At 43.6% G+C, this 72,089-nt stretch overlaps 1 protein-coding gene across 1 annotated transcript; it reads right to left on the reverse strand.

Annotated features, from left to right (window-relative positions):
• Positions 1-25,039: 25,039 nt before the first annotated feature.
• On the reverse strand, positions 25,040-50,840 carry LOC120785162 (protocadherin-1-like). Its single transcript, XM_040119599.1, has 4 exons — positions 50,717-50,840; positions 50,497-50,595; positions 34,595-35,426; positions 25,040-29,279 (listed from the first exon to the last, which is right to left on the reverse strand). The coding sequence occupies exons 3-4, from the start codon at positions 35,402-35,404 to the stop codon at positions 27,030-27,032; spliced, it is 3,060 nt and encodes a 1,019-aa protein (XP_039975533.1). The 5' UTR covers positions 35,405-35,426; positions 50,497-50,595; positions 50,717-50,840; the 3' UTR covers positions 25,040-27,029.
• Positions 50,841-72,089: the final 21,249 nt, after the last annotated feature.

Below are 72,089 nucleotides of genomic sequence, written 5' to 3' on the forward strand. Positions count from 1 at the left end.
AGCCCCGACATGTGTTGAGCCACAGTTACTGAAATGTGCTGAAATGTACTAAAAGGACTTTAAGTATGAGGTATGAGTAGCCGTCAGTTGATTTTGGCGGTTTTTAGGTTACAAACAGTTGGTTACTATGACGTTAGAAAGCGGTTGCTAGGTGGTTGCTGTGGTGTTCTGGGGGGTTTCTAGTTCATCAATGGGTGGTTTCTAGGGTCAAAGTCGTCACAAAGCCCCCCAAAAAGAACCAAAAATGACATTTATTTTAAGTTTTAAATGTCTTTTTTAAATTTTATTTTTTCTTTTAAATGTTAAATTATATTTTTTGTATCTTTTATTGTACATAAATCTTTGAATGCCATTTCAAAACTTGAAAACATTCTGCACACTTAAAAATTTCCAGAGAAAATACCCAATATTTCTTTATTTATTTATTCATTTATTTATTTTTTGGCCTAGAAGTAGTCAAATTTAAATATGTTGACTCTAAAAATACTGCAGTGGGCTGATAAAATATTTACCATGTGTTATTTAGTTATTTTTTTAAATAAGTAATAATATCACTCTAAACTGAATTCACAGAAAAAACAGAGGACCCGACCTCAGTGTCCTCAATGGCTGTGCAAAAAAAAACAAACACAAATTGTCACACAATATCATGCAAAACCTGCCAAGCTGTAAAGCTGAAATACAGTTCTACAGCTTCATGACGTATGCTCTCAGCCACACACACACACACACACACACACACTGTTCTCCCTGCAGGCAAATATTAGCATTGTAAATGTGAGTGGCCACCCAGCAGAGCAGTAGCTCTTCAGAGGAGCACCAAGCTGTTGCTGCTGATGTGAAAGCCAGAAAAAAATTAAAAAAAAAAAACAACAACAACAATGTGACAGCGGGGAAACAGGAAGTTCACAGCAGGATGATGTCACATTGGTGGACAAAAGAACCCCCGTTCCCCCGTCAGGCTCCTTATGTGGACAAATCGATGGTGGCGTTTGCTCTGAGCACCGCAGAGTTTACTCAGGGTCTGACTGATCAATCGTGCAGTTTACTGAAGAGATTCAATATTCATACAGACAGCAGAGTGATTATTAGGGAGGACAAATAATGAGAGGAGAAGGAGTAAAAGAATTAATAGGAAGAGGACAATGAACAACTATAAACAGCACAAGTAAGTAAATCTTCCCCTGTTGAGGATGAAGTCTGCCTATCAATCAGCAACAAGTAATAATATAACTATAGAAACACTGAAGTGCCATCACTTTTAAAATCATCCTCGTTTCCTCCATGAGTTATTCAGTTTTCACCTGCAGCTGTTTTGGATTCAAATCCATCTCTAATTGAAAAGGTTTATAAAAGAGTTGCAAAGTGGAAGGAGCTGATGTGTCTGTATTTCCAGTTCAAAATTTTCTTTTAGCATTGTCCTCAGTGTTGCTTAAAATAGTTATTCAGAACTCTCCTGGATAATGTAACAATCACGTCGGTTCACCTTAAGACCACCAGTTTCAGTTATTTCAGCTGCAATTATGAGAAGTTACATTTTACCTGTCATTCTGGAATGGTGGACGGCCCTAAATACTACAATACCCATGAGCCTTGACTGCCGCCCTGGCTGCTGTTGGAGGTGCAAAACGGAGCGGTAGCAAATTCAAAATGTCTCGTCGTTGCCCCCGTTAACAAAACGTGTTGCGATATTTGCTGAACTCAACCAAAGGTTTCGACCACTTGCTCTGCTGTGAGGTCACAGTCTGGCCTCCCTACCTCCAGCCTCTCAGACATCTTGGCGCACCTGCGCTTGCAAAAGCACAAGACGCTGATCACCCCCAGATCCACACTTCACTTTATTGCCATCTGGTCGCAGATACTGGACTTTAAAGTGGAGAAGAGCTCACTTTGGCAGAACGTTTGTCCTACCTGCCATAGCATCCCCATTTGCATTTTCTCCAACACCCCGAAACAGACCTTGATGTGGAAAATCAGTGGAGTTCCCCTTTAATCTCACCTACAAAGCGCTGATTAGCTTGGGTGTTTTTGCCAACCTGCAAAACACATTTCAATCCTTCATTCGGTACAAAAGCTACGGGATCAGTGAGGACGCCAGTTGCATGTTGTTACAGCACTTATATAACATGTATTTCAAAATGCACATTTTTATTAAAACTGTATGACAGCCAGTAACAGCTCAAACCAGAACAAAAATTTTTTACATTCCAGACTTAACTGAGACTCTCTCATGCGAAAAAAAACTCAACAGAGCTTCAAATCAACAACATGACACCTCACCGACAGGCTGGAGGTCAAAGGCTGCAGGTCACAGCATTCAGACAAAAGACGAACAAACATTCCTGAAACCCTGAGAGTGACGACGATGATGGAGGAGTGGAAGAGCCGAGGACAGAATGTGTGTGAGTTTGTGTGCGCGCCGCCCTGAAACCAGAGCTCATTTAAAGTTAATCAGGCACGCTGCTAACTTCTAACTTATTTAAATCTGCTGTTCTTCCTCCTCTTTGGGCTTCCTCTCTTCACTGAGAGCAGCAGGCAGAATGATGGATGTGGCATCCTGCTTTCAGACCAACAAAAATACCAGAATACTGATACAACGATACACCAACGGGATAACTTTGAGATAACTTCTTGGATCAGAAGCCAAAACTGCCCCTAGATTCTACCAGCCATTCTGAATTTTCAGAAGCTAAATTAAATATAACAAGAACAAGAGCCAAAGAAAGGAGACCACAACAACCACACTGCAGTAATTTCAACGTATCCCCTGGACATATAAAAAGGAAAAGAAAAAAGAAGTTTTTATGTTATACTTTTCATGTATTTTTTTATTGTTCTTGTTTCAAATCAAATAAAAATGATTTGATCAATTTGATCAATTTAAATCGAGCAGACTCTTTTTGTTCTAAATACAATACATAATATAGCACCTCAGTTACATGTGTATTTCGTAGCAGTTCACTGCTATCAATAAAGAATCCATTAGAAATAAGACAGAAACACAAAGAGAAACCATGAAATGATCGATATTGTATTTTAAAATTATTCTATTTGTCAAATGCAAAAGTATATCTGGTCAGATTTGTGTTGTTGTTTATTTGTTTTGTAATTCAATTTCTACTTTTATAATTTTAATTAATAATTTTGCCACTTTTAGGCTGCGATATTGATTGTCCTTGTAAGGTTGCTTATATTTAAACAAATTTAACATTTGAGAACTTTGGTTTCTTGTGATAATTGAAAAAAAAAAAAAAAAAATGGCTTATATCCCTCAAGGTAAGATACCAAAAAAAACCAACATTTTCGTATCTGTATTGAAACTCAGGTATTGTATGAGCATTCGAAGAAATTCAAACAACAGCCAGCCAGAGATTATTCCGTGGATCACTGTGTTTCAGAACAAATTTGTGCCTCACAGCAGATGTGAAACACGGTGACTGGACTTTTCACTGTCGCAACAAAAGCAAATTAAATCCACAAAGAGACTGCATCTACCTTTAGTTGTCTGTGTATTCAACCCTTTCCGGTACAAACCATCTATCATCTACAACTGCTCATCGTGTGCAGAGTCACTGGTGCTGAATCCATTGAAGCTTACTCTGACCGGCTCAGCCGCTAACAATTTCTGAAATGGGAGTTGCGACTGACTGAGGGGATGATGATAGGTCACCACAGCCTACGATTTATCGAACTGTTTTGCAGTTGGATAGATTAGTGTGTGTATATGCCAAGTCGACCTGTTACTTGTCAGGTTGGTATCCAGTAATGACGGCAACCAGCATCATTCTTTGCTTGGAATTCGTCGGTTTCCACCATTTCCTTTCATTTCATCTCAAATAAAAACAAAAAGGGGTCAAACCAAAGCCCGGAGTTCAAAGGTTGAACCAAAGATGCCTCTCTCCAACTTCAAACTCAAGGAGTTCAAAGGTCAAGTTGCAGCTCAGGTGCAACTCAGGTGTTAAAAGCCGTCAGCAAATGCAGCAGCGTGTCAGGCTTCAGATGATTACAGAATATAATGAGACTATTAAACTCTGTACAACTCACCTCTAATGCAAACAAACACACACACACACACACACACACACACACACACACAAAACACACTCAATCGCCTGAGCAGCAGTGAAGGCAGTTAAATGTTTCTCTGAGGCGTTTAGGGACTTTCTGCCTCTTCTAGCTGTCAGAACCAAAATTGAATGATGGACAATGATTGGTTGTGGCTGTGGCTGCCAAGCGTGCCAAGCAGTCATACACACACACACACACACACACACACACACACACACACACACACACAAACATACACAAGTTTTCCTGAAGCTGCTTGTGAAATATTCAGTGCTGCGCTCACTAAAGTCAGCTCATCTGCCTCAAGACATTTAAACACCTCATTTTGCCAATTTAGTGTGGCATCCCTCCTCCAGCCCCAGACACACACACACACACACACACACACACACACACACACACACACACACACACACACACGGTAAAGTAAAGCTAGTTAACTCCAGCCTCAGTGTACTTCTCCTGCACTAAACCTACTCAGTACTCCCTAAGGTGGCACTCATACCAAAGCTAATCGCTAAGCTAAAATATGTACACATAGACTCACTCATACACAATGCAAGTTTTATATGTACTAATGTTATGTGACGCAGCAGGACAGTGAGTAAGTGAGTAAAGTACATTAAACTCAACACAAAGCAGTGGCTGCATGTTTAACTGAAATAATGAGAGATTATCAAACACACTAACCTGCTATTCGATCGACTAACCCACTTACTAACAACTTGCCTGCTGACCATCATACTAACCTGCCCGATTAGTGCGCCGATTCACTCGTTAACTAATGTGCTGCTTACTACAGTAGACACATCATGTTTACAACTAGCTTAATCACTAAAAGGATATCTAACATGACAACCTGCTAACAAGCCAAACAAACTTCTAACCAGCTAACCAGCCAGATAACCATCTCATCTGCTTACTCATCATCTAAGTTACTAGCTAGCCTACTAACTAACCAACTTACCCTGTAACTAACTAACTCCCCCGTGAAGTAATGAGCAGAGACACAATGTTAACACAAAGCGTAACTGCTGAAAGACTGGCTAACCAGCTAAATAACCACTTTAAAAACAAACTCAACTGCTAATCAACTAGTTAACCAGCCAGATGACAATGAACCTGCTTAATGTTCTACTAATGACTAAATTTACTTGCTAACCAACTATATTTAACTAACCTGCTACCCTACTGACTAACTAGCTAAATAAAATATTAACTAGCCGAGAAAACCTGCTCACTAACTAACTAACCAGCAAACTCCTTGCTCACCAACTAATATGCTAAAATTCCACCTAACCTGTTAACTTACATGGTTACAAACTACCCAGCCAAATAATCAACTAACCTTAACTAGTTCATCAATTAAACTGCTAGCAACCAAACAATTCACAGCCAACTAGCTCTCTAATGAGCCAGCTAAACTGCTATCTACCCAAGATCACCTACTAAGTAACCATCTAACATAAATAACCGACCAAACTGCTAACTAACCAAAACCACCTGGTAACCAAGCAACTAAACTGCTGACTAAACAGATCACCTGCTAACTAACTGACTAAACTGCGAACTCAACATACCGGCTGCTAACCAAGCTACTGAACTGCTAACACACACTTGTTCACTTGTCAACCAACTGACGAAAGTGCTAACTAACCAAATCACCAATTGACCGACCAACCAACCCGCTAACATGCCAACAGTCCAACAATCATGCCAAGTAACCTGCTAACTACCTACCATGAAGCGTACTCACCTGAATAGTAGCAGCAGGGTTGACAGCAGACGTCCTTTTGGAAAGTGTCCTGGTTCAAAGGCTACAGTGTTGTTAGTATACTGAGTCCACAGTATTCACCACTGCCCAGGAAACAACATTTTTGGACAGAGCAAACAACAAGCTGCTGAATTCGCTGCTTTGAATAACTGCTCTGTCACAGGTCACCCAGTTCAAATGGGCCAGTTTAAAAGGGAAAGGGGGGATAGAAGAAGGCCTTCAGGTAAGGGCTCGTTCTAGGAGTGATTCAAATGTGTGGTGCACGCCTCCTGCTCTGTTATTGGTCAGATGCGAGCTCACAGATTGGCCAGCCTGAACAGGAAGGTGCACCTGCAGCCAATGAGTGAGGTAGGATCTGTCCAATAGAAAAACAAATCACTTTTTAAAACAACTTTGTGTTTTCTTCCCATTTTACAAGGTTCTTCTTTAACTGGGCCCAATTCGACTCTAGTGCACCTTGTTGTTAAAAAAAAAAAAAAAAAAAATGAAACACTATAAAAAGCATGTAACACAAACAAACAAACAAGGTGTGATGGAAAAATGCAGGTTACAGGAAAAAAAAATTGTTGAAAGTAACTTATTTCCATTTTATATTTTCATGTGTCTCTTTTTTGCATATTCAGATAATTGTCTCTGTTTGACTTTTTTTAAAGTGATATATACAGTAGATTATGATTATGATTATGATGATGATGATGATGATTATTATTATTATTATTATTACTACAACAACTAAACCAGCACATGTGCCTTGCTGTGAAAGGGACGTGCATGATGATTAAAGGGGCACTGCATAACCTTCATAACCAGTTTCGTAACCGTAATATAAACTGAGATATGAAGTTTGACAGTCGCGCGAGTCTAGAGGGCAAGGGAAGCCTAATGAAAGATGATTTTGGGAACGTAGGTTTTGGGAGATCGACCTTATGTTAGGGACTGAACATTTGGGTGTCTCAGCCTATGCTGCTTCACTTTTAACTTTTAACTCTTAACCTTTATACATCTGTCTGCTGCAAGTCTCCCAATCTCATGGAAGAGTAAATTAATCACTGGAGCACCACTTTAAAATGGAAACAGTCGCTCCATTCCCCTTAAATTTGTCTTTTTATATGTTTCTTTGACTTTTCAGCAAAATAAATCAGCATAAAGGGGAAAAGTCAAACCTAGATGTCCGCTACCTTCCAGATATTTTCGAGTATTTGTGTTACAAGTGTAGTCGCATCATTCAGTCTGTGCTTTCTGGTACTTGTCAAAAACTTAATGATCTCTGTACCTTTTAATGCTGCCAATAATGGATACTTTAATTATTATTTTCAGTTTCCTGATTAATGGGTTAATTGTTTAGTCTTTAAAATGGTAAAAAATGTTCATCACAAGATCCCAAAACCCGAGGTGGTGTCTTCAAAAGTCTTCTTTTTTTCCAACCATGACTCCACATCTAGAGATATTCAGTTTGTAATGATATAAAACAGAGAAAAGCAGCAAATCCTCACATTGGAGAATCTGGAACCAGAGAATATTTGGCCTTTTTCCCTGGTAAATGACTAAAAGTGGGGCTTGAACCTGTTTCGTTGACATAAAAAAAAACAGGATTTTGTGATTTCAGACAGACAAATGAACACACTGTGAAGATCAGCAGTTGGTCCACACAGTTGATCAGTCAGACCAAACTACCCAGCAGCCCCTGCAGCAGCACCCTGACTCTCCATGTGTTTATTTATTAGTTTGCAGGGATTGCTCCATTGGCTGCTCGGCCACCCGCGACACCACATCACGAGCCGGCAGGCGGGCCAAACGGACACCATGATGGAGGACCTGGGGAAGGAGATGAGTCTGGAGAGGGCAGGACAGGGATTTTACCTCCCTCACGCACACACACACACACACACACGGTTGTCACAGAAACAAATGTCTCTACAGTATGACCTCAGGCGTTATGCAAAGCATAATGCAAACACAGATATAAGGAGGTGTGTTTGTGTGTGTGTGTGTGTTTCCTGCCTGCCTGAACATGTCTCAATTTCCAAAAGAAAGGCCTCTTCTACGGTATTTCTCTCCAGCACTATCTGACAGCAGGGCAGGGCCATCACAACAATGAGCACACACACACACACACACACTCACGGTGGACTCTTGAAACTCCCAAATCTTATTAACAAACCTTCAGACCGGCACTTGTAGATTAAAAATGGATCAAGATTCAGCAGCTGCTAGGCCTCTTTTCTCCTCTCTGATCATTTTGGAGGCAGATTTTAGTCAGACATCGGTGTGGACGTGTATTCAACAGATATTTTAAACATAATTATTAAACCAGATGAATGGAATTTTATTTTGTATAAAACCTGACAGTGCTCTTCCTGTGTAAACAACGTGATTCTGTTTTTATTTTCACTTTGTAAAGCAGCTAATGGCAATTTTACATTTTGAATAAAATTACAGCTGAATACTTTTCACTCAACCCAATGAAGGCACTTTCATCATGTACATAAAATAATGAAAATTATATTTTTTAAAGGATAGTTCTGACGTTAGAGCTGCAACTAATGATTATTTTCATTATAGATTAATTTGCCAATTATTTTTTCAATTACTCAATTGATTGTTTCGTCCATTAGAATTTCCCATGGCCCGGTTTAACATATTGAAATGTGTTGTTTTATGTGACCAACAATCCACAACTCAGAAATATCCAGTTTATTATCATATATGACAAGCAAAAGCTGAAACCTGTTAAATTTTAATATTTTTGCTAGAAAAATGACTGGAATGATTAATATATTATCAAAGTAGTTTCTGATCAATTTTCTGTCGATCAAGTAATCAATCGTTTAAGCGCTATCTGGCATTTTAGTACCATTAATCCCATGAAAAGACCAAACCCACAATGTGTCGTTCCATCTCTGAATAGGCCTCTCAGCTCTGAGCCCACTGGTTCCTACCCAGGCAGTAAATCTTTAAAGGACCGGTTTGTAGGATTTAGGGGAATCTATTGGCAGAAATGGAATATAATACTCATAATTATGTTTTCATTGGCGTATAATCACCTGTAACTAAGAATCGTGTTTTCGTTACCTGAGAACCAGCCCTTCGTACCTACATAGGGAGCAGGTCCTGTTCCATGGAGCCGCCATGTTGCACCGCCATGTTTCTACAGTAGCCCAGAACGGACAAACCGGACACCGGCTCTAGAGAGGGCCTTTCCTCGGTTTTACGTCGCCTGAAGGCCACCGTAGGTTCTCCTACACGCTTGGAAAGGGAGGGGTGAGGGGAGGGGTATTCAGATGGACGCAAACTGCGACGTCGCCATGAGGTTGCTGCTCAATCCTACACACTGGTCCTTTAAAAAACAACTCACAAATGTATGGTTTAATTTTTTAAGAAGCTCAATAATTTCCTAAAACAGCTGCTCACTCTAGTTTTGTTCTCATAGAAACAGAAGGAAATAGTGAATTTGTCGGGGACTATTTTCAGCAGCGGATTAATTCACATCTGGCGCTCTAGTGAGTATTTGGGGCAGGTGGACGGTGTGTGTGTGGGACTGAGGCTAAATAAACTCCAGTGTGTGTGTTTTTGGTGATGAAGGAACATGTCACAGTGAACAGTGTGGCTCCCCGATGTGGTTTTCATAGTTTTTGGAAACAATGGCGCTCTACGGCTCAGAGGAATCACATATAGAGGTATGATTTTGGGGTATCCACATACTTCTGGCCATTTATCGAAATGTTTTCGAAAATTTATTTCAAGCATTTCTTAAACCAAAACAATTCATTTAATGATGTTATCAAAGAGAACACAGTCTGAAAAAAATCTTCCTGTTGATTGTAACACTACAAATCGTTATTGATTATTACAGATATTGATTATGTTTTTGTTGGTGTTTTCAGTTGTTGGAGCTGTCAGACTGTGTCCGAGCCGATAAACTGTCTGCTGGTTTCTTTGCTAATAAACATTATGAAGCAGCTCTGCTCGTTTGGTTTTCTGACAGCAGCTGAAGAGGGAAGATGGGCGCTGCTGTCCGACAAACACAGGCGCAGAGCAGATTTGTTATTTTCTGTTTCTAAGCTTCTGCAGCAGCTTTAACGGGATTCGCAGAAACCTTCAGGGAAATTTTCAGCTCCCGGAAAAAAAAGGGAAAGAAGTAAAAGAAAAAGAGAAGAAAAAGTCACAGATGTGGAGCTGTATGTTAACATCCGACCTCAATCCTCTAATTTAACCTCCAGAGATTAGGATGAGCCACTAATCCAGATGGAGAGAGAGAGACAGAGAGGGGCAGAGTCCTGGTTTTAGATGTATGAGTTTTCTTTTTTTTGTCGTTTTTATTAAAATATATTGTTGTTTTCAACATTGAGATCTCTCATTTCTATCAATGTGGTAAATGGACTGCATTTACATAGCACTCTTCCAGACTTATCGACCACTCGAAGCACTTTACACTGCAAGCCACGTCCACCCTTTGACACATATTCATACAGCGCTTTCCTATACATAAAGCACTTTCCTATCTCTCACACACACACACACACACACACACACACACACACACACACACACACACACACACACACACACACACACACACCAATGATACATCGGCGACAACTTTTGGGGCTCAGTGCCTTGCCCATGGACACTTCGACTTGCAGACTGGGGTATCTGGGAGTCGAACCGCCAACCGTCCGACGGACGACCCGCTCTACCTCCTGAGCCACAGCCGCCCCAAATAAAATAGATTGAAGTGAAATTAAAATAAAGAAAAGATGAAATGAAAGATGACGAGCTGAGGTCAGCCAGAGGATTAGAGAGAGAGAGAAACAGATGTTCACCGAGCGTGGGCACACACACACACACACACACACACACACACACACACACACACACACACAGACTGAGAGTAGGCTAAAGTGCTGCATCTGAGAACCTGACTGAAGCCTCCTTAAATGTTTGAATAAATATCTGCGCAACAAACCGAACTCATCGATCCCATTCATGAAACGCTTATAAAAATAAAACACATGCACATTCAAAGTGTGGGAAAAATGACCCTCATCCTTGTACATCAGCGTAGTTCTCGACGAAGCTCATCGCCATGGTGAACGCTCAAGTTGACGCAGCATCGAGGTGTTTGTCAGGTGTGTTTTATCTGTTTTTAAGTCAAATGACAGTTACAGATATGATGATGAGAAATGTGGATAAATGTTGGGAGTCTTCATTGTAATGATCATCATCACATAACCACAGCTCGACCCAACTATCCTGTAGGTACACACTTCCAAAATACATATGTACTAACACTAACTCGTACACATTGTGAACAATATGAGCTGAGAGGTGTATTTACACCCCCACCACAACACCGCTCTCTGAGTTGCAGTCAGCGGGTGAAGGTGGTGCTGGAAGTACCCGGATGCTCATCAGAATACTTAAAGTACCAGGTACTTATTATGCAGGCTCGCCTGAATAATAGGTATCATATTTGTGCATCATCATCACCATATTCGTGTTTCCGTCCCTTTAATGCCGAGCCTTTCAAAAGTGGAGATAATTTAATTCCTTTATATCAGCAAATGCACAATCTCGTGTGCTTAGTGGCAACTATTGCGCTGCAGATGGGTATCGTAGTATTTAGAGCCGTCCACCGTAACAAACTAATTTCTCGGAAACGAATTTAAATCATTCAAACTGATGGTCATAACGTAAACTCTATTTGGTTAAAGTGAACCGTTACTGTGTTGAAGAACACTGAAGACAATGCTAATAGAAAACTTTGAAATGGGAATTTACAGTTGGGACAAAACCTCCTAAAAATTAGTACAGCTGCTGAGGAGCTGCTGAGCAAAACACCGAGGACTGTTTCCATCCCGCTGACCGCAGATAAAATGCATCCAGGAAGAGGAAGGAGGAGAAGGAGGAAGTGAGCGCAGAGCGAGAGGATGAGGAATGTGGAGGCGATAAAGGCAGAGAGGCGATGAATGAAAGAGATAAAGAGAGGGAGAAAGGGGGAAGGAGAGAGGAGACGAGTTTTTCCCATCCAAACAGACACTTCAGACGATACAGAGAGAAAACGCCTCATAAAGAACGAACCCCCCCACACACACACACAGTACACACACTACCCCCCCCCCCCGTTATCTCCTCTCCACAGTCTGAGCGGAGGAAGGAGAGGTGGTTCAAGGTGAAGAACGAGGCAGACATATTAAATAAAAACGAGACAAGAGAAGACAGAGGGAAGGAGGGGAGGGAGGAAGAAAGAGGAGGAAGGGGAGGAAGAAAAGGGAAAGAACAAGAGAGGAAAAGTGGAGGCGAGAAAGAACGGAAAACAAGAACAAAGGAAGGAGATGGGAGGAACAAAAGGAATAAAGTGGACAAAAAGAGAACAAAGAGACGTTAGGGTAGAAGAAAGGGGAAAGGAGGGAAAAAAGAACTGAAAAGAAGTGAAGATAGAAAGGAAAGAAACAAGAAGGGAGGAGTGGAAGGAAGGAAAGGAAGAAAACGAGTAAGGAAGAAGAAGGGAACGAGAGAGGAAAAGAAAGCGAGAAAGAAAAGAAAATGGAGGGAGGAAGGAAAGGAAGAAAATGGGAAGGAGGGATAGAAGTAGGAAGGAGGGAAAAGACAATGGAAAGGAAAGCCAAAAGGAAGACAGGAGGAGGGAGGAAGGGAGGGAAGGAAGGACAGAGAGAAGGACGGAGGGTAGAAAGGAAAAAAGTGGGTAAGAAAGCAAAGCCGTAAGATGGGGGAAAGTAAAGGAAAGAGGAGAAAGAAGGGAAGATAAGAACAAAAAGCAAGAGAAGGAAGAAAGGAAATGAAAGCAAAAGGAAGGAGGGAAGGAAGGAAGGACAAAGAAGCAGGTTGTAAGGAAGGGAGGATGGCAGCCCTCTTGCTCTATAAAACCTCTCTGAGCTCAGCTGACCACTGTGTCATTTTCTGCCTCAGCGCTGAAGCAGTTAACCAACACGCACACACACACACACACACACACACACACCCCTCTGCCAGTCATAAAATCCCTGGACCCTGCAGGGCAGAGTGTGACGAGGGCAGAGGGCGTCCCTGTGTGTTAGTGTGTGTGTGTGTGTGTGTGTGTTGGGGAGACAGGGACATATAAAGTAGCAGAGAGGTAAAAACAGTCTTTATGGTTGAAGTCTGCAGAGTGTGAAACCCTGCCGGTCTGAGAGCAGAGGGGGAGGAGGAGGATGAAGATGATGTCGATGATTAAGATTAGCAAGGTCATAAACATGACGAAGACGAGAGAGATAAAGGTGAACGTTATGTGAGAAGGTGGCTGTCGTAAAGAGAAGGGATGGAAAATCCAAATGGTTATTTATAGCGCTAAAACTCGTAACTCCTCGTCGTAACTGACTGATGAAGATTGACAAAATCATTTCAGCTCAAGGTCCACTTACGAGCTTTCCTCCGCACCTCGGTCTTCCTCGGCAGCTTGCGCCCTTGAGCGATGAGGGCGAGAAGGATGAGCATGACTAAGGTGCACAGTCGGACGGCGATGAAGAGCTGGGTAATGACGAAGAGCCGAAAATAAGAAAGATGTGGAAGAGTGAAGCTGCAAACGGCGAACGCCATTGAGACGCAGGTTAGAACGATGATGAAATGATTATGATGGAACAAAATGAAGAGGAACATGAGAGTTATGGAGATGGAGGATGAAGATGAAACGGTTTTCCTATTCTTTCAAAATAAAACGCTGCTGTCCTCTTCCTCTCTTCATGGATGTCTCTTTACCGCGACCTGCCAAACCGCCACATATTCAACGAGCTCGCTACCAGCTCCCTGTTTACAGAGCTGTATTGCGGTGACTGACACCTGACACCTGGACGTCTGCATGTCCACGGCTGGCCGGCGAGCAGTCGTTACAGCGTTACCTTATGATCCACAGTGGCCTTGTGCTTGAGGATGTCGTTCTATGAGTTTTTACCAAGACAGACGTTCCAGTGACCATACTTCACGAGGAATTAATTACTGACGATGCCTCGTGTTTTTACTGCAGTAGCATTACTGCATCCTCTTTATTATCTAATATTTCTCTCTCGGTTCAAGTCTTTTGCTGGGCAACAGTCGTACACGTTGAGGAAAACGAGGGAAGATTCTGTGATAATACAACTGTCAAACAGAAATTGTGACTTACTTTGAATGAATCCTCATTTGTGTGTTTTCTGTTGTTGGCTTTATTTAGTTTAATTGCCTCATAATCATCATTTTTACATTTAAGTTTTTGCACTGATTACATTTGAATCACAAAGTGCTGCTTTGTCGAAACTAAATAGAGGTGAAACAATTAAACACAACAGGTTGATTAACAAGCTTTAGCACGTTTTTTTCCCCCTTTTGCTGCATATTGTTATGCAATTCTTCACAGATTACCTCCTCACAGTACGAGTCAACAAGCTGGGAAGCTTACCATAGACTGTATATTACTGTTGTTACCATCTGTTAATCTCCCTAAAAATGTACACTGTTGTTTGCTAAAGTATGAAATGCTAACGTCCACTAGAGGCTGCAGTGTTCATTACGCCTCACAAGATAAATAATCAAACCGCATGCTAGTGAGTTAGCTGTTGTCAGAGTCTTACCAGTGGCGGAGCAGTAGAACACTGAGTCAAAAATCTGATGACAACCGGAAAAAGTGGCCATTGCACAAATCTCTTTAGGGCAGACTGCCAGACGTAGACCGCCATCTTTACGTCCCGCAGCTGGCGAGGACAAACCCAAACTGTCAGAGCTCCTGCATGCGCCGCCGCCCTCGCCGCGTTTCGCTCCTGTTTGTGTTTAGAGCGAGAAGATGAGCTCTCAACAGACAGACAGCGACGGAGGCTGCAGCTCTGCTCGCCGGGCTCTGCCTCTTCTCGTTTGTCAGGTCAAACTCTGAGACTGCTGTGTGACAGAGGGTTGCAGGGAGTCAACTCCGAACAGGAAGTCGTTGAGAGACAACGGCGACAGACCGAACCCCCCGTTAAATGATCAATTATAGGCCACGGACGCCGTTATAATCAAGTAAGAGGAGGAGGGAAAGAGCTGCCGGTGATTATGTTTTATTTTCTGACGGATGCAGTCGTGTTTCTCTCTCTCTCCGGTAGCTGTCACTTCCCTTGCCGTCACCTGCCAGTCAGGACGCAGACGGAGGCGGTTGCCACGGCAGCTTCCAGTAGCTGTACACTTGGCAGAAGGTCTCTCTGTGTCTCTCCAGAGACTTCATGCTGACAGTCCTGATTGTCACTTGGCATCTGCTGCGAATTACCGCACTCCTGTTCCTGAGAATACTTCTAATAATACTACTGATACTGATACTGTTGCTGAAACTACTACTGATACTAATGATGTCACTGCCCGTGGAACTACCGCTCATACTGAAACTGCTGTTACCGGAAGTACTACTGCCTCTGCTGCCACTGCTGCTAACTCTGCCACCACTTGTGTTGGAGTTAGACAACCCGTCTTCATCTCCAGCATGAAAACAACACTGAATATCAGGTGGAGCTTTAACCAGCGGCGGCACTCGAAAAGTTCCGGTCACTTGCAGGATGTCGCTAAAAAAAGACACGTGACTGTGCCCATGAGGACGGGGAGACCTTTTACGCATCTGTGTCCACAGGCTCATTGCCTCAGTATCTAGAGATAGATAGACAGAGAAGATGTTGGTTTTTTTTATTATGGATTTTATTTCATACCAATCAAAATGTGTCCGTTGCTGTTTTTTTTCTTTTCTTTCAGAGCCTGGATTAAACTAGCACCAGAACACGCAGAATCTAAACCTGAGTCAATAAAATCTCAACCAGACCAAACCCTGTACGTATTTTACATATTTTCTGTATTTCGGTTCTTGCTCTATTCTACCAGACACAACACACACTGTCACACTGTGAGTGCATTAATGTTGGCAGCATCTGCACTGCCGCCGCTGCTAACACACAGACATGTTCTCTCTGTGTGTGTGTGTGTGTGTGTGTGTGTTTTCCTGCAGACAGATAGAGTTCAGCAGCCTGGCACACAGAGCAGCTGTACAGCATCTGACCTCTGACCCTGCCTACAGGTACATGTGTGCGTGCGCGCGTGTGTGTGTGTGTGTGTGGTCGAGGGCAGCGATCTCTGCCTCTCCTGAGTTACACCACCTGCTACACACACACATGGGTGTGTGTGTTCGTGTGTGTGGTGTTTTGTCCTCCCCTTCATCTCCCTCTCCTCCTCCTCCTCATTTTTTCCTCTTCACCAAACCAGCACTCTTCCTCCTCCCCCTCCATGCCTGCATTTCTTGTCGCCTGTATTCTTCATGTTTGTGTGTGTGTGTGTGTGTGTGTGTGTGTGTGTGTGTGTGTGTGAAGCCTCAGGCAGGATTCCGTTCCACTTCGCTTGTGTTGTTGGAGCAGGTGGCAAGACAACAGACACACATAAAAACACACTGAACACACAGTGACACACTAACAAAATTATGTTTCTTGTGTTTTTTATTTCTGGCTCCACATAAAACACACACACACACACACACACACACACACACACACACACACACAGACTCTAACACTGATCTTTGTATCGAGTCGTCTCAGTGGCTCAAACACAATCACAGCCCTGAGGGGGCGACCGAGATAGACGGAGACAGACAGAGAAAGAGAGAGAGGCTGAATAGGAGACTGAAGGAGTTCCTTTGTGGTTTTCGAGGTTCTCGGTAGATTGGTTAAATTAAACTGCTCCATCTGAATAAAGGAGCCGTGGCTGAGAAATGTTTTCTACAGATTTTTTTCTTCAGTGCATCTCTGAGAACATGGATGTACAGTGTGATCAGGTGCCCATCTTCTGGTTCTACCCGGAACCCTGTGCTCGTTAGTGTTCTGGTTCTGTACCAATTCAGTGGCTGCGGTTACAGAAGAAAATGTTTTTTTTGTTTTTTTTCTTTCTTCCTTGAGTGAAACAAGTAGAAGGTTGAGCAGGCCTCTATGTGAAGTTCAGGCTAAGGGTCGAGTCCCTTTTTTGTATTTGGCCCAATAATCACTGATTTTCCCCCAAAAGCTTTACATTCTAATCACACATGCAGCATCATCCATCCTGAGACCTTTTAGTTGGATAAAGAACCTTCAACAGGAACGAAGTCGAAAACTGAAACTGAAGAAATCATCATCAAATCATCTCATCATCAAAAAAAATCGCCAGGTTTGTGTGTTTTTTTTATCACAACCCACGAGGCTGCTTTATCCTCTTTTATCTATTCTGATCTTCTGGTGTTCTGTTGATCCGTGAAGCACTTTCTGACTAATGTTCTGTAGCCATTATTATTATCATCATCATTGGGTTTGACCATGTTGTGTAATGACTTTTTTCTTTTTTTTTTTCAAATTTCAAATCTTACAGTGGATACATTTCAGTAGGAACTTATTACTGAAAATGGCGTTTGTTTTCTTTGCAGTACAGCGCATCAAACTGTGCAGTCCTCATTATCTGATATTTCTCCAGTCAAACATCCTGAAAAGAGTTGGTGGAAGTCTTTTGCTGGTCTACAGACCCACACATGAAAGAATTTGAGGGACGTGTTTTTGGTAGAGAACACGGAAGCGGGAAAGTAACTGGTATCGAAGGGAAACTGAAATGTGGATTTGAAAACGGCTTTGCGGAGTAGGGTCCAGACATTTTATGGCCTGTAAAGGGATCAAAGTGACATTTGCACACCCATTTTCTCAAGCTGTTGACATTTCTTCAGCTGATTTCATGCCTAGTCACTTGCTGATCAGATATCTAGCTTCCTAGAGGCTTGTTCGGTGGCTGTGGAGATACGGAACAATACGTGTCTTTGTTTGTGACTACGAATGAACTGAACTTTGAACTACAGACACGGTTTTATTAGTCCTGCTGTCGCTACACTGGAGAGGAGGTGAACCTCCTGCGGCCTCACCTGCCTTCATTTAGACTCTCCTGGAGACACCTGAACGTCATGTGCTGGAGCATGCTCGGTGAAGACACTCGGACTCGTCAGACTGGTCACATGACTGCTCAGCAGACTGTGAAAATATTTAAGGCATTGTTTCTGAGTCGTTTTTCACCTTCCGACTGGATCTACAGCGCGCCACCTGTCAGACAAGCCCCGCCCGTCAGTATAGAAACAAACACACACACACACACACACACACAGAGGGCTGAGACGATTACGTTCTGCTGAGTGATGTTCATGTTCAGGAATGTGTGTGTTGTAGGAAAAATAATGTGGGCTTGTGTGTGTGTGTTACAAAGGTCCCTTTGTGACAAGGTACCCCCCCCCTCCCCCACCTTCACCACTGCAGATACTGAGACACGTATCTCCATCTCTTCCTCATACCTGTTCCGACCTGTGAACACACATACACGCAACCTGATTGGGTATAAACTACGACACCGCCGCTGCTTTGTCTATCAAACTACTGCCACCGCTGCAGCCGCCTGTTATTTGTTCGTTTATTGCGCTTCTTTAGGTAGTTGATCATGTATCTTGCTCTATAGCAGCCACCTACTGAAGAGGCAGGGAGCAGCTGTCTAGTATCAAACAGAAATTGAACATTTTAACAAAGTTCACTCATGACACAAAACCAACACTAAATACTTCCAGTAGTATAATCATAACTGGGCACATTCTCATGCACATTGTCTCAATCAGGATTCAAGAGTTTCTTTTGCACAGCCCTGTTTACATTTCCTTTGTGGTGAAAGAGCTGTAAAAAGTTAGCCAATTTTTTTTTGACATGAGAGGATAGTATGAAGTAATTGTGGCGGGGTTTTTTTTTGTTTGTTTTGTTTTTGCAAAATGTGACATGTTGATGGACTTTGGAGAAAGAGACACGCAAAGGTGGGAGGAGAAACTGAAAATGGCAAAATGATATGATAGCATCAGGTTTCCAAAACAGCCACAATCTGCTGCCGATGCCTTCTGCTTTAGTACATAGCCATTTTGAGGCAATTACCAAACAAAGTTAAGTTTAATTTCACTCTTTATCTTGTTCATTTTCAAGTCTAGTGGAGAAAATGGCTCTATAACTGTCTTTTAAATGTTTATAGAACGACTAAGAGTCCACAGCCTTGCTCTCTGAGGCTGTACTTGGGCACAGCTAAATGCATGCTAAATATCTGCATGCTAAAAGGCTCACAATGACTATCTAAGCATGTTGATGTTTGATAATTACCTTGATCGTTATTCGCAAATTAGCGCTGAACACAAAGTAGAGCTGAGGTCGGCGGGAATGTCATTAATTTTGCGGGTATTTGGTCATAAGCCAAAGTACAGAGTATTGGACAAATTAAATTTTCGACTTGACGACGGCACTAGATTAACAGGCAGAGGATCACCAAAGTTAATACAGTTCGTCCATCTGGGAGTCTTTCCTCAGGCAACTGCAAAAGACTTATGGGGGACCACCAAAACCTAGACCATATTTGTGGAATCAAAATGCAGGTGAAGCTCCAGGGAAAAGTTCTCGCTGTTAAAAAGAACCACTGCTGCCTCACCGCCACAAAAATCACCTGACTGGTCCACAATGCAACAGCAGAAGGCTTGACTAATAGTAGAACTGCAGCCTTACACCCTCTCTGCACACTAAGAGGTTTTTTGTATTTGTCTTTTTTGTGGCAACCTCTAGAGCGAAAGAATTTTCAACCTGGATGCACCTGATTAAAAGAGCAAGTAAAGGTGATGTTTAAATCAAGATGAGCAACAGATCTTGATTTCAAATTAGTAGATGTTTCCAGCAGAAGCTGTACTGCGGCCGAAGTAACATCCGAGAACAGTGACGGTATCTGTACTTCACACTGTCCTCTGAGCTCTGTCTGACTGACGTCAGACACTCGGTCCCAGCGTGACTACATCTCTACATTTTTTGCCGCTGCCGTGGAATTAGGCAACTGTCATTTTTGGGGGGAGAAAAGGCCGCTAGCTGCCCGGCTAATGGCTTCCATTACAGTTTTTTTTTTTTCCTGACAGTGAGCCAGATCATAGAGTAACAGCAATTCCTCTGTCTGTGAAACTGCAGGGACACATGTTGTTGAGGAAGAACACCTGTTTTAAATCAGCAATCCTCTAATCCACTGCTCGTGTGTCTCTGTTTGTGTCATTTACTGGATGTTCATAATTTCATCCGATCGGTTGCATGGACAAAAAGTTTTTTCAGGGAAGGAGGCTGATGGTTTTTTTTTCCTCTTTCATGCCGTACATAGAGGAGAAAGAATCATTTTTAAGCTATAGATCAGTGATTTTCCAAACTATTTGGCCTGAGACCCCTTCAAATCCAACAATTCTAACTTATGAGCCCCCTTATCACAAGTTATAGTAAAAGAAGAATCTCACCAACTTAAAATTGGCTGATTCACATCATTTTTTTGTGATATTTAAGCAGAAATTTTACATTTACCCATTTGGCAGATGCTTTTATCCAAGTGAGGCAACTTAGGGCTCAGTGTCTTGCCCAAGGACACTTCAGCACACGGCCAGGAGCAGCCGGGGTTCAAACTGCCAACCCTGCGATCAGTGGACAACCCGCTCTACCACCTGAACCACAGCTGCCCACTGAAATGTATTCCAGTATTCCTAATAAGCTAGAACAAGATGTGCATTAGTATCAAAGTGTTTATTTATCCTTGTGCTGCTTTTGCATTCGGTTCAGACTTGTTGTTTCAGCTACAGGTAAACTAACACGTGCTATCCAAAGTCCAGTGTCAGTGACGGGTCCATGACAAACACCGTGCAGAGGTTTACAGTGTTATAGAGGGGGGATTTTACATCTTTGGAAAGTTATCACGGCAGCAATCACCTTGTTTTGTCTTTTGTTGCGACGATGTGATGCAGCCTCTACGGCATTCATGTTGCAAAGTATTTAAAATGGCAAACACAGCCTCCGCCTGGGGACGTCACATGGGGCTGTCATGCAGGGAGATGGCAAGCTGAGCTAGATTCAGCCTGCTTGCGTTTGCATTTTTAGCCGGCGCCCTCTGCATCGCCACCCCCATTGCATCAACGCCGTGTACCTATTCTAATGAACGAGGAGGCTTGGTGGTTTTTGTCTCTTTGAATGCAGGCTTGAGGCTCCACCACACTCCATCAGGAGGGTTTGTGGAGTGGTCAGACATCTTCCGAATCCCCCTCCCCCCACATCTGTGTCCCGTGTCCGACGAGGGGGGCTGCATCTGACATTTTAATTAACTTCCCAAAACAACGCTCAGACATTCATACCCTCTTCCTGGCGTGACTGGTCAGCTGTGTGGTGGGGGGGTAAACAGAGTTTGAACTCTTCTCTCAAGGTCCATGATGGCTGGCGTTTCACTCAAGACACAGCAGGAGTACTAACAGCTACTCACGGCTTTGTCTTCCAGCGTGGTTGGACGACAGGTCTTACAAACTAGCCCTTTTCCTTAATAACGTGCTTATGGGATTGTGTGAGACCCCCTCCCCCCTCAACTCTCTGTGGGTGTGACTGTTGGATTGTCTGTTAGGGAAAGTTACAAAAATAGTTGGATGCAGCCTGCTCCGTTTCACCATCAGAAAGGGGGTTTCAAACGCCTTTACAAAAAAAAGCAGATCTGGGTGAGGTGGTGCTTGCGAGGCTGCAGCCTCCTGTTCTCCTTCAGACAGCTGATAGGCGTCGAGATATGAGAGTGGTGCTGCACGCATCGCGGTTTCGCTGGCCTACAACAAAGTACTTCCAACATAGAAAGAGGTCTAGCGTAAGATTTTTTAAACCCTGTTGCAGGTGTTTACAGTTTCTTATCAAATGTGTCAAATGTGTTCTGGCTTGTAGTGTTTTCATCTACTGTCTGCTGCAGCTCATTCTGGAAATCCCTGGACTACCGAACCTTGTGCATCAATATCGCCATTGATTCCGGCTCATGTCAAATAATCTGAACTTTAAACACTGTAAAGGCACAAATTCTCTTTAACAGTGAGACTAAAAATGAATCACTGACCTTTATGTGATTGTTTACATGGAAATATGCAACTCAGACTGTTGCAATCCATGAAATCATGGCCATCATGTGGTCAACAGAAACAAACACTCAACTCAGAGCTTATATAAACTGAATGACAGGTAACACAAACACACACACACACACACACACACACACACACTGAGTCTTAACCCTCAAACAGCCTTTTAAATTTGTGAGGACCAGCCATGTCCTCACTTTCCCAAATCTCCTCCCAAGGTCTAAAACTCAAACTGGTCCCCACACAGATAGAAGTGAGAGCACAAATACACACAAACACACACACACACACACACACACACACACACACACACACACACACACACACACACACACACACACACATATCTTCATTTAAAGGACAGAGCTCTACATAGAAAGAGGGATTGTGTTGGATTGGATGGAGGGAGGGAGGGAAGAGATGTGGAAGGTGGAAGGGAAGGGGAGGGGTTGGTCAGTACTATGAGTCAGCACACACACACACACACACACACACACACAGACACACACAGAGGTCGTTGTGTTACCATAGAGACAGCAGAGTTGGTCAGCGTAAAAGCAGAAAGGGCATTGCTGGACTGTTAATGTGGAGTCCAGACCTGGGGAGGAATCAGAGGAGAGGGGGGTGGAGGGGGCTGTGACTGATTTAACCTTTGGCCTCTTCACTCTTGGCTGCTAATAACTGTTCCTGAGTGATATTTGACCTTTGACCCCGGCAGGTGCAGCACCTGCTCTGTCTCGTTTCGCCCTCTGTCCTTGCTGAAGGTGCAAAGTGCAAATGATCTGTGTGTGTGTGTGTGTGTGTGTGTGTGTGTGTGTGTGTGTGTACAGGCCAGATGCCAACAGGTAGGCAGCTGTAAATTTAAAGAGGCAGACTCAGACACAGCGGTTGACGCTCTAGGAAGCCCCACTGTCTGGCTGTCCATTTAAATAAAGGCTCGTTCTGGCGTGGTGGCGCTGCCGGCGGTAACCTGGAAGAAATGCCTGCATGACTGCGGGTTGAGCGCCTTTCTGGTGAGCGTTCCTGTCTCCCAGCGCTCCTTAACAGCCCAAGAAAGACTAGAAAAGACATATATGGGAACAACCCCATTATCCAAAACTCCTTAAAAGTTTGGGCTCAGCTGTTGTCTGTGTTGAAAGCCCCCCAACATATACCTGGAACCCCCCCCCCCCCCGATATGTTCCAATCATGGTTTTGACCGGGCCTGGAGGACACGGTCTACGCAATTTGCATGGAGAGGGGTGTCATCTCTCTAAGAGATTTCTACAATAATGGTTGTCTCGCCGCTTTTCGGCAACTGCAGCAGACATTTCAGCTCCCAACCTCACATTTATTCTGCTTTCTACAATTGCGACACTTTTTAAGGGCCCGCGTGCCGCTGCACCAGCAGAAACCTCATCATGCTGCTTTGCATAGGCTCTTGACCATTGAACCATGTACTAAAGGCGCTGAGTCTCAGTTTTACAACGTTCTATAAAGTTTAAATAGTCCATTGTCAAATTAATTGAGTGGCGGAAAGAACTGGGTACTGAAATTACAGATGAAGTGTGTAAAACCTGTATTGAAAATATTCACAGTAGATCTATAAATGCTAGGCAAACTTTAATACACTTCAAAGTTGTATATAGACCGTGCTTCTCTCCTACTAGATTACAAAACAAATCTAAAGATGCTTCACCGCTCTGTGTGAAATACTTACAAGATCGAGGAACTCTGTCCCACCAATTTTTTTCCCCTCGCTGTCATAGGTTACAAACTTCTCATGGTCATTAATTCGTCTTTTTTGTTTTGTTTTTTTGCTGAGGCTTTTCCTAGGGAGCCCCCCCCGCCCCCGCCCCTCGAACTGCGATGTTTGGGGTGGTTGAGTCAGACAGAGTGAGGGACAGGTATGAAGCCCAGGCCGTCTCTCTACCCACACTGCTAGCCAGACAACTGCTGCTACAATTCTGGAAATCTGAGACGGCCCCGACGTTTGATATGTGGCTGAGGGAATTAGGAAATGTATTACATCTGGAGCAAATTAGACACACTATGTCAAACAGAGAGGGAATCTTTCAGAAAATCTGGCAACCTGTCATTTGTCTGATTGAAAAATTCAAGTGACCAGTGTTACGGTGTCATATACCTTGTAACTTATGTGATAAATTCATACAATTATTTATAAATTATTACGTCTCCTCATATGTGTTACTGCCAATCCCTTTTTTTTTCCTGCAGCATTTATTGTTTGTGTTTTTTCTGTTGTATTTCTATGCCGCTTTCAAAATCAAAACACAGACGGTAAAAAAAATAAATTAAAAAAAATAGGTGATGTGTTCATATGGACAGTCAGGGAAAGAATCTGTATTTAGGATTTCTAAACTGCAATTTGAAATCTCCTCCTTTTTGGTTTTAGCGTTGACCCTTTTTCGTTTTTTTAACTCCTTGATTCACTTAGGAGATTTTCACAGACAGCGAAGTCCCCGTTGTGGGTACAACCTCCAAACAATCACGTTTGGATGCTGCCTGGTCAACGGGGAGCTCCACTGAAGCAGTTAGGGTTTAAGGGCTTTGCAAAAGGAGCCCACCTCTCTAAAAACACCCCTTCTGCAGAAACATAAATTCAGTTCGAATTCATTTTTCGGATACTTTCAATTTTGAACGGCAGTTTCTGAATACAGGATGTACAGAATATCCATTTATAAGTGAATCATCCATGCATCTGTTCTTGTAGCTCTGTTGCTGACTGTTGCTCAAGTTCCTTGAGTGGGATCAATAAAGTTGATCGAATACATGCACTGTATAAAGTAAACTATTATGTTATCCATTCAAAATTCATTTCAGAATTCTTTGCACCCCCAAGCACCCCTGCACCATTTGTAGCCCTCTGTAAATAGTAAACAGTCAATATTTGACCTGTAAATACAAACTTCTCACACATACTTCCCTGTATACACTTATAGAATATGCATCTTTTCTCTTACCTACTTTCCTGTGCATCATAGCTGTATGTTTTTGATTATTTTTTGTTGAGCTATATGTCCCAGGTTGATTCAAATTCATTGTATGCTGAGACATACTTGACCAACAATATTAATTCCGTTGAAAATGACTTAAAATATGTGTTCTGTGCCATAAACCTGCACCTTCATACATGTTCTCTCCATGTGTGAAAGATGGGAATGAAAATGAAGTACTGTACCTCTATCTGCAGTAATCCCACTGTTCCTGTTGTAACCCCATCCACTTCAACCACCCAGTGAAAGCACAGAGCGCCACTTTAACATTAAATCAACATGTTTATTGAAATAAAATCTGCTTTTAGCTGTAAAAAACAAAACAAAGAAGAACACTGTACATTTATTTCCCCAGAGAAGAGAGTACATGATTGAGCACGTATGTGATGGAACAGAGTTGATATGAGGCCGTGCGGCTTTAAATCCAACTAGAGTGAAGTGTGACGCCCGCAGGCTCAAGTGTTAACAAGCTAAACATTAACCCAGCAGGAGCGCTAGCAAGCTGATAACACCAGCAGGAACTCTGCAAGACCAACCAAACAAGGAAACACAGCCTGAACGTCAGCTTCATATATACTGTATGATGTTGATGGCAATGGATACGCAGGTGTGGGTGTGTGTGAGTCTTTGGTACAGGTATTTAGATGGTGAGCACAAGTCTTAAAAAAGCAGGAGAACAATGGAAATGTCCTTGTTAAGCACACACACAACACAGTAATGTTGCAACATAAACAGTAGATGAAAAAGCACAAACAAAACAAAATATTTGACATGTCATTCACATATATGTACAGTCTGAACATCACTACGACACCTTAATGTGATTGTCTCCATGGATTTCACAGTGCACGACATTTTCATTTTCACAGCCCCGAGTCCATCAACGTGAATCCACACAACAGTCGACGTGGCGTGAAAGCTTGTCACAATCATGCAGTTAATGGCCCCCATCTCCTACCCCCCTTTTTGTACATTAAATAGAATAGAGCAAGGCACTCTGGGTAAAATAAGGCGGGCGCCTGGAAAATTACCTGCCATTAATCTGTGCAAACAATTGACTTTTTAGCCCTGGTAATTGGGAACACGGCAAAATTAAGTCATATTTCAGCTGACCTGACAAGAGGTGCAAAGGATAAGAAATGGTTGTATTTAGTCTTAGTGTACCTTTTCCTTCATAGTGTGGTGGGCTGTTTTTTTTCTTTTAACAACGCCCTCTCCCTCCTCCTTCTTATTCCCTTTCTTTCTTTCTTCACTGCTTGGCTCCCTGACTGAGATGAAATTACCTTAAATTGGTCTGAACTGGATGGAAACACTCTTAAGTGCTGCTCAGCCAGTCTAGTTCTTGGCCAAAGAAAGCCAAGAAACAATAAAATTGAGTACAAAAACGCAGGAATTCACAGTCACTTGTTGTCAAACTTCAACAAGCTGATTGGGCCATAAAGAGCAGCTTTAAACCTTGAATCAGCTCTCCAGAAAAATAATAATAAAAATAATATTAAAGGAAGAAAAGAAAAACACATTCAGACTAAATGGGGATGTCAATGTGAACCTTTCAATGGCCGCACAAATAACTCCAGATTCAAAACATTTGTGAATAATAAAAAAGGAGAAACTCAGAAACTCCTTCATTTAACCCACTGTGAAAAAGTGAACACAAGTAAAACATGAAAAGGTGAAAGCAAAGACAAACAAAACAAAGGAAAAACATGTAGAAGCTAAGGATAGACCCATATGGGATTCCCAGTATCAGTAGCGAAGATTTTCATCTTCGTATATCCAAAATCGTGAAAACCAATCTTTGCTTTGTAAGACTTGTAATTCTTGAAAATATGACATCATGTGCTTTAACATACCATGAACTCTTCATTAAATTCTGCAAGAATTGAACATTTTGATGTATGATTAGACATGAAAAGCAAAAACACAAGTCAGTCATTACAAAAACCACCCTCAAGCATGTTCTGGATCAGCAGAGTTCATTTAGGGGGTTATGGTCACCAAATACCAGTGAAAAATCAGCTGGTAATATATTTGGTAAGCCCATATTTGGTCTATCCCTTGTGTAATACCTCATGGTCTGAATATTGTGATGTCCATGTTGAAGTGAAAACCAAAACTGAACGGAACAGAAATGGTGAACAAAACCAAACCAAAGATAAACGGGTAAATGGCAGGAAGTGGGTGCTGTGCAGGGGAATCAGTGCAACTTTGGTGGAAGAATATCGGCTGTGCCAAATAAGTCCCAGCATGACTACCACACCTGGTTGGTCCAATAGATGTCCCTTTGGTACATTGCCGTGTTTGCGTAGTCTCCTACCTGTTTGTTGCTGTATTTGGGCGGGTTGGCCTTGTAGCTGTAATCCGAATATTGATCGGAGCCTGTGGAGTTGTTGTCACCCGTTCCCACAAAGGTGTTGGTGGCAGGGAGGTCCTGAACAGCCTGGTGCTTCTTGGAGGCAGAGGGCGACTGTGGCTGCAGCTGGATGGAGGGTAGGGGGGAGTTGGAGCGGTAGTGGCGGCCCAGATCAGGGCTTCCTGGTGGGTAGTTAAGGGGCAGGTGGATTCTGGGACTGTCGTTGACACTGTCATTGATGAGGTTGAACTTGAGGCCCTTCTGCAGGCTGGCCTCCTCGTCCTCCTCCAGTGGCTTGGCAGGTTTTGGAGCTTTGCCCTTTTTGCTCTTTTTCCCTTTGCCATTTTTGGGGCCCTGCTTTGGAGCGTACAGGTCCTTACTCTCCTTCTTGCCAGCCTGGTAGCCACTCTTGGTGTCCTTCTGCAGCCGGTGTCTGATGACTACCACGGCTACAATGACCAGAATCACACCAGCGATACCCGCCAGGCTGCCGTACAAGATGTTGCTGCGCTGAGCAAGGGCGTAGTTCGGATCTCCAGCAATGTCCCTGTCCAGAGGGGTGTAGAGGCTGTGTCCAACCAGTGCCTCGATAAGTGAGACATTGGACTTGGTGTCATTGACGAAAACGTGGACCAGGGCGGTGGTGTGGCGGGGAGGTTTGCCTTTATCACTGACCTTCACCACCAGACGGTGCAGTCCATTGTGCTTGCCGGTGAATTCCTGCGCCAGTGTAATCTCCCCGCTGCTGGGCGAGATGTCGAACAGGCCGTACGGGTTGCCGCCTGTGATGGTGTAGACCAGCTCCGCATTGAGTCCAGAGTCAATGTCCTCAGCCTCTACCACCTCCACTCGGGTGTCTGGCGGGGTGACAGGTGTCAAGTACGTGTAGGAAGAGTTGGCTGGTTTGGTGACATAGGGGGCATTATCGTTCTCATCCAGGACATTGATGGTCACACCTACATAGGAGGATCGAGGAGGGTCACCAGCATCCACAGCCTTCAGGCGGAAAGTGTAGGTGCTCTCCTTCTCACGGTCGAAGGAGATGCTGGACAGGATGGTTCCTGTGCCGTTCTGGATGACAAACTTGCCATTATCTGGTTCCACAAACAGCCTCACTCGGGCGTTTTCACCTTTATCAGCATCAGTGACGGTCACCACGCCAACGGGATTGAGTGGTGGCATGTTCTCATTGACAGAAAAGCTGTAACCGCTAAGCATAAACTTTGGGTCATTGTCATTGCGGTCCAGAACATTAACCACCACTGTAGCAGTGCCAGTTTTGCTTGGAACACCCTTGTCTGCTGCTGCCACACGGAACTCATAGCGCTCCGTCTCCTCCCGATCCAACAGGTTCTTCACACGCACCTCCCCAGTGTTGGCGTCAATCTCAAAGAGCTTGGTGGCTGAACGCTCAATTATGCTATAGGCCAGCTCTGCGTTGGTGCCACTGTCTGCATCTGTTGCCACAACATCCAGCACCTTGTCACCTGGCTGGTTGCCCTCTGCAAAGTCCACCTCGAGCATCGCAGGGGAAAAGTTTGGCGTGTTGTCATTCATGTCTGTGACCTGGACTTTGAGGGAGTTGGTGCTGGACAGGGCTGGGTTCCCAGAATCCACAGCGACAATTTCAATCCTGTAATCCTTAACACGCTCATAATCCAGCAGGGTAGTTGTCTGCAAGAAGTACTTCCTCTTCCGATCGTTGGCTGACTCACTTGCAGGTCGGAGCTGAAACGGGACATCACCGGCAACTACGCATGTAACCACTGCATTTTCCCCCTCGTCACGGTCTGACACCTGGACCAATGCCACTGGGGTGCCAATGGGCATGTCCTCAGAGATGTTGGCCACACCGTCCTGGTGTGTCACCAAGCCAATACCACGGATCTCGATGGCTGGTGCGTTGTCATTCTGATCCTTGACGTTGATGGTCACGAGGACCTTGGAGCTTTTGGAGTTGGGCCCACGATCTTTGGCCACCACAAAGAACTTGAGGAAGTTCTCCTCCTCACGGTCCACCAGGCCTTTGACGTATATGATGCCGGTCGAGCGGTCAATGCGCAGAAGCCTCTGGACGGTTTCCGACGCCTGATGGAGGATGTAGTCAATCTCCCCGTTGATGCCGGTGTCTGCGTCGTTGGCTCTGACCTACAGTGACAAAAAAGAGCGTTACCTTTTCACAGTTCATTTTAGTCACTTGGCTGAAGCATCCAGAAGGATGAGTGACAGTTCAGTGACTTGCTCAAAGACACTTTAACGGAGACAGACCCACTAGTTAAAGACTGAAACCTCCTTACGACATAACAATGTTGGAGATCTTCTAAAAAAACGTCCAAACTCACGTTTTCATGTGTCAATATCATGCAAATACACCGTAAATATTCAAATTCAAGCACTATTTGACTAATATCTGTCAATTCATAGTCAGAATTGATATTTCAGAGGCAAATGGCAGCCTGAACACCCCGCGTTGCAATTATTGCCTCAGTAAAATTATATAGACTATTTAGATTCTTTGACTCACAAAGAGTCACTACCATTACTAATGCAACACTACAAAGCCTTTTGTGTTTTCCTGAGGGGGAGATTTTTTTTTGCTGTGTGTGAAATATAATGGACGATCAAAGCTGAGTGCACATACCCGCAAAACAACATCTAAAAGCCATGCAGCGGGTCATTGGCATCTGATGGGCAGATGAGTGAATGTTAATGTTCCTCTCATTATCAGAAAAGCCCCGGCTCCTCAGGGCCCATTAGGAGACCAAAGGGGACAGACCAGCATCGGCCACGATCCGGCCTCATACACCCGAACCCAAAGTAAATGGAGGTAATTAGTCAATTAGGAGGTACGAGCAGTGAGCAGAATGTCATTTAGGATGTACTCATTAGGACGCCTTTCTATCTAAACATCTAATACTTTTTAATTGCATTCATTCATTGCCTCGGCTGCTGTGAGGAAATGTAGGTCGGTGTGTAGTTTCATGTGTACTAGTTGTTATCGGCTGATTTAAATGTCCCAGGTGCTGCTGTTTCAGCGTTTCGACAGGCTTCACCTGGGACTTACAGTAATGTAATTAGGGTTTTTTAATTTTAAGGCCATTTATTCCTTTAAGGCTAAACTGGATCTGAGCCAAATCTACACTCAGCAAAATAATCTCTTAAAAATTTAAGTCCTAAAATTATTGGTTTCTTAAAAAACAAGAAATATAGTCTGCCAGAGGGGTTGAGATTATTTTACCTTATTTAAACAAACTAAAACATGCCTTTGGGCCAAGAACAGAGAAATCTTCTATAAACTTTAGTGGTGATGCCAACATTTTTTTAAGTAGTACTTTGACATTTTGGAAAATACACCTACTTCCTTTTTTGCCAAGAATTAGATGAGAAGATACCACTACACAATACCACTCTTGTATTTGTAGGTAAATACCGTATATTGCTACAGCCAGCATCTGGTCATCTTAGCTTAGCTCAAACACCGGAAACAGGGGGAAACAGCTAATTATCATATAGTGTTTGTTTAGTCTGTGCAAAAAAGAGTAAAAGTGACAAGTTGTGTTTTTATGTACAGAACTACTTCTCGGCCAGGAGCAATGACTTCCACAAACCAGAGCTTGTTGTTTTTACGCTTCAGTTTTTGTACAGCCTAAACAAATGTGATATAACACATTAGTAATAAGTGAGCTTCGTTATTGGATTAATCAATAGACAGAAAATTCAAAATTTGATTTGCAATCGAGTACTCACTCAATTGATTTTTCAGGAGAAAATGCTGAACATTCGCTGTCAAGGCTCTGAAATGTGACGGTTTGTTTCTTTTCTACCCTTACACTGCTGTCAATGTTATAGTTTGGTGTTTTGAATTGTTTGTTGGACTGTTGGACAACATAAGACATGTGAGGACGTCCCCTTGGACTCCGGAGTGTTGTAATGCGTATTTTTCACAATTTTCTGATGTTTTGTCGACCATAGGATTAATTGATAACTGTCAAAATAATCGTCCGTAATCATCCTCATTAGCTGCAGCCCTATTCCAGTTTATATGCTAAGCTAAACTAACAAATACGTGTATTTCCCAGCCTACTTCTTTAAGATACCGGCTATGTCAGGCTGAAATGTCCCTGAATATTTTCACTTTCTGGAATGGAGCATCCATAAAAACCACAAAGTCTTGGGTTTTTAATACATCACTTGTGTAAAAATGACGCACTGTAGCTGTAATGCAGAGCTGGAACAACATGATACAGAATACAGGACACTGTCAATGTGGGAAAATATCTCACACAAGCATTTAAATGAACATTTTGAGGAGGAAATCAGGGTTTAAAGGTTAATGCAGCCAATAGTATCTCTGAGGGATTTTCCTTTTACACAGACTCCAGTTCATACTGCCACATAATTAATACCTGGTTTCCTGCCTGCTCAGGATCGCAGGCTGTGACAGATCGTCAACGGCACTCGGGGGTGACATGGAAGTCATTGATCCAAGTCGCAGAGGTTAAGGTTAGAGAAACCATTAAAGTGAAATTATAATTTCTCCTGCCCATTGATTTCCTTTCCTCCGGTGTTGCTTTAAGCAGCAGACATCACCAAACAGCGGTGAATTATTGACAGCTTCTGAGAATTGTGTATTGAACAGTTGAGCTGCTGGAGCACAGTGATGAAGCCAGAGCTGTGCTGGCTGCTCTCCAAGGCCGCTCTGTCCAAGCGTACAGCAAGTATAAACACTGTTAACAGTTAACCAGCAAGACCAACTGGTTGCTTAAATGAGCGGACTAGATTCTCTGCATGTTTCAGCTGATTTACAGCAGTAAACCTTTCGTTTCTCTTCTCTTCTGACCGTTCTGCATCAAACCCTCAGGTTTGAGACTGGTTTCTTTCCTTCTAGGAGGCCTTTAGTTTGGGTTTATTCCTAAGAAAACCGGCTTGCAGAGACTCGCTGCAGAGAGATAATCCATCACGGTTAACATCCTGTCTGGTTTATTGTTGACGAAATTACATTATAATTACACGGCAGTTCAGTGTGGACTCTTTAAATCATTTTGGGCTGCCTCTTTTTAGTTGATTAATCATCTGGTTATTAAAGAGATATTCAATGTTTCTATCGTCCTTTTTGGAAATCAGTCATTAGGGATAATGGCAGATTTCTGTCAATATTTTCAAATATTCTTTGGTCTTAAATGAGCTCTAGATGTGTGGAGATCCTTCATCTGAAAAGGAAGAATGAGACCGGAAGAACAATGTGACAGATTTTCACAATCATCTAAATTCATCGAGCAAAGAAATCTTTATTAGTCAATTAAAGGCCATGAAAACTTTTATTTCTCTCAATCAGGTTGTTACTATGAGCGATGGGCTCCCACAGGAGCTTTCCTGCCGGTTTGGAGCGGCTCAGTTAAAAAAGAGTTGATGCTTCAGTATACTATTCAGATGCAAGAGCAACATCTGAACCAAAATCTGTTTTTGTGGGGTTGCTCGTCAATTAAATCTGATCAGCCCACACCCAAGCAGTCCTGATGAGGCAGATTAGTTCGGTTTTTGAGTGTTAAGCCCCAAATACATATGGGTGGTTTTTTTTTGGTTAACTTTAGCTTTTGTTGTTGTATATTTAATCATAAATATTTAATTTGAATAAGAAAGTCTTAAACAAAAGTCCACTAACTAGCTTTTAATGGGGCTTTCAACTTTGACTGTTGCTTATTTGATCATGAATATTTAAAAAACAAATCTTAACTCAAGGCCCACTTGCAAACTTTTTTCCAGTTTTTATAATCGCCCCAAGGTCTCCCTCAGCAGATGGATAAACTTCCTCAACTCCATCCACCGATGAAGGTCATGATATGCAGCTGAAAGCTGTGGCAAAAGCTGAAGTTAAGATTCTCTTTCCATATTAAATATTCATAACAGAATAAGCAAAAGTTTTAAGGTGAAAGATCTAGAAAGAGCAAGTAAGTGGACCTTGAGTCAAAACCTCTTTCTGAGGTCTAGGATTCACTTTCTCGCTCATTATCATTAATGTTACAAATATCCTCACATAATAAAGGTGTTTTAAGAATCTCCAGAGACCGTCCATTGTGGCTCTTACAGAAATAAAGTGACACCAGTGGCTGCCTGAAAGGCAGAAAATCAATCTAAAATCAGATGGCTTGCTTTCGAAATAGTGCGACGGAGGAAACTAGGTCAACATATGCATAACGTGGCCGTATACTCCTTTTAAGAGCGAGTCGTAAAGAGGGGATATACAGTACATGTCTGTGCCGCCATTGGACGGTTTAAGCAGGTCAGGGTCATCAGTCAGCGATGTCCCACTGCTTCTAAAGCTTCCCTCCTCAAACGCACGTTAAGTGAAATGAATTCTGCAGCTCTCTGAAATGCAATGAGCCACATCCAGAGCAATAATACCAACAAGCCCCGTGGATAATCTCATGACTGACTCAGATTAAGTCATGCGCGGCTCACTGGAAGGCTGGCTGGTCGCACTGCAGTCGGGCAGGGAAGGGAGCGGGAGGAAATGGAGGATGATACAGTGAGGTGGGTTTGTTGTGATGCCGCTGAACCAAACCGAACCTTCCTGCTCCGCCTGCCGATGGCGACATCACGTACCGCCGCCCTGGCCGAGAGCTCAAAGGTTAAGTTGAATCACTGGTTAATATGTGACCGGGCGCGGCGATCCCACGGCCTGCTTCACCTCCGCCGCACCATCTGTCTGTACGGATAATTGAGCAGCATATTATGTGCAGTCCCTGCGCCATGTTGTCCTGCAGCTCCCGGTGTTATCACTAACAGGGCCAAAGGTCCCCCTGCAATGTTCGGTGGACATGCAGAAGTCTGAATTCGCTGCTCAGATGTGGGGAGGGACTTTTTTTCCCCACGACTTTTATGTTAGAGAAGAGGCAGGTTTGTGTGAAATATCTGATCAGGTATGATAGTGAGGACAAATATTTGTCAGTGAGCTTTTGCTCAGCTGAATCACGATGTGAAATTTAATGTCAAAATGTAACACAGCAGTTTTATAGGTGAAGGTCTACTATTTGATACCTGAGTTTCCTCTTAAGTTCTCCTTCAAGTGGTTTAAGGAGAGCTTTAACGGGTAAAACATAACAATGTCAACAGGAAGTCTATCCGTCCGTCAGATGTCTGCCGTTTCCAGTTTGTGGCAAATTACTTTATTTACACCCTGACCCTTGAAGAATAAGTCATATTTTTTTACTTCCCGGGTCTGATTTTAGTTGTTTTCTTCCATCATCACTAGAACCAGCGACTTTTTGTCTTTTTTGCTTTTTGCTTAAAAAATAACTTAAACCGTTCATTCATTCATTGTCACAATAGTTGCCGATTTCTTTCCCGTCAAGTGACTAATCAATGAATCGACTAAGCGCTTGAGGTTGAGTGTAGATGCACAGACAGTGTATACGGCGATATGCCTGTGTTTGTGTGCGAGTGTGAGGTATACATGTACTGACCTGCAGCACAGAGTGTCCCAGCGGGCTGTTCTCTGGTAGTTCGGCCTCGTAGTGACTCCTCTCAAATTTGGGAGCGTTGTCGTTCTGGTCGGTGACGGTGACCCGCAGCAGAGCGCTGCTCGCCCTCGCCGGCCTCCCGCCGTCCACCACCCGAATGTTCAAGTCGTACGAGTCCTTCTTCTCGCGGTCCAGGTTGCCCATGACGACTAACTGCGGCAGCTTCTCGTCGGTGTCCACGGCGACCTGCAAGCTGAAGAGCTGGTCGGCGTCGGGCCCGGTGCTCAGCGAGTATTCGGCCACACCATTGGTGCCAGAGTCCCTGTCGGTGGCCATGGGGATGGAGAAGAGGGCACCGATCTGCGTGTTCTCGGGGATGGAGAGGGTGAGTATGGGGGAGGAGAACTGCGGCGTGTTGTCGTTGATGTCCAGCACCTCGATGCGGCCTTCGATCAGCCGTGGCCCCGAGCCGATGCCCTTCACCATGTCGGTGATCGACACCTCGAACTCCAGGAAACATTTGTCGCCCTCAAACAGGTTGCGGCAGTCCCTCAGCATCTCGCGGTCGATGGGGATCTCGGTGGTGTAGATGTCACCGGTCTTGCCGTCCACCCGAAGGTATGGGGAGCCCACCTCCAGCTTGTAGAGGTGACCGGTGTCAGGTAGGCCCCGGTCGGCTGCCAGGCTGCCGATCAGCGTGTTGGGAGGCTGCTCCTCGGGAACCCGATACAGGCTGTCGGTGGGTGCGGCATTACAGGAGACCAGCAGGACAACCGCCAGGAACAACAGAACCTCCCGGCTCAGTGCCGCCATGTCTCCACCTGACAGCACCGCTCTGAAAGAGACAGACAGACAAAACAGTTCAGTGAGACTGCCCATCCCTGGTCCTCCGTCCAGACAGCACCGGAAAACATACGGCTGACCTAGGATCTACACAGACGCTCCTCTTCCAGGTGTATGTCGGAGCCGACACTGACGAGAGGCAGTGAGTCAACAAAAATGACAACAGCTTTATGTCGTTACTCATTAAGGACAAAGTTTTGTACAGATGCCGGCGTCACATTTATAATCAAACATGAACAAATACAGCCACCCTGACACCTGACGACAACAGGTGACCACTTCCCCTTACATTAACCTACCAACGTGCAGTCTTGACATTTGGCCACTGAAGCCTGTTGAACCTTGAAGGCTTAGAAACGTTATTAGATTTTGGAGGTGCCAGTATTTTGAATTTTTTTTTTGGTTATTTTCCTGTATCCGTCACAAGTTTGAATGTTTTCAAGTCAGTGTGTCCTCCTCTAAGAGATGAAAGGAGGGTAAAAAAATATTTTTACTGTGTTATTCGAGCTACTGACAAAATGGGATCTGTCCCTGGGTCCCTGGCCATGAAAGCGTCAGGTCCACTGTAAGCCAGCCGGTTTCCAAATATGGCTTTCAGACGCGTCCCACATCATTATATCAGGCAACATCTAGTTTTAAGAGCCAAAATGGTGTTTAAATGGTGCCTGTTTCTAAAGAAGCAAAATACTGTTTAATGCCCAGTTTAGTCTACACTTTCCATTTAGGTGCCACACAGTCAAGAGGGGTCAACGCGATGTACACTTCATCTTCTGCCCATGTCCAGAAGGGTTTATGACATTTGGGCCCAAGACTATGTTTGCAGTCACACAACACAGTAAAAACCAAATCCATCTTGGAGTTAATCCAGCCCCTCAGTGTATATTTTAAGGGGTGAGGGGATACGTAAACAGTGCACAGGGAGCAGTAGGGGCCCAACAGCTTATTTCTGAGTCAATCAGGCCATGACCGACTCATCAGACTAGTGTCCGTGTGGTTGCTTTAGCTTCCCTCCGCAGGAACAGCCTAAGTAGGCGTACTATTTTAAAGGTTATTTAGGAGACTAGACATTTCACAACATTTCAGGTGTTTAATGTGTCACAGTGAAGATTTGAACGGACTTTTGAAGGCTTGCAGACATCCTTATTATCTTATAGCACATGAGGCTGTCTGCAAGAATCCTGGACTCAGATTTAAGAGTTTTTAGATGTCGTGAAAAATGAGAAAACTTGTGTTATCCATCTGCTTAAAGATAAATTAAGGTATAGAAAAACAATATTCAGCAATATTTAAGACTATAGAAAGCCATGAATTCAGGTTGCAATTTCATCTCTGATGTCTGAGGACTTTTCCACATCCTGAAGACAACTCAGATTTAAGACTTTCTAATGTTTTAACATACTATTTTACCTCATACAAAAACAGTTGAGGCCTAGAAGTAGGAATTTATTTTCATTTTATGTCCTTTTTCAGTAAACTTCAGACACTTCCAGGTCTGGCAGACTCCCCGACGGAAACCATTCTTTCCATCGAACTGATAAGACCCGAGTCTGCGATCAATGCCGAATGTTTTCACTGACTTGACAAACTTTTCACCTTATGTCTGATGTTCATGACGCTACGTTTGAGCCAGACTCCTCTAAATATAAACTCTCTCTTGCTCTCCACCTCTCCTTCACTTTCTTCACTCTGCCGAGTTTCTCGGCTGCAGGTCACCGGGGTTAATCTGAAGAGCGCTTTTTTTTTTTTCTCTCCTCATGTCCTTGAATTGGAGAGGAAGACACATGCACACTCACACACACACACACACACACAACATGGACCAGCATGCTGAGCAGGAAGCAAGAAGTCTTGATGCTCTCCTCCTCCTCCGGCTGCTGCAACGCTGAGTTTACTGTGTGTGTGTGTGTGTGTGTGTGTAGGAGTAAAGGCTTGTATTTTCTGAGCCTGTTAATTCTCCTAGAGAGCGAGAAAAGTGGAGAAGTGGAGCCTTGTGCATAATCATTTAGTGACATATAATAAATCAACAATCTGATCCCTCTCCGCAGCTTCTGTCGCTCCGAAGCCAACATGAAGCCGCGTTACTAAAGTTATTTTAACGGCAAGTGACCCTTCACACAACACAACGCCTCCTCTCTTCATCTGTGGCACACATGGGAGCACCGTGGTGATATCGGGCTACATCGACACTGGACACGACTCATTTCAGGCGTCACTGTATCTGACTTGAGGTACAAGCGCCGTCTTTTTTCTATCAACCCTTCCTTTCATTCGACAGATGTTAAATGTTCTCAAATGTTAAACGTGGTCAACACACAAGCAGCTGTACAGGAAGTTTACCTAAAGAAAACGGACTAAAATTGGCAAGATTTCGAGTCACATCAGGAACAGTCTAATTAAAGAATAAGTAAAAAAGATCCCCGATCTTATTCTGTTGTTTTTTCTAGCTTGTGGCACCTGAGGGTTTTCAAACCTGTTGGGTTGAGTGTTAGGGACACATTTGCGTTGGTACCAGAAAAATCACTGAGGGTTTACACAGAAAATTCAAATAAAACTGTATGTTCTCTCTTTCTTCGCGTAGGGATCTTACAGTACAGCGCAAAGTGCATAAGCACGGCACAAACTTTACTTTACTTACAGATAGCTTCAGAGGTTCTTTTAGCCTCTTTTCTACAGGGCTTTTGGGATATTTTTTCAAAACAGACAAATTTGTTTTTTCATTTTACGAGTATTTGTAGCTCATCTTAAAATCAAACTTAAAAACATGGCTAAAATCGACTCAGATAAGCTGATCAATGACCTGTTTTTTGTAATAATCTTGTTTGCAGTATTTTATTCATTAGTTTAAGATTGTTAGAAAAAAAAAAGTTTTATGTTACACGTCCTCCAGTTTCTTCTCTCTTATTTTCAGTGAGCTTTATTATGTAGAAAATACTTATTATCGGTTGTTGTCGTTGATGATGCATTTTATATGGACCCCTGGCACATTTACACTGATGTTTTTAACGTCGTTATTGATTAATGCGCACTGTCTCATATAAATAAATGGACTAATAAATAATGTTTTGTAATCAGCATTGGTTGATTAGGATGGAAGCACGGTACTTTTATGGAAGAAACCTTTCCTATGTGTGTGTCCAAAGTAATAATACATACAGACGGGTGATAAATTAAAGGAAAAACCTGAAAAATTGGTGGAGAACTAGGATGACAATGCCCCCATCAGTAGGACATGAGGGTCCACTGGACGGTTCGATGGGTATGAAAATGATGTGAGTCATAAGCTATGGCCTTCACAGTCACCACATCTCAACCCAGGTGAACAACCCTGGGACATTGTGGACCAACGCGTTAGACAGCGCTCTCCACCACCATCATCAACACACCAAATGGAAGAATGGTGATCATCCGTCCAGGAGAGTTCCAGAGACTTGGAGAATCAATGCCAGAGAGCACCGAAGCCGTTCTGGCGGCTCGTGGGGGCCCGACACCGTACTAGGACACTTCACTTTGATTTATTCCTTTAATTTGTCACCCGTCTGTATGTATTAGAAAACTTTATGGTGTTTTCACCACCTGCGGCCACAAGGTAACAACCCAAGATCTGAGCCTGCATCTTCTGAGGATCATAAACGCTGCCTGTTAAACCGAGGCTCATGCTGATTCCTGGACGGCTGAAATGTCACTGGCTGCCAGTTGGTTCATCGTTTCGAGTCATTTCTTGAGAAAAAAAAAACCAACAAAATTGTTGGATTCCAACTCTGATGTCATTACTGACCAGGCCTGGACTTTATCAACTTTTAACTGGAACAGGAAAATATTTAGCACACAGAGAAAGCGATGAAGACTGGACGACAGTTATTTTCGTTTTCAGTTATTTGTTTGATTGGCTGTACATTTAATCAATTCACCTTTTTGTCTAAGAGAATAATGAAGACCGAGACAAAGTCCGACCAACTCTCAAAACCCAAAGAGATTCAGTTTGCAATGATAGAAAACAGGGAAAAGCACCAATCCCTAACAACTGAGAGGCTAAAAGCAGCAAATATTTGACTGCTGTTGTTGTTGTGCAGTTGTTTATCTGAAGTGTCGGCTGCTCTGCTCCCCGCTGTGAAACACACACACTCACACACACAATTACCCCTGTATGACTCTGAATGAGTGTGTGCGCATACGGGGGTTTTACTGTGTTTGCAAGTGTGAATGTGCATGTGAATACCTTTGTGTGTGTGTGTGTGTGTGTGTTACAGTGTAAAGTTAGTGTGTGTTTCTTTTCTCACATTTTTTCTCCACAGCTGCCAAATACCCCAAACCACCGACCTCTGACCTCTGACCCCGCGGCCTTTCACACGTTACTGTGGAAACGGAGCTGAAACTACACTGTCCACTGGCTGACGTCCAGTCTGCGAATGTCGCAGCGGCACGGACCCAAACCAGCCACGGTCAGACGAGCTGTAAATGTAACTGCGTGAGGATCGGATGTCGACAAGTGTTCAATTTCTACACGATTGTCTAACGTGTATGTTTTGAATTTTCAATGATTTTAGCCACTTTGAAACTGATTTCATACCTTCTGTGCTGTGCTGATTCTACTCTAGTTTGGTAGCACATGTGTGTTTTCTTAGTGGCATACAAGCAAAATTTCTCGTATAGGTACATTACGGTGTAAACAGACGTTTAAGTTTTGTGTGATTCCAGCAAAGCACTTGACACAAGTCCCCTGATTTAGCGTTTACAAGCAGCCTATCGGTGTGTAAGAACTGGTCTAAAACACCCTGTAATGTAGTTGTAAACAGATATGATCGCAAATACATTAAGAAACATTTCTAACAACAACAACAGCTCCTCCTTTGGACACTCATTATAGTAACAATACGGCAAAACACAGTCAAACTCATATAAAATGTTACAGTCTCAAAGGAGAAGCTATAACTGCTACATGACTAAAAGCTTTAAATTGTCCCTGTCCGCTTCAAACTACATGATAGTTTATTATAGACCATTTATTAAATGTGTCTATACTGATCCTAAACACTAAGTGGAGGGACTTAAAGGTGTTACCATGGTTTCTAATCTGATGAAACAGAAACACCGTCTGCAGCCTGAAGGCTGTAAACTCTCAAACAAAGTGATGCTGGACTGATATTCCCGGTCACAGTGCACGTGTCGTTAGTGATAAATGCCCAAAATGTACAACAGGTTCATTTTCGTGCTTATTTACAAAGCGACCCGCTCCCCTGCTCTTTCCCGTGAGCGGAGTTTTTGTTTGACAGCGGCCTCGTGCTTCGCCAGCAGCTGAATATACGTCAGGAAGTACACCGCGAGGGGAAGATGAGGCTCTCGGGGTGACGTTCCCTTGCAGAGGGAAGCTACATGAAATCAAACTATGTGCAGTAAAAGAAAGGACCAGATAAGGTCGATGAACTGCGGGCGGATTTAAAGTTATTTTAATCCCGATTTGGACGTTGTTCTTTGCCTTAAGTAGCTTTACAGTTGATAAAATCTTCTTATTTCTCTCTGCCTGACAGTCACATACAGTCCATTATCAGGCATGTGCGTGAATGGTCGACTCGACGATGAAACGTTGCTGCCCTCGCTGGTCGGCCCCAGAAACGGTAGCCAGCAAAACTAATGATCACAATCTTATTAATGTACAACGCCAGTCAACCGCCGCATCGGAGAGGTGGGGCCGCAGCCCCAGCACTTCTGATTGAGGATTGGAAGCATCTGATCAGAGAATAGGCGAAGAAGTTTCCAAATCTGATCAGACGTTTGATGCCAACTTCCAGAGGCTTCCTGACATATTGAGGTTCAAAACCTAGTCTAGTTAAAAATCTAATTTCTGTAAAAAAACAAGAAAAACAAAACACGTATAGGCTCTTGAAAACCAAAATATAAAATTGTGCAACGCTGAACTTCAGAACTTGCACAACATACGCAGCTCGAATGCAACCTGACACTTCCCATCCTCGTTCACTGCTCTAAGCGAGATGTAAACTGTAACATATGGAAAAAAAAAAGTCTCGGGTCGTGAGAGTTTTGGGATCTAAATAAATCTCCGGGTCAAACGTCAAGAGAGCTGAGAGTGAAAAATCAAAGTGCAGTGAATTCCTGTTTGTTGATGTGCATGGACACATGTTAGTATGTTTGTTCACATGTAGTGTAAGCTGTGGAAGTGTGTGTTTTTGTGTAACTGTGTGTGTCCTCAGGGACGGTCCCGGGTGAGCCAGAGATCGTCCAGCTCGTCCTTTTTCCCACAGTCTGGAACTTTCTCACCAGTCAGCCTGTGTGGGTGTGCTTTGTGTGTGTACGGGTGCGTGCGTAAGGCGGAGTGCGTTTGTTTGTGTACAAAGAAGTCGAGCAAACGAGCTGCTGCACCCAGACTCTGCGTGTGCTACATGACAAAGACACACATTTCCATGTGCGACGGGCCCGGCAGTGACCGCCTGCCGGTTCGACTCCCGGTCAGAGTCGAACAGGCGAGAGACAGAGACTCACAATGGAAGACACAGCGGGCGTGTCCACACAACAGCACTCGTCTGTACATCACAAAGCAGCTCAATGGTCCAGTTACCACCCACTGTGTGTGTGTGGGTGTGTGTTCCGTATTGACATTCACAGTGTGTCTCCATGTTAATGTCCCACCTGCATCACACAACTTAACTACTGTACATTCAAATACTCTACATCAGCAGACTAACTTGTTTCAAAAGAAATCACCTGAGACTTTGTTTATAGCCTAAATAACAAGATGACTGGTCTCGGTTAATCCAGTCGATTAAATGCCCGACAAATCAGGACGACTGAACATGTCGATGTAAAAATCCCGTGAATCAAATAGTCCCATAAAACAAATCTGTGGAAGGCTTCGTAAAATGTCGTCATAAAATCTGTTCACGTCATCGAATCAAAACCAAAAACACTGCTCAACACTTAAATGTTCCTGAAAAGGAAATACAGCACGTGACACTGCAGCGGGAAACTGCAGAAATGACCTCTAGCAGATAAGCTGGACTACTGACCTGATTAAACCTTAGAGATCCCTGGACCTGAGCCGTTGAACTTCTCCGTACTGAACTGTGAACTGCAGTGTTGACCTCAGTCTGCACCGGTGGGTATAACGGAAAAATCCAACCAGTAAAGTCACGTTTTGCAACAATCCCGCCTCCCTGCCCGTCCCCCCCAGATGAAACTGCCTTTATCTCCGTAAGAGAGAGAGAGCCCGCTGGTTACTTTACAACCGGCCCACGTGTCCTACAGTCTCAGAGACACCCATTCTTCGTCTGATTTTCTTACTTTACAGAGTTTGCGGCTCAAAAATGCTCAGGCTCTCAATACATTTTTGCTGCCAGGTGAAATGACATCAAGTCACAGTCCTGATAAGTTGTTGTCTGATGGCATGGATCCGGATTTCGATCAAAACTTTGGTCAATTGTAGACTTTGTCTTCTTTAGGCACAGTTCTAGGATGGCCGCCTGTTTGCATGTGTTAGCCTGGCACTGCAGCGCAAGCGTCCAGACCGGCCCCTCACATTAGACTGCTTAAGACCAGCCTGCCGGATTTTCTATAGTACAGGCTCCTCCTCCAAACGGGCTTGTGTGAGGGAGGGTCGTCCGGCCGCTAACTGTCCCCTTCCCGCAGTCTTCCCACCGGCCTCGCCCTTTCTGGCCCGACTTAAAGATGCTACGTGGAAACACGTTATTAAACAACGGCTGCCCTCTAACTGTAACAGGAAGTTCTTTAAGATACAAGTTTACTTTTGCTGCTCGGAAAACGTCAATGTCAAAGTCTAGACCAGCGGACAGGAGCTCCGATCCACGGACCTGACACCACAACCTGTACTTTTACTTTACTGAGGAGAGGCTACAGACTCCTTAAAGGAATCCTTTAAGAGATTATAACTGAAATGAGGAAACGTACTTTAACTGCAGATTTAGTAAATAAAGCACATCTTTATTTATTGAATGCAGAAGCTAACGGCAATAAACAGTCACAACTGAAAAAATGTTATCGATGCGGCACAACAGAGATGTTCGACACTTTCCTGTCTGCCCCTGAAGCTGTTCTACTCACAACGTCATATTGAAGAATGAGGCTGAAAAAAAGGAAACATTTCAACCATGTGAGGTCCTGAAAAGAAGTTTGGTAAAGTCTGTCTACGTCGGTACAGAAAAGCCCCGCTCAGGCTACGGATCTATACAGTCTGCCGCTGTTTATTTGATCTCATTAGCGAATAAGTGAATCTGTTTCTGTCTGACAGGAACCAAATGAAGTCGTCTTTGTTACAACAAAGAGCTCCAACGATCCCGGGTATAATTCCAGTGATGTGTCCCGTAATTACACGGGCACAACAACACAAAGCCAGTGGCCAGTTCCCAGATTGGAAACCGGTTCTGAAAGTTTCCGTCTACCCTCATAGGTGTGTGTTCCTTCTACAAACTACATAACCTGAATGTCCAGAGCTTCTGTGTTCACACACATTCCGATCTAGGCCTGAACAAATAGCACACACACACACACACACACACACAGATAAAATCAAAAGATGCTTTGATGTTTTCAGATCTCAGATGGATATGATGTTCGTGGTTGAGGTGAGCTCTCTGGACATTTCAGTGTGTGTGTCTGCGTGGGTGTGTGTGGTCTTCTCTCTCCCCCGCAACACAAAGGGGATTACTCCATTCACTCCCATTGTTTGATCCAGATTAGCAAACACACACCCTCCCTATTCAGATGCAGCAGTCACCTGTTGCCGGAGTCTTTGCGGCCCGTGACACCAACTGTGTGCGTTCTGTGTGAATTTCAGGGCCCGGCTATGCAGCGGATGTGTTGTCCAACCACGTCCGAAGGCCAAAGGCCGACGACGTCCGAAGGCGGCGTGAAACCCTGCCGCCACAGAGCGAGGTGAGGCCAGGTCACCTGGACGGGCTCTCCTCGGAGACACTCGTGGTGTTGCACTGGGCTCCGCCCGTGGTAAATGACAGAGGTAGTCAAAACCCTGCCCACTTTCCCATCTACACCTGTCACTGCCAGGAAATGAGTCCAGAGGGGGTTTGCTCATGCTCTTAGACAGGCGCTTTGTTCCAAGCACTGACACCATGGAGCTTCCTGTTACCAGGTCTTCGTCCGGTCTAGTGTCTTGGTTGGCTTGTCAACCGAGAGCAGCAACGGCCGCCATCAAACCAAAGCGCTGGTGCCCTTCTTTTTGACAAGTCAAAGTTAATTTCTACCTGTTAATCCTTGACAGACACCCAGAGCGGGAAGGAGACTTCTAAATTTCTGGGCCTTGTCTCCTTGAAAACCGGAATCCTACCGAGCTCCCGAAGCTGTAAAACTTTACATTTTGTATTGTGTTAGAAGACTAAAAAAATATCACCTTGCAGGACTGGGAACTCCATAAACACTACCACAGTAGTATTTATAAAAAATTAAAAGGAGCATCATTAGAAAAAGATCATATCCAGGTTTCGGTATAGAAACCTGGATATGATACCTTTTTTTTTCTATATCTTACTAAGTATGAACATGGGTTTCTACAAACCCTTTTATTCAAAAGCAAAATTTGTCTACACATAAGCAGACATACAAGAACTTTATTTGACTGAAAAGCAAAAAAAAATTTTTGAATAGAATTGCAAACAACTAACCAACCAATTGATTGACAGAATATTATTCATAATATATTTCTTATTTTACACAGACTAGATCAGTCATCTCTTTACTACTGACTCTCTGAAAATATAATAATAAAAAAATTAGCTTTTTTTTTTTGGACTGTTGACCGGACAAAACAAAGAAACTGAAAATGTCACCTTGCGTTCTAGGAAATTATAACCAGCATTTTTCATTATTTTCCCACAGCTGATCATTTTCATTCATTTTTCTTACTGTGTGCTACAGACACGTTTTGGTGTGTACAGAAACATACAGAGGTTTGATACCCAGCACTCAAACAATGGCTGAACTGGCCCCGAGCCCCGCCAACATTAGGTCCCGCAGTAGACACGGTAATAATCACTTAAGGTAATAAACCTACTAACGCACCTGTATCTCTCCACTCGGGCAGCAGGTGTTGGCTTATGCGTCATGGTTTCTGAATGTGTCCACACCTTGTGCAAATAGTCTGTGTGCAGCAGAGAAATCTATCGGGCGTGACTCCATCGCTCTGAGCGACTGAGGCTGCTTTGTGTGACGGCCATTTTACTGTCAGACAGGAAACTTTGGATTAATACACGCTGAGTCACTGGTTTTAATGGTTTCATGACTGGTTTCAATGTATTCTTGTCTTCTTCCTGTTATTCGGCCCAAAAGTCTTGCTCAGAGGCACTGTGGCAGGAAATCTGACTGGTTCAGGGATCAAATGCGTGACCTTCTACTGACAGGATGTGCTGTCTAACCTCTGATCCACACACACACACACACACACACACACTGATCCTCTGGCAGCAGCAGCAGCAAAAGGGGATTATGGGAGTGGATGGCAGATGAACAGCAGGCTGGTATAAAGTAAAGATCAAGCATCATCCGAACACTGTTTTAAATCCAAAGCAACATATTTATTCCACACGTCAGAGTACGGCAAGAACACAAGGACAAAACGAAAACAAACCTGACCGTATCTCCCAATGTGCAAAGCCTCCACTAATATCAGCAAACTGTCGCTCTTTCGATTATGACGGATTGTGTGGTGATGCAACACACGTCAGCCTGTGGTGCTCGGTTTCCAATTTGAGTTCAATTCATAGATTCGAAGTCGTGTTTCTCCTCTTTTCAGCTCAGACGACCGATGACAGCCCAACCCAGCTGGATTTTTGAGGCTGATACAGAATCCAACATTTAACGGTTTAGAAAATCTAAAACCTAAATGGCCAGTGTTCGTTTTTAACATTAAAACACCAAGTACGATCCCTTGTATTTTGTTATTAGAGGGTTGTGACCCAGGCATGTACTGAGGTGGACAGTTGAAAAATAAACACTTCGTATGATAGATAAGGGTATGGTTTAAACAGTTAAGTTCACTGGAAATTAAATTTGTATCAATAACAACTATAACCAATGGAGCTGCAACAATTCTTCAATTCAATTCAGTTAATTGACTGAAAATTAATCGGCAACTATTTTGACAGTTTAGGTCATTTTTAAGCCAAATTTGAGAATTTGCTGACTTCTAGTATTATAGTAAATTGACAGTCTTCGGGTTCTGGACCGTTGGTCGGACAAATCCAGACATCCGATCACATCACCTCGGGCTCTGGGAAAACGCCAGGGACAATTTTCATCGCTTGATTAAAAAGACAAAGATTAATGCTCAAATTGAAGCTCGAAGAAACTGTACAGTATAACAGATTAGTGCTGACGCTGTAAATGAATAATTTTAATCGTTTATCAAAGAAACATTAGAATCATGCTCCGGCTCCAGCTTCTCGCGTTGGAGGATTTGTTTGCTGTTGCAGACAGAATATCTACGGGGTTTTTTCCACTGGATTTTGACGATGAATCAAAACAAAAAGCGACCAATCGCTCAAAAACAGAATTAATGATTGATTGCAGCCTCATAACTGGTAAAGTCAGAGGCTCAGTACATATGGATGCTCTTGTTATTCATCCATCATCTGCTGTTATAATGCTGAGAGGTTTGTTTTTGTTTGACGGCGTGAAATGACACCTGGTGCTCAGCGTGTGAGCAGGCAGCGCGTTTCAAACCCTCAAACTTAGTTTAAGCCCGGTGTCTACTGACAGGCGAAAAATCAATACAGCAACATGGCGCCGGCCCGGTAAAGTGCTTTCAGTCCCATTTACAGCAGGAAACGTCGACATCTGTCGTCGTGTCTGACAGCGAAGTGTCTCCACCTTCGACAGACAGCTGCACATGAAACTAGCTACGGATGTTTACGGTTCCCTCAGGAAGATTTCTAATGATTCTGGCCACCCCCTCCCCCTTTCTCTTGTTTTTAATCTAAGCTACCAGAATGATGACAGTCGCCTCAGGTAAACAGCATCAGATATAATTGCTTTCGTGGCAGCTTTTTGTTCGATTGGAGTGCTGTGTGGCGGGTGCACGATGAATTTTCTGCATTTTTGTGTTTCATTTTGCACAGAAAACAAACAAAAAACTCGTCTTGGATTAAAGAAATTCTGTTTAGGATTTAGCTAAACCTGTTTTCTAGCGTAGCACGTTTGCAGGCTGATATAAACCTCTGCAGCGAGAATCCAGTCTTGTCCACAGTCAGTACTATTACAATGATATTCTAAACAACAATTACTTTTACAGCTTGGCTATATAGCAGCGGTTCCTAAACTAAATTTGAAGGGTAACCAGTTACCTCTGCAACACGTAAATAATAATAACCTCCCCAGACCCCTGAAAATTAGGAAAATGACACAATATTCCAAGTCACTGTTTAGTTGAACTGGTAACAAGTCAAGACACTGAATTGTCCCCCCACCAATTAAACGACCTCTCCAAAACTAGAGCTTTTTAAAAGACCCAAGTGCGTTTGTGAATTGATCTATTTTCAATGAGGACTAACACCTCGTTTCCACAAACAGACCCTGTAAAAGATGAAACAGTGGATTTCAAATTCCTTCGGACGGGATCTCAACAATTGATTAGTCGACTAATCGGCTATGTCGAGTTGGAGGAAGGCAACAAATCATCATTTCGTCCTTTTTCCGAGAATATTATTGTTGCTTCTGTGTTTCCATGCCAGTTTTTGTCCTCCTCATTTTTGTCCACTCGCTAGTTGTCACACCCGAACACAAAAAAAAAGGGAAACCTGCCGTGAAAACTGTCAAATCGGAAGCGTGGACACCTCTTTTTCTGCAGAGCGGAAATGCGAATGTGTGTGTGTGCCTCCATTTCACACACCGAACCCATTTCCACTCTCCCAGCTCCCATTTTAATGACGCGCATTAACAACACGGCTCGCTCAGATCTCCAATTTTTACGCGGAATGTGCAGAACGGACTCTGTTCGACCTCCCTTCTCCTCCTCCTCTTTTTTTTTCCATTTCATCCTTCCTCTCCTCGCTGACTAATCCTCCACCTTTCACCCCCTCCCACCCCCTCAACCTCCCGCAGAGCTGCGGATGACCGTGACATTTGTTGTTGTTTTATCCGGTCAAAATTTGACGGAGGCATCTCCAAATTAGAGGAGGCAGAGCGGAATCCCAAAGCTCGGTCTCAAACCTCAGACCTCGACCCCTCGACACAGCGGCGGCGGCGGCGGCGGCGGGAGCTCCGGTCACAGCACCGGCCGATTTCAAAACCGGCCACAAAAACCTCAGCCACTTCGGCTGCAAAATAAAGCTGAATATATGTTTGCAGTGGCGGAAACCAGAGCAGAGGTCCAGTATCATGCACAGGGGGAAACCTCCAGCTTGACCACATGCTAGATCATCTGAACCTCAGAGGCTTTAATGAGCTTTTTATGTGTTTGTAGAATATTTTTACTGACAACAATAATGAGAAAAGATGTTTAATTGCAACTTAAAGCCACAAGTACCAAGGCTACATCTCTTTTTTTTACTGAAACGCCAACGACACAGTAGGTGGATCCTCTTGTTATTCCAGGAAACTCAGCTCAGCTGAGCTCTGCGGTGTCTCTGTTGAGGCCGAGACCGACACAGGTTTCAGGGTCCAGTTGCATGAATCACGTAAGAGTCATCTAAGTGTTTCAGAGAGAGGCAACACGGGGAGCGGGGCATGGGGTCAAAGGTCAAGCGTAGGAACAGAGACACGTCCGTTTCCCTGTAGCAAGACATGGCCAGAACATTCGCACAGCGTTTCTGAAAACGACCTCGGCAACAGCGTTTACTACTACAGCCCGCTCTCTGACAGGGAGAGGCGGATGCAGTTTGCATGTAAATACCCTCCCTCCCTCCATCATGTTGAGCAGGTTGGACGCCCACCCCCTTTCTCTCCCTCCGCCGCGGCAGAAGCGAGGAGGGCTGGGAGGCTGGAGACTGGAGGGACCGGTCGGACCGGATACCCCGACGGTGACACGCGTTCACCAGCACCCGCTCTCCTCCTCCAGCTTCGGCGTTTACACTGAAACTCCCCCGCCTTTATTTGGGTTTAAGCTCATGTTAACAGCACATACAGCAAAATTATGCTCCTAGTACTGGGGGTGTGTGTGGGGGGGTAGTCTGGTAAACATTAAGGCAAAGGGTGTCAAATGTGCTGCTACAGGTGCCCAGGAGGCCTCAGGTGCTGTGTGGGAATTTACAGGTATGGAGGCAGAGATGTGCTCCTTCACCTGTCTGACTGGTTCATGAGAAGCCTCAGATGAATGGACTGTTGTATTGTTGCTTTAAGCGGCCCCGGGGGTCCCCGAAGGCGGATTAGCTCCAATATTACAGTGGGAAGACAAACCTCTGATTATAATGACGAGCTTTTTTTTACTGCCATTTTATATTCCTCTCTACAGACCGGGAGTCCCTGCAGAACTCTCAAAGCCTCGGATGGAGCCATAATGAAACCCCACTGCGATGACGCCTCTATGTGCACTATAGGGAACCGTGCTCTCCTCCCGAAATGCATTAGACGGGATTACTGTAGTGATTTTTCCAGTTCCACGGAGGTTAGGAAGCCCGGAGTCATTCACAGAAAGCTGTATTTTATTACTGGCAGATATGGAGGTAATGCCGAGGACGGAGTGGATCGATACGGATCAATAGCACTGTAGTGTAATATCGGTAAAATACCCATCAGAGGAGATTAGAGGCTGAATATTAACGTGCGATCGCTTTACGTTGGTTTATTTTACCAACAAGTGTTTTAAAACCAGCCGCCTGGTCGTCACGGACGCCCGAGTGTCTTCAGAGATTCAGCCTCCACCGAGTATGTGTGTTTTTTTTAATTAAGGCACAAGCGCTCGTCCGGGCGAAATTGAAAATAAAGTGAATATGCCGCTTCTGCTGTCGTGCGTAAAGCGTCTCCCGCAGAGCAGCAGGCTGACGGGGGCATTCAGAGGAACATACGTGAAGCATTGCCGGGAATGCTGTTACATAAAGACCCGGGAACGAGATTCTGTGCGGACCGGTTCTGTGGAGAGAAGTTCCTACCTGGACCGGGTGAGAGCCGCGCGGTTCCCCAGCTCTGAGCGCTCCAGCCCGGCTACAGGCTCCGCTCCTCCTTGGTACCTGGACGGAGCCGCTCCAGACCTCCGGGGAAAATTAAAAAAAAAACCAAATTAACAATCCACAACGCCGAAAAAAGACCTGAAAACAAATCAAACAATCCAGGCGGACAGACAGGGGTAATTATTCCTCCAATTCCTCTCACAATTTCTGTCCACTTTTACTGTCGTGACCGGCGCTGCGCGTCGACCCGCCGGTCCTTCCTCTCTCCGGGGTACAGGCTGCGGCTAGAGGCCAGCCGGGGGAAGACCCGTCTGGACAGGGGGTCACTCACTCGCTGCTACTCCGTGAGGAGGCGAACGTCACCGACAGCATCCTCCGCTTGTGGCACGCGCGGGGAGGTATTGGGGTGGAGGTGGATGTGGTTGCGGTGTGAAGCGGACGGAGAACCGGGGCGGGGGGGAGGAAAAAAGGATGGAAAAACGGTTAAAAGTCACCCGAGCAAGAAAGACTAGGTCCGGTACGTCCGGGAGTCGCCAGCGGCGGCCGTCCGGTTAGTTTCCAACACGACGCGCGGTGGCCGCTCTGCCGCCTCAAACTCTGTCCGCCTGCCGGTCCAGCGCGGCTGCACTGTCTGTGATGGGAAAGTGGAGTGAATCCAAACGACTGCGATCGCGCTTCCCTCCCTCCCTCCCTCCCTCCCTCTCTCTCTCTCTCTCTCTCTCTCTCTCTCTCTGCCCCTCGCTCTCTACCGAGCCAGCCCCCCCCACCACCACCACCACCCCCCACCCTCTATACACTGTAGCGGGGAGGCGGAGCGAGCATCCACCCCAACACACAACTCTCAGTGGATTTCCCAACATTCTGTGTCATTTTCCAAAGGTAGGACTTCTCCTGACTGCCGCCTGTGCGTGCGTGCGTGCGTGCGCGCGCGCGTGTTTCTCTCTCCATCACCGTTCCGACCGAGACTCTGAGCGGCACAGTCAGCTCGGAGCCACAGGTCCGAGCCCGCATCACCCGAAATGAAAGATAAAAGGAGTGAAACTGCGGTTAAAGGGACGAGAAACGCGCGCACACGCTCTTTGATGGGATGTTTATCTGCCGGTCTCTCAAACTCTCACAGTCCGAACCCCAACTCTCTCCCCGGTCCCGCCCTCGTACAGTAAATAAATGTTTGGATGCTTCTTTCCGTTCTCTCTCTCTCTCCCTCGCTGGAGTTACGTTCCTGCGTCTCTCTCCCGCGGCTCCGTCCTGCCGCGGTTGAGGCTCGGAGCCGCCGTCTCTCGCGCGGCGAGCGCCACCTACAGGCGGCGGTCGGCACGCGAGCGAGCGAGGCGGAGCTCGGGCTCGCTCGGAGCGCGGGCTTCCCTCCGCCACCGCGGAGCAGAGACAGCGGGGGCACCGCGGCGAAGTGGAGTCCATCGCGGAGAATAGGAAGCCATTGATCCGACGTTATGGCTCGTGTTACGGCAGAGTGGCCGCGGCGCGGGGCGGAGGGGGGCCGTGGTCCGAAGCGGCTTACTGTGCTCTGATATTACACACAGCACGTATGGATTATGTCTTTGCATATGGCTGCCTGAGTTTCGGTGCATCTGCTCAGTGGGCTAAACCAAACGCGTCGCCCAAGGAGAATTAAAAGGGAATTAATAAAATAAAAAATCGTTTCTCCTTTTGCTTTTATTAGGATAAACATTCATGCCAAACTCCAAACAAATCGAGTCCCGAAAAGCTGAGGTGAAATAATGTGTATCATGAATATTAATCTTCACCGGGGAGGTCGTGTAATCACCTGTGTCTCTTACTTCGTTCTTTTCTTTTCTTTTTTATGGGGGTGCAGGGACGCGGGGGCGTGGGTCCGTGAAATTTTGGGTCAGAGCCGGATCATTTACTCTGACTTCGACGTTTTTTCTTTTTTCTTTCTCTCTCTGAAGTCCGTTGCACGTTGTTTTGACAGCGGCCTCGGCGCACGTCCGCGCTCTCCGAGTGCCATTCCGGTTCAATCCGAATTTTCCTTTTTTTTTTTTTCAAGAAGTTTTTCATAAGTATACATATATATATATATAAAGAAAGGACAGAACAAACAAAACAAAACTCGATTTGAGAAAATACTTGAAATAAGTTGTGGCTTCAAAAATATCAGCCATCAAGAGGGAGGATGACTTTATAAGGAGATTATTTTGCAGTGTAAACTGACGTTAAGGCCTATCTGTTTTTATAATCTCGGCTCTTCATAGAATCCTGCCAGCCCTCTATGCATTAGTGCTGTATGACTAATTCTTTTCATAACAAATAATCCTTTCTTCAGAGAAACGCTTTGAGTTGCACAGATAATGTGATGTATTGCAACTGATTCAGTATCAAATGTACCTAAAGCACCAAAAGTAAAAGTACTTATGCAACATGACCCAGTTTAGACTAATATATATATTTAGAATAATATAATAATATATGGAATTTTTTTATATACTGCTGTGTAGCTTAATCTGTAATTAGACATCATTTATTTGTTGATTATAGCTTGTACTGTTGATACAGTAGAAGTATAAAGTAGCAGAATGTGTAAATACTCTGGTAAAGTACCTCCAAATTGTACCTAAGTACAGTAGCCTACTTCAGCACGTGTGTCTAATATATTCCAGCACACGCTGCAGAACAACCTGTGCTGTCACACCGCTGGTGTTGCACCATCGGCATTTCGCTACTCAGTGGTGCACAAAGTACTCAAATTAGGGAGAAGTAGTGTGGCATCGGAGCACTAAGCTTTCGAGTAAAAGTAGTATTACGAGAGGGAAGCGTGAGGGGAGAGGGTGCAGGGCCAAGTTGGAAAAGTCAGGTACCCGTGACGCAGACCGTTGAAGTAACCGGTGGCAGTGGAGCTCCTGTCAGCCGCTCAGCTGTACCGGTGGCCGGTTTCTGTGGCGAAGCTTCTCTGTTTATCACACGTCCTGTGTGTAACAAACGATACTTGTGGTGGAGCCAGGTCTGGATGACAAAGTGAGCAACGGCCCAGGGGCCCCAAAACCTCAGGTCCGCGCCAGTTGATCAGTCACACCCTGGTTAGAAAACTGCAACACCGCAGTACAGTCTCCACTGTGACGGCTCCTCCGTTGTAGCCCCCAACTGAAGAGACTCCCCGTGTCAATATCCACCTTTAAGGCCTTAATTGTTTTAGCTTGTATTGAGCTCTTTTGTCGCAATGTGTTTTATCGAACCGTTTCCATATTTCTCCGTGTGTCGAGTAAACACACAGGAAAATTCAGGTAAGGCACCTTTATTCCATCTCTGAAGTACTGTAAGGCTGCAACCAACGGTTATTCTCAGTCCAAAACGTTTTATTCATTATTTCCTTTAATAATCAGTTGATTGTTCGGGGAATGAAATATCAGACAATAGTGAATAACGGCCGTCATTATTCCACTGAAGTGGCCATGTCGAGGATTTTCAGTCAAATAAGTGTCTGTTAAGTCACAATCTCAAATGAGGTAACACAATGGTGATTGAGCCTGTGGCCACTGATGAAAGTACTATAATATTCCCATGTTTGCAGTATTATGAACTGGGCGTCTGTGGCGACATTCCCGGGGAAAAAATGCCGTATAAAGTTGCCGCTGATGCAAACTGAACATTTCCTACTTCTGCAGCTTCACATTAAAAGCATTTAACTGGTGAAACACGAGTTGACTTTTATTATGAAGTCGCCACGGGAAATGCAGCGTGCTTGTCAGCGAGCTCGGCACTGACCACTATCCCTCACCACAAGACAAGAAAGTGGCATTTTGGGCATTTTTGGACAGTTCGAAATACCGCAGGCAGTAATGGGGCAAGGAGGAGCAGCCACGTACCGTGATGGTCATTAGGGGCCCACGACAATGTTTTTTTGCCCCACGGCCCCTCGGGAGGTTAAATCTGCCCGTGAGTCGAGCACAAGTATAAAGTAGCATAAAATGGGGAAACACCAATAAAGCACAAGTACGTCAAAACTTTTCTAGAGTAAATGAAAGTACCTTCCACCACTGCGTGTCACTGTCGTACGCACGGTAGCATCCATGCAATTCCCACTCCTATTTGGCAGCGCGCACATTTCAAAGACTCATGGATAGTGTTAGTTAGTAAAAATGAGTTGTTACACATAAACTTAAGATAAGAAAGTGCTCCACCTTAATTACAGAAACATATTAGAGAGCCGGCTAACTCTAAAAAAGGGACTTTGGTTCTCCATACTGAATGATGGACGGGATTCTCCTCCAGTTACTATATCCAACATCTGTCTCATACCCAGAACATTTCCATTGTAGAAACATACACATAAGTCCATATACTGTACGTCTGCAGTGGCCAACATTGTGACACGGCCTTCCATTTCTTCCTAACAAGCTAACTAGATGATATAAATATCAATAACAGCTTCCAGGGTGATATATTTGTCCTTTTGCTTAACAATTCTGAGCAATATTTACTGTACTGTACTCACTGCTAATCAAGGTCTCTGTAAAGAGCAGTTAGTACTTTTGGTTAATTACAGAGACATTAGCATCAAAGACATGGGAGGGTTGATGAGCAAAGCTGCAGCGAGCGCCAGGATTCGCAAACCCTTTATTTACCACCACGTTCCTGAGCAAAGTATTTCATCCTCTGCTGTAGCAGACCCTCCTACCCACAAACTTACGTGTGCTTTCGGTCTGTTTTTTCCTGCCTTAGGCCTCTTGGTTCCGAAGAATGGAAATCTTAACGCTGCAGCAGCACGCAGTGATATTTTACACCAGTGGTTTTTCTGACCACTGTGGTTGAACTGGGAGCAGTTCAACCAAAAAGGGTTAAAAGGGGTTTTAGATTAGTGAGCATGCCAGAGTCCGCGAGGGTCCGTCTGACGTAAATTTCGTCATCAGAGGGTGAACAGAGGAAAATAAACACCACTACGAACCAGGCTCCAACAGGCACTATTTTCAATTGTTTGCCGCTGTCACCGCGGCAGACAGAGCTAAAGTTAGCTCAGCGTAGACAAGCTAACATTCTGTAGCTCAGTTAAACAGCGGCAACATTTCAAGTAACAGCAAGCAAACATGGCATCAACTCCATCCAGCAGCTTTGGGAGCCTGTTACCTGACAAGAACGTTGATACTGGACAGTTCTGCAAAACTATTTTTACTTTCAATGCCAAGTTTTTTTGTAAGTTCTGGCTTTCTGTAAATATCTGCACATGGCACCTACGGTGTAGTTATGTCGAAGCCTTAGATTAGGCCTCACTACGTTACAGTACAGCGCATTGCTGCTGTGTTGGCAGCGAGCATTAGTCCTGGATGTAAGTAGTGAAGAGCAGAGTTGTCCGATATGGACAGTTATTCCTAGCGATCACAATCAATAAACTGGCCTTATCACCCAACATCAGGGCTGGACCTCACCCATCCTCTTGTGTCAGCAGGTTCGACACCTGGTGGAAAGACTGAAACCGGGAGAGTGGAGGCTGTTAGCGCAGCACATTCACGAACATGGTGTCGCAATCACATGCTCAGCCTCGCACAAATGGCCGTAACGTGCAGGGGTCCACACACTCTTGGCCTCGCTGTGGAGGACTATGGGAGGTAGGAGGTGGGAACGGTCACGTCGGTCCTTTTCTGTTTGCCGGCGTCACAGGGGAAATTTTTAATAATCGTTTGTGCACTGAAATTTCAAATCATTCCCTGAATTCCTCATTTGGGACTCTTTTTTTTTTTTTTTTACTGTACTTCGGTTCTTTGGACCATTGAATTAATTCATTAATTCCCTCAAATTAATAATTCAATACTTTAGTTCAATAATTAATATTCTTATCAGCTCCTTTCCATTTGTCCCTGCCCCCTTGACACCTTCACTTTGGACCACTTGGATTAATACACTTTAACTCCGTTGAAACTCTGATTGGATGTTTTAGAAAGCAATGCTCTCTGGGACTCGTAGTTGACTTCTTTCATGAAGTACAGTTTTGATTTTTTTTTTTTTAAATCAATGAAGCGTATATTTTTTTTACAACACAGTTTTGTCTTTGTAATATGATTAACGAGGACTGTGGGATTATAATGATTTTTGTTTTTATACTACGATAATTAGCTTCATTTCCTTAACAGTTAGGGGCTGTCTTTGTGTTTCCCGCTCACATGCTGCTTCCAGACTGTCTTTCTGCAGGTATGACAGCTTTGCTCAGCCCCTGTTAGAGGAACCACACAGAAAAAGTTTCCTGCGCATTTCAGATGACAGCTAACACGGGAAGACACATTGAAAGTAGGACACAAGGTCAGAGTTTCCCCCTAATTGCATTAAAAATGCAAAAAGTACAGAGGAAGAGAAGCACAAGTCAGTCTCCTCTTTTATTTTTCTGTTTTGTGTTTCGTGTTTTTCATTATTTTTTTAGTTACAAGCATGGGGCTTGATTATTTTTGAGAGAAACTACGATGAATCACTGATCCAAGTGAAATGGCCTCTGACTGCTGTTGAAATTAGCTGTTAATATTATAGAGGGATGTAATGATGTAGGACTAACTTTGAAGATGCCGTTTATCCATAAAAACAACATAAAGTGCATTCACACTTGTCTTTATCGATTTCATAACGATCTCCATCCATAACGAAGCACTCAACAACAGAGAAAGAGCAAAGTCTCCTCTTCATCCGTCCCTTTTTGGACACCAGTAATGTGGTCAGCAGTAAGCAGCCAGAAAACGCAGCTCAGTTACTCTTGTAACACGTAATATCGGCTGATGATGATCTGTGGTGACCCTAAAAAGCCTGATCGGAGCTGCAGCCAATAATCATTTCCATCATTGATTAATCTGCTGATTATTTTCTCAAATTATTGATTGTTTGGTCTGTAAAATATCAGAAGTTACAGAAAAGTGTCTGTTGGCAATTCCCCATAGCTTGTTGAATTCTTGTTTTATCCAACCAACAAACCAAAACGCAGAAATATTCAGTTAATCACAGAAAACAAAGAAAAGCAGCCAATCTTCACATTTCACATGAGACTTTTTTTCCATTTCTGCTTGAAAAACACCTTCGCTGATAAACTTTCTGTTAATCAACCAATCATTTCATCTCAAGTATCTTTAACGCTATAACAACACTAACACATTCAATCTGTGAATAATGGTAAAAGTTACGAGTAGGGCAGTATACTTTTATTACTGGTGGTATAGCTCTATCTCACGGCATGACCGACCATTTAAAACCGTAAATAACGACAAAACAATGAAAATTAAAATTCCTTGTGTAACAGAGAACAAAGTGAACTTTTAACTCTGTGGACCAACTTAATAACTGTGATTATGAGTGTGAGAGCAGCAGAGCTGCAGGGGACAGGCAGAGAATATTGATAAGGATATTATAGTCGATCAGTCAGGGTCCACACAGGCCAGAGGGTTAATTACTGAGAGGGATGCTGGGAAACGAAGTTGACCACAGAGGTTTGAACTCCTCTGGAGATGAACCTGCTGCGGCATGTCTTAAAGAAGACGATGAAGAAAAACAAACCGAGGAAACAGGCAGAGACTAAGCTGTATTGACAACACTGCTGGCTGCTTTGCTTGGTGCCAGACAGGTTGGGTTTATCGACACAGAGCGAGACCTGCGACAGATATCTTAGGTCATTTACTTAAAATTTCAATCCATCCATCTAATCAAATTTATTGTTTGCGACTATTTAATGAATGGCATTGGGTTAGGTTACCCGATGTCAGCCTAAACGTTTCTCACCTGGAAACAGCCCAGAATGTAGTTTCATCATGTCCAGGGCACTTCCACACCTGCACTTTGGTTCATCTGGGAAATGTGGACATGGGAAAGAAGGGATGCGTTGTTGCGTTTGATCTCCGCTCCAGTTCATGCTCACACAGGCTTTTTACAACCCAACCGGCCAGTGTTAGTTCTGGCACCTCATTTTGATTGATTTGTTCATTCTAGTCTACTTTTACTCAACGACACCTAAAGACAGTTTAGTCTAGTTTTCCTCACACATTTTTCGATTTTTATGTATTCTAAGCATTTTGAGGCTACGGTTGTGGCCATCTTTGTACAGTTACCATGGTTACAGGTGGTGCTCACGTCTATGGCGAGGTTAATGGAGAAGGCGGTGTTTGCTTGTTCTCACACACACACACACAGAGTCCATGTGACTCTGCTCTGCAGTAAAACAACAGACTGACTGTCTTAAGTAAATCGACTTAGTATTTGCAAAGTTTGGCTGTTTGAACAGAACCGCTCTCTCTCATCTGATCTGGTCTCTAGTCGCTCCTGCTCACCTAGCATTACCATAAGCATTAGCACAGCTATCCCTCGACCTGGAGTCCAGCAGAAAGAGCCTGCAGGTCAAAGTTTGACCAACAGGAAGACAGATAGCTCATCCGAGCGCCGTCTTTTCCTTCAGTAGGTAGCTGATTTACATTCAGCAGACTGGTCTCGTCCTGCTTTGATGAATAGACTGTAATCTGTAATCTGCGGCGGCTACCTGCTGCTAACGAGCCAAATTAATTAGACACCAACAGTAAACTTCAATTGATAAGATCAGAAGAAACTTTATTGATCCCTGAGGGGAAATCGGCACATTGTAGCAACAAACAGTAACACGAAAGCAGAGAAGAGCCGAGCAGGAGAAGCATCGCATACTGAGGCGACAGTGGAAATTTACGAATAATAAATATAATAAAGTCAATTTCAGTTTAGTTTACTTTTAGTTCAGTGTAACAGAAGAAAAACAATTAAATGAAAAAGACCAAAGCTGTGACAATTAGTGAAGAATTTGCATTATGAAAGACTGACAAATTGCTTACACACACACACACACACACACAGAAACGCATAAAATGTGGAGCATAAGTAATGAATCCCTGCTGGAAGTTGATACTGTGGGTTCTGAGGTACCTGTGGTGGGATGTGAGGTATCAGTGGTTCTGCTTTTAACCATGCTGGAGACGGCCGGGTCTGTGTGTCTGTTGGGCAGTCAGACAGTCGGCCCACCACTTCTGCTCAGACTGAAATATCTCAACAATTACTGGATGGACTGCCATGAAATTAAGGTCAGACATTCACGTCCCCCTCGGGACGAATTGTCAGAATTTTGGTGAACCTCTGCCTTTTAATCTAGCGCCATCATCAGTTCAACGTTTTAGTTTCCACTAAATACTCTGGTTTATGACCAAATACCTGCACAAACACTGACGTTCCCATTAGCCTCAGCTGTTAGCATGCTGACGCACAAAACTAAGATGGTGAACATGATAAACATTATACCTTCTTAACATCAGTATGTTAGCGTTGCCATTGTGAACTCGCTGACATTAGCATTTAGTTCAAAGCACCGCTGTGTCTAAATACAGCCTGCATGGCTGTCAGCGTGGCTGTAGGCTCTCGGGGCCAGACTGTGGTCTGTCAGAACTAGTTCATAAGACGCGCTGTCAGGCCACTCAAAAGTGTTTATATCTGATCCAAACGGCCTCACTCGAAGGTGGAGTGAAAAGCCGGCCGTCATGGAGAGGGGGGGGGCTTGATATTGTTTAAAAACGGGGATAACCGTGCACATTTTCAGTCTCCGCAGGAAGATTTTTCAGAGTGTTGCACTAAGTTGCACGAAACGTGCCACAAATAGATGTGTAACAAATGAGCAAGAAGAGCGTACGTGGACACTGCTGTAAAAAAAAGGGTTTTGTGTATTTTTGGTCTGGGTGTGTTTTTCCTGGCGTGGTCTATGCCTCTTAGTTCCAGTGAAGGGATATCTCAATGCTTCAGCATATAATGACATTTGAGACAATAGTGTGCTTGCAAATTTGTATTTTTCCCTTTCCTGTTTCAACATGACAATGTCCCCGGTCACAGAGCCAGCTCCACAAAGAACTGTTCTTCCCATTTTGGTGTTGCAGAACTTGAACGGTCTGCACAGAGCCCTGACCTCCACCCCATCCAACACCTCTGGGATAAACTAGAATGCCAACTGTGAGCCAAACTTTATCACCCAACATCAGTGTTCTCTCTAATAGAAAACTTTCATGGGCCCCTCTGGACATGATCTGAAACAGCCCATGACCCGTGGATTAAAAAATACAAACCTGACAAGCATAAATTAATTTCCAAGCAGAGGAAGTGGTCCAAAAGGTACCTGTGGACAGGCAAATCCAGTCCGAATAGACCTGAGGATAATGGAGAGAACAGCAACACTGACGGCAGCATGATGTTCCATTAATTAAGAGCAGCCACAGTAGAACAGAGCAGCAGCACATACCCGGCACTACACTTCAGGCTCAACCTCGGGCTCCGGTTGGATCTTGGATACTAGAAACCAAGTGGAGGCTGTTACAGCAGCACATTAATGAGCATTGTGTCAGAGTCACATGTTACCATATCAGATATAGGTGTCATGTTTGGTTGCCCACATCCTTTTGGCCATGGGGTATAGTGATGTTTCAGACTGACCTTTCATTTTATCCCCAATCGTCATTTTTTGTGTCTCTGTGTGGAAATAAAAATATAAAAATAAAGTTGATCTGCCTGTATCCAAATTCTGTGGCATCACCGTCTTCTATTTCTCCCTGTATGTTTCCAAGCACCCAGGCATGTCAAACACCATCACTCAATGGAATATTCTGCTCTCTGTCATAAAACCACCAAATAACATTTTTTAGTGAAAAAAACAGTTGAAAAGGCTGCTAATGAGTCACATTACAACGCCACAGCAAACTTACGAGCAGCAGCAATCAGCGTTATTCTTTCCCATGTAGTTGAAGTGAGCGCGATGTCGTCGGCAGGAGTTGGGTGCTGATTGAACTTGTTACTGCTGAATGCGTATTGTATGTCTACATGTGCACTCAAGCGGGTTTTTCCATGGGCCCCGTGAAAAGAAACGGTTACAATAGTGCATTAATGGGGTTTTAAAATAATATTAACTAATTATTAACACTACCAGTTTATGTGCTGGAACGTCTTGTTTGCAGAAATGCTTGAAAAGAGTAATCAGGATCCCAGTCATTAAATTTGCATGTGTAAAGAGAGACGAAAATCCGCTTTGTGGTCAGTCTGAACCCATATGGTAGATAGTGAAAAGTGACAGTGAAAGTTCGGTTCCTTGGGGTGCACCGGTGTAAGCCGTCACCGCATCTGGCAGACCGTCCCGCGGCCAGACAAACTCCGGTCTGTAATGCAGGCCACCGTGTCGCGGTCTATCTGCATGGAGGAGAGCTTCTCCGCAAGCGGGAGGTGCTGGATGGTGTTTGAATGCACCGGAGAAGTCAAAGAACGTGACTCTCACTGTGCTTGTAAAAAGTGGATAAAGGCAGGTTCTAGCATGAAGTTAGAGCGATGGAAAAAAGGAAAAGCTGTGAAAAAGTCAAAGACTGTAGGAGCTGCTGTAACAGGGTGCCACTCTCACAGCGCCTTCACATGTTAAAAATACACAGGAAGATGTGGCAATGTGAATGTACGAGTAGAAAGAAATTGCCTGAGACCTTTAAGGCCATCAGGATGCCCCTCCTTATCTATTATTTAATTTACAATTTGCATCAAAAATGGTGCCCCCCTTCTCACAGTGAGTGCAGCATTAGTCCACACAGTGAAAGCAGTTTCACCGATGTCTAGCTTGATGGCAACCCTAGTGGCAAAAAACTAATGTTTATCCAAAGTGGAAGAGAGTGAAACAATACGAGAAAAAAATCCAGGAAATTGGGTTTTTTTTCCCCATTTGATTCCATTCTGACTTTTCTTTTTTCTTTTTTCTTTTTTAACATCATGGAGGCCCAGCATGCCCCAGAAACTCTATTCTGTTCTTTAGTATGCAGATATTTGTGGTGAAAATAACTTTTGGCATGAAAACAGAGCAAGAATAGATGATGTTTCATCCTCTGGTGAGTAAATCTGCCCAGTGAATTTTGAGTAGAAAATTTGGTGTCATGGGGGTGTTTTAGGAAAGGTCAGGGGTCACTAAAATCATTAGGAATCATCCTCTAGGGAGCATGAATCAGAATTTAGAGATATCCGCGCTGGATTTCACAACCTGGAGGACAAGGTTTTCTCATAGGAAACTGAGATATACCATTTCTTCCAGAAGTCCTGAACACATCAGTATCCTGCCGGACCTACGGAGACAGGAAGCGAGGACTCTTCGTGGCGTCCTGGCGAACCTCGGAGGTTTCACGCTGCTTGAGTGTTCAAGAGCGTCTCGAGGGTCGCTGGGTCCTTCGGCAATGGCAAGGACGCTTTGCCTTCAGTCTGCCACACGAAGCGTCCCCCGGTGGAGCCCACACTAATGCTTCCTGGGTGACATTTAGATAAAGGTGAGAGGGAAAAGGTTCAGTAAACCCACCATCGACCTTTAACCTCCCGTCCAGGAAGTCAAACCACAGCCAGTGAGCCTGACATTTCCTCCACAGAGCACTTCATTCAGCTAATTAACCCGTTAGCCGGATGACCTGCAACACAAAGGGAGGAGGTAGAAAGGATGAGACGGAGAGAAGAGGAGGAACACTGACAGCAGAGGAGCTGGACAGTCAGACTGGACTCTTCTTGGTGTTGTTAGTTTGTGTGTTATTCATTTGTTTTTTATGTTTTTTTATTTTCTAGTTTAGATTAATATATTAAACTGCTCGTGTGTTGTTAACTTTTCTATCTGCTTATTGTCTAAAGCGTAGGACAGAAATCTGAGCCCGCTCTGTATCTCATTGGGCATCTATTCCTCTCCACCAACAACTGAGAATGTGCACACAGCTGGGGTTCGGAAAACTCATTCCTACAATGTCATGATGGTTTATATGTGGACGTTTTGAGCGTTTAAAAATAACGAGACTTGATGGAAACCTGTAAAAATTCTTTTTAGAGGTGAATTTGTATGCCGCAGTGATCCGTGCAGTTTCCAGTGAGAAACGTCAGCACCTAGCATTAATAGCACTAACTCAAACTGCTCAAAGTTTGCTCTACAGGTAGAGAGAAATGACCGTCAACCGGCAGTCCAGGTAAATAGCATTGAAGCCCCCCCCCCTGCCTGAAAACAGAGCAACACTGATTATAAGACAACCCCCCCTTTTCCAACATCTGTTTTTGAGAAACAGACTTTTTAAGAAACACTTTGACGTCCTGTTGGTAAAGTTTCGCTGAGATCACATTGTTATTCCAAGGAGAGCAGAGTCCTCGTCTTTGAAGCCTTTTCTCTCATATAAGTGAATGGTTAATACGTAAAACCCACATTGGTGCATCTCGTCTATCAGTAGAAGACTCACCCTCTCTCCCGTCAGACTGCTGAAGCGTCAGAATCATTTTCTCTGACGGCATTTGTCAGACTTCAGTCTTTGAGAGCTCATCGTCTGTGATAACAGATTTTCTCCCTGGTTCATTTCTGCAGTGACGACGTCGGGCGATGCGATGAACTCGTTTTCGCTCGTCAGGGATCTAGGTCCTCCACGGCAGCAGAACGCGTTAGACCAGCCCACTTTTTCAAGCCTAATTTCAGACAAAAATATTGTCTATGTATTTGTCGATACGGGATCAATTTTTAAAAGCTAACGTTAGCACACTGTATGAAATTCCTGCCGTTTGACTCATGATTTGATTAGTAGTATTTTTCAGCCACGCAAGATCATAAATAGAGACTGTGCCCACCTGGTTGGTGTTTTTTTTATCTGCAACATTATAAGCGTAATCAGGTGATGCATTTTCCATCTAAAGCCGTCTTTCTTCCTTAAAACGAGACTTCCTTCCTCACCAGGTTCTGTGTAAAACTATCCACCCCCGTCCTTTACTTTGCACCTTATTAAAATCCATCGTTCTGACCAGACCACAGGAGCTAAAAGCTAATTTTACACTCAGAGGTGTGTTCTCTCTTTAGATGATGAAAATTTTCCACCCATGACTTTTGTATTTGTGCAGTTTAAAGCACAGAAACAACTCCTCGTGCTGATCTCCTCCTCCCGTCTATTAATTCACATTATGTACAAATAACTGAATCAGCAACTAAACAGATGCATCTGTAGTGGTTATTAGCGTAATCAGAGGCTATCTTACTCAAAAGTCTGTGTGTCTTGTATGTTCTTCACTCACATCAAGCTATCAAGCTGTGCTTCCTAATTTCTTCTTTGAAGAGTTTTGTTAGCAGCTGCTTCCCTCTGATAGTTTTCTTTCCTCTCTCTTTTGTTAGCCTGACTTCACTTTTATTTTGGAAGGACATGACTGTCTGGAAGTTCTCTTGGAGTCCCGAGCAGCAGCAGCAGATGCAGCAGCACAACCACCACATTTATTGTGTTTGGAGACTATTAAACCATTTTGTTGTATTTTAATTCCACCTTATTGCAGGAATGGAATAAACATGCTTCTTTCAAAGGGGAGAGGCTTCAAGAATGTTTTTAAATACAGAAAATCGTCTGTCGAACTGATTAATCATCCATCAACAGTAATTCATTTATGATGCTTCTTTGTTGCACATGACAGAGTTTAGTAGCTATAACTTAAATCCAACTCTTAAAAAAAGTTAACACAATCTACAGGTGAACGTAATGCAACAAGCAAACAAAGTCACATACAGCTAAAATTCTATAGTGTACAATTAGTTTCCAATAATCCAGTTTTTGTTAACTTCACAATTTATATGTAATTTCTAATGTTTCTTCTTCTTCTGGCTTTTAAAGAGAACAAAATCTAAAATTCGGTGCAACAAATGGCCAAATGATCTTTTCCATGACATCCGTGTTTGCAGAATATCCGATTTTTGACTGCAAAGCTCATCTGTGCACTCTCCAAGTTCAGACATCGGATTCTCCTTGAATGCACCAACAGGGAGTTTTTTTTTTTTTTTCTTAATCTGTTCCTGCTTACAAAAATATAAATTTGCCTTTGATGGATTATCTAACTGCAGCAAGTTTCGTATCTCTGCATCTCTGGATTTTCATACGAATGAAGTGACACAACAGCTGCCAGGAGAGAAGGAAATCAAACGAAAAAATAGATTTGTGTAAAATGCTCCGATGTGATTGAAAGTGCCCACACAGTTCTTTGTTAACGGTTTAAACATCTGAAGTTCGCTTACAGGCTTGACAGAAGCGACTCAGCGTGGCTGTGAGCTGCTGTTTACGTCTGGAAATCACAGGTAATGGATGAATGCTGTTTAGGGGAACGGTAACCATGGTGACAGCGATCATCTCCGCAGCTGGGTTTTGTGTGTTTGAAAGGTGTTTTTAAGTACGCTGTGCAGAGAGCGGTCAAAGTGGCTTAATTAACGGGGCGGCGGGTCGGCCAATCAGACGAGGGGAACGGCGACGGCGAGATAACAGTGGGCGGGGCTGGGGTCGCCGCATCTGACTGGCCAGGTGTCATGGAAACAGAGGCAGGTGTAAACATGAGGGTTGACCTCCCGTTGTTTATCGGGTGACCTTTGACCCCTCTTGAATAGATGCTGTTCTTTATCCCATTAGGACTAGAAACACAGTGGAAATAGTACATACGCAAGTAAGGTCTCTCCACCACTCTCTCTAACTCTCTCCATAATGATGCCAGGGGAAAATAACCTGGGCATTAGAGCCCTAGACATCTCCCAGGTGCACATATATAGAAAACAACGGAGCACGTGAGGGAACACCACATGGTTTGTTGTTTGCCGTCACCATTTTCTCATTATTGGGCCCTTTGGAGCGCTCCATCACTTGATTCAGTTTAGTCGCGACGCTGTGCGACACCGTTTAATCAATACAAGTGATCGGATCAGTAGCCACCTGCAGCAGGATCACAGCTGATATGCAGTCAATCCCAGATCGATGCGGTTAACTAAATGTGACTGCCCGTAAGGATTCTCTCCGTCTACGTCTCTGTCACACACAGACACACACAGTAAGCGTTGGCTTGCACTAGAAGAGAAATAAACTTTGCATTGTTTAAAACATGGGGAGTCTTGTTTTCCAGGCTGCCACCGTGATGAAAAAAAAAATCTTCTCAGATCGTTTTCACGTTGCATCAAGATATTTTTTGATATTATGACATATTTTCTTGCTGTTACTAGATACAACATTATTCCATTTCCACAAGAAACGTTTCTTGTTATAACAGCCTATCACTTCATGTCGTTATATCACAGAACTTTCTCATTATCCCACTAAACAAATATATTCCATCGGAACAAATGCTTCTCGTTACAGAATGACAGGTTGGTAAATTGTTATAACAGCAAACTGGGGAGATGATGGTGGCGGATATGTGGTACTCAACATTTAAGGTTATTCAGTTTGCTACATACATGTTAAGTGAAAATAGAAAAAAAGAACAATAGGATTTTATACAAAACAAGAGAAAACTTCTTGTTATGATGAGAAACTGAGCAGAATTTTTTTTGGTGTCATGTTGGCAGCAATACACAGCAGCAATTTTCAGACAGTCTCTCAGACAGTTCAGGTGAAAAAGAATTAAAAAAAAAGGAGCGCTAGAGAGACAAGTTCAATCGCTGGCTCCTTTGTCACCTCCGCACAGCGTGAAGCGTCACGGCGTGAAGTGGGTGTCAGTGTCGGGTCATTCCGGCCTCAAAGTTACAGGACTTGTTGGACACGGTCAGCGCCAGTCCCGACATCGGAGAGGCGTGGGGAGAGGAGGGTTCTGACATGCGGATCAGACGGAGTAAACCGGCACCTCAAGAACTCTACCAATCTACATAATATCTGCGTGTCACATTCTTTCTCTCTGTAAATATAAAAATGAGTTTTGAAAGGCCAAAACAATTACAAAACTGCTGAATTATACAGTTCTGTGCAAACGCTTTAGGCACTTTAGACTGTTATGACTGTTTAGATTCTTATCCATCGTGCCATATCATCAGGGAGGCGTCTGATTAGTCTCAGATTCATTCTGCAGCCTGACAACGAGCCGGAACACACAGCCAGAGTCATAAAGAACTTCCTACAGAGACCAGAAGAACAAGGAGTCCTGCGACAGATGGTCTGGCATCAGCTAACTGATAAATTAAAACAGCTCGTGCCATTGTTTCTGACGACATCCTCACTTTACTTTTTGTCACTAAAGATTTTGTGCATTATTGTATATGGATCTTAAGCACATTATTCATATATATATATATATATATATATATATATATATATATGAATAACACCACCATCCCCCAAAAAAGGAGATTTTTAATGACCATACATAATGAAAGTCTGCTGTTTTAAATCCCTCTCCATACTGCCAGCACTTTAAAAAATATCTAAGTCTAAAAATAATGAAGTCGGCCTAGAAAATACCCAAATGTGTTGGTGTTTTATTGTAGATGTAGCCCCCCCAGGTCATTATTTCATACCACAAAATCTGACATAAGAAACATAGACTCAGTGGCCACTTTATTAGGTACATCTGTGTCTAATCTGCTACTATAGCAGGACACTCATACGCCATAAATTCTAAATTCATAAATTGGCAAAAACTTTTAATGTGTTAGTTTTAGTTGATTTTGTAAAAAAAAACTACATCGCACTGTTATTATCATTTTTTTGTCCCCCCTTTTACAAAGCGTGTGGGGCAGAATATGAGAAACCCTCCTGAATATAATGCCGTTCAGTACTACACCACCTGCCGCTGAGTGTAGATGCAGCTCAGTGAAAAACAGCTGGAATAGATTTATCCCAGTAATATTAACATGTAACATGATTGATCAAGGGGTCATAGACAGAGGTTACATAAAGTTGTGTTATTACAGTAATATCCCTTTTCCGGGGTCCCCGGCTGAGCCTGGGCAGACTTAGGTTTACGGACGTGTCCTCGCCGGAGAGTGTGTTGAGAAAGCTTCAGTTTTACTTTGAGCAGAGAAACAACAGAGAGGATGAGATGTGTTTTCAAATTGAAACGGCTTCGTGTGGATGTACTGTCTCACTCTCTCTTCAACATCTGTTACCATGGCACCCATTGGAAAATATTGCCAATCAATCTGGCAGCTCCGCCCCCAACATGAAGCGCGCACACACACACACACACACACACACACACACACAGTAAAACTAACACACACAAGCCTTGAGCATTTAGTGAGCCATTTGTTTCATATGTGTGTGTCATCATCCTCTCTCATTAATGCAACACAAACACTAATGTGCTGCCAGCCACAGAGCCCCTGTGCTTGTCTCAAATGAAATGAAACACACAAACACACACACAAAGCTATTTAGCATCTTCTGTTATTGATATTGTGTGTTGTGGCGAGGTCAACCACCAACAGAGGGCTGAATACCATTAATTATTATTTGTAATTATTCAAGAAGGCTTCATCCCCCATTTCTATCTACCTACCTCCCTCCCTCCCCTCCCTCCCTCCCTGCCTGCCTGCCTCACTAGAGGCACTGTGAGATTATAATGCTCATTGTAACAAAAACCAGATTGTGAAAGAGAGAATCAAAAGATGGGAAAAATCTGATATTCCAAATAGGGATGTCAGTACCAAGTCAATGCCAAAAGTCTGAAAATGTGACGGTACTTGTCTTTCTATAGTACTGTAGGTACCGTAACAGATCTCATAAACACTGGAGACGTGATTCTTCTGGGACTGACGAGGGCAGCATAATAACCTTACAAGTGTTCTGGTCAGATGTCGAAAGCAAAGGGCGGAAGAAGAAGGAAGGCGAACACGTGGATTGGCGGCAGCAAGTGTGGGTACAGCAACAGGTCCGCCATGACTTTCGGGGGAAAAAAAAACACACCAGGAGTTGTTGCTAGTGAGGTGGACTGTCAGGGACAAGGGTCATCACCAATGCCACTCATCATCCTCTAGGGACCATGAATGTCTGAAGCAAATTTCACGACAATCCAATCAATATCTGTTGCCACATTTCCGTCAAAACCAAAAATCAGAGTCATTAGGATAGGTCATTCGGAAACCATGAAAATTTCATGACAGTCTACTAACATTTCCATCCCTACAGTCATAGTAACGTGGCTAGAAGCTCCCCATGCCCGTGTACAGTATATATTTACATGGAGGCCACAAGCCCTCGATTGCAAATCAATTTTTTCTTTGACGTCCCAAAAGCAACAGTACCTGGAAATATCTGTTCAGGGATGAGGGGAATTAAAATCTTTTTGAGATCAATTTGGGATTTTCACCTTTCAACCTATAGTGAGTTTTAAAGTCACAGTGAATCAGCAGTTAGAAGGTTGTTAGCTTCTGCAGTGTGACGCATTTTCCGAATGACACGGAACATGCAGGCAGAGTAGTCGGCTTGTTTTGCTGACTGAGTTCAAAACACAAACCTCGGACCCATGACATTTCTGTGCTCGCTACTACGACCCACAAGATGGTTGTCAAGCGTGGTTTTATAACAGTTAATCCAGACTCAAACCCATTCAGGGAAAAGAAATCCGCTGCCGTCAAACCTAGAACCCTCTGGCTACTTGAAGTCAGGCTTGAAGTTTAGCGGATCATAAGCACTTTTCTGAGAATGCTTCCCGTCTCATTGTTAGCTTAAAGTTCTGATATAGACTTAAACTGTTTATTCAGCAGAGGGTACGTCTTTCTCTGTAAGTGAATGTGAAGAAAAGCAACCAAACTTTTAGTCTCAATTTCCTTTGAATAAATTGATGGATAGAAACTGGAAAACGTCCTGACTTAAACCCTCATAAATAACAGAGATCTCGAGACATTTTTTATTTACACTCAGCCAGGATGCTAAAGAAGATCCCTCATTCCACTTAAACTGTGTTTTTTTTTTTTTTCATAAAGAAACCTAATTTTCTGCTTTACCTTCTCAAAAATGATGACCACACTGATGTATTTAACTGCACTAATTGAAATTATTTCAGCCCTTGTCCTATAGTCATCTGGGAATGAACTTCATTCACCGCAGATCAATAACCATCTCGGCAGATAATGCTTCTATCTACAGTGGTATTCTTCATTCGGTGCTGATTTCATGTTGTCATCCTTATTCCTACTGGCATGAAATCATTTTGCTGTTGAAACTGCACAGTTTGGAATAGTGGCATGTGCACTTTATGCTAGAGAGAGAGTTTTATTTAAGGTTTGAAACCAAAGTCATTGAGATATTGAAACCAAATTTCAGCCCCTGGTCAAAGGCTCAATTGTTCTGTTTAACTGTGTTTTATTTTAAGTGTATTAACATTATTAAGTCATAGTAGTCCCACCTAGAGTTTACAATATTTATTACTCGACAACATACAGAGGGGCTTGCTGGAAAAACAAGGAAGGACAAGGTGAACAAGGTTTTGGCACAAAACTACTTGGCAAAGATTAGGAGAAGATGATAGTTTGGGTTAGAAAACTACTTGGGTAAAGCGGCTATACATCAATATTTTTATAATAAAAATGTATCTAATCCCAACGTGAGAACAATGTAAGAGGCATCACTTGTAGTGATGAACCTACAGAGAATTATCAGACGAATCTACAGCTGGTGGGGTCTCAGTTGGTGGAGACCAAAAGCAGAGCTAAAAGAGAGTGAATACTGGACTTCGTTTCACCAGGTGGACCACTCCAAATGACAGATCATGTTGCTCTGTAACTGCAAGATGTGGAAATATTCAGTTGTTTGCTAATAACTGCACCATATTAACTTAAAAGGTGATGATGTGCCAATGTTGTGTTCACTGTTCAATTGCTACTGGTGAAAACAAAAAAAATCAGTTATTACAGGTTAAAGGGTTGGAGGTGCCAGCAACTGCAAGTTAAACACATCATTAGAAAAAAATCTCTTTTTTTCTTTTGGATGACTTTCACAGTGCAGTGGACCAAAGGCACACACAGCCTGTGAAGTGATTTACAACCTCATACGATTAATATAGGTGCAAATGTCATGACGAATACAAAAAAATATCACAGAGCAATACACACTGGAAATTATATAGAAAAATGTAATTAAAAAATTGACTTTTTTAAATATTATTTCCAGTGTGTATTGCTCTGTGGTATTTGTGTATATTTTTCATGAAATTTGCAACTATACTGTATTGTTTTGAACAAATGATAAATGCTGTTGGTTTTCTTATGAGAACAGTCTTATATTTCTGCAGATTGTGCCACTACGCCTTTCTTCGTTTGACATTTTGGGAAATATGCTTATTGGCTGTCTGAGGAAGCAGAGTTAAATGTTCAGATGGATACCACTCTCACGCCTGTACGGTAAATATGAAGCTAGAGCCAGCATCCAGTTAGCTTAGCTTAGCATAAAGACTAGAAACGGGTTTTTGTATCTTGTATGTTTAATCGGTACAAAAACCATAGTGTAAAAACAACCATTTTCCATCTTTTGTTGGGTAACGTGCCCATTTTTTTTTTTTGATGCAATCTGAAATATAACAAGTGGATCACCGCAGCACTAAGATTTTGCCCATTTTGCTTAGAATTAGTACCAAATTGTGTAAACCTTTCTTGGAGATAATATTGTAAATTACAGCTAAGTACCAGCTAATTTTTAGGAAATTATGAGGAAAGTTTCCAGAAAATTAGCTGAAAAATACCGGATCCGTGAAACAAAGCATTACAGACTAATGATACTGGAAAGTAGTGGCATAGGTGTGTGTAGGCATTACTGATATAAACACATCTCAAACAGCATTAGACAGCCTCTATTGTTTGTGTGCACACCGAATGAACTGTC

This window comes from Xiphias gladius, chromosome 23, assembly GCF_016859285.1.
Source record: "Xiphias gladius isolate SHS-SW01 ecotype Sanya breed wild chromosome 23, ASM1685928v1, whole genome shotgun sequence".
In the NCBI taxonomy this organism is placed as follows: Eukaryota; Metazoa; Chordata; class Actinopteri; order Istiophoriformes; family Xiphiidae; genus Xiphias; species Xiphias gladius.

Coding starts and splice junctions, on each gene's coding strand:
- LOC120785162 (XM_040119599.1), bottom strand. CDS start 35,404: ATGGCGGCACTGAGCCGGGAGGTTCTGTTGTTCCTGGCGGTTGTCCTG. Junction 29,280..34,594: donor TGGGACACTCTGTGCTGCAG/GTCAGTACATGT, acceptor TTGTCACTGTAG/GTCAGAGCCAACGACGCAGA.